General features: G+C 33.6%; 1 long non-coding RNA gene across 2 annotated transcripts; it reads left to right on the top strand.

The window, feature by feature from the left end:
* The first annotated feature begins 27717 nt into the window (after nt 1-27717).
* Nucleotides 27718-67688, top strand: LOC126743846 (uncharacterized). Of its 2 annotated transcripts, none has more exons than XR_007663018.1 (3): nt 27718-27821; nt 31289-31372; nt 67561-67688. It is a non-coding gene; the product is annotated as an uncharacterized LOC126743846 (long non-coding RNA). The 2 variants fall into 2 exon arrangements; XR_007663013.1 differs by lacking the exon at nt 27718-27821 and adding an exon at nt 28966-30024.
* Nucleotides 67689-72089: the final 4401 nt, after the last annotated feature.

Here is a 72089-nt window from a genome sequence, read left to right as displayed (position 1 = left end):
TTCTTGGTCTTTGCAATTTTGTAAGAAGCTGGCTGGCCTAAGCAGAATAATTTGGTCTTTCTTGTTCTTCTTCTTCTTTTTTTTTCTCGTTGACGAAAAAATGAATGAATGTCCTCTCTTCATACCAAACCTCGACGGCCCCAACAATAAACCTATTAAAGATAATAACAACTTGTCAAGTCATCCCTCGACGCATTAAATCTCTTAACGCCGTTATTAACAGGAGTCTCGTAACCCAAATAAATACGCGCTTATTGTTATAAAAGTGGGTCAAACGCCTTCTCCCTATGCATTTTATCGACTTTTAATGCCGAACGGGGATTCCGAAAGGTCAATAGACCTGTCTCGGTGTTATATTATGTCTCGAGCATCCGTATATATCATTTTCGTCTAAAATAAATTAAGTCGTATGTGCCACCTGCGTGACGATGTCAACGACGAGAAAAAAGATTTATGAGATAACCAATTGTGACGCAAAAGCGTTTTGTTTTTTGCCCTTAGCTGTCAGTGTCATACAGGTGTCATCTGTCAACTTGCCGTTGACAAGTGACAGCGCTAATATTAATAAAAAAAACATTATAAATATAAACCACTTGTTGAATGACGTGGGGTAAGCACCACACATACGTTAACAAATGTAATTACAAAGGGTCGTACACACCGTAACCTTTTTATTTCCCGTTGATATAATGAGATTTAACAAAATTGCCGGGGTCGTTATAACGTCGTTTTGTAAGCGCCAACTTAAATTATCATTTACCGAAAGTAATTTTTAAATCGGTGACGTCACTTAGACGGGTATATGTAAGTCAGTAGCGGGTCTGCCGAGCACTTTCACTTCTTTTTCGGTTGCATTTGCTTTGTTACATAAGTATGGTATAATCGAGGGTTGAATTGCTTCTGTAACGTTTTGTCGCAATCAGTTTGTAATGAGTGGCGTTATATAGGTTATGAAAGGAAAGGGGTGTGGCCGAGAGTCACTTTGGCCGAAAAGTCAACAATGTCACTTTTTCTACTATATCTTTTTCCTTTTTCGCTTTTACGGAAATGACAGTTAATTTTTTAAATCTCTTGGCGCCACTTTATTGAGCAGCAACATTTCACAAAATTTCTGGGTTTGAACCAAACTCGTGTCTTTCATAATAACCGAGACAGCAATAGGTCATGTGTGGGGCAAAAACAGATTTACACTTGAAACATACTAAATAAACCAGACCATAACACTACCCCCTCCCCCTAGGATTTATAAAGTAAATTCACTCAAAGTTATCCTGATCGAAAGGTTTTAGTATGCCAACGACCCTTTAAAGGCTTGTCATCAAGAGTCACCAGTTCATAAGTGCAATGTTAGAGATCTTAAACGAGTTAGAGATAATACTTGTTAGAGATATTATAGGTCCTTTAAATTTTCCACCTAACTTTGCGGAACAATAACTTCCAACAACAGACAAAGAAAACTTTCTTCCAAACCAAATTACCAACAGCAAAGTCTACCTGACGACATCTCAAGTCATATTACCTTTTAGAAACCAGATGGGGCTTATCAGTCATGAAATTTATCCTAATATTCAGAATCACGTCATTTCATATCCATTTCAAAGTTAATGAAATAAGGGGGTTTGACCAGTAACTGAATGAATTAATATATAGTAACAAAAGAACAGATCATAGCTTTCCTTATTCGATTTACACGTTCTATCAAGCTAGGAGATGGGCGATAACGTGTATTATACAGAATTGTCATACCATTTTTCAACATTAAAATTGAAAAATTAACACTCCTAATTTAAGGTGCATTTTCATATAGAATCAGCTGTGGAAATCCAAAAGAATAAAAAAAACTGTTTCTTCTAACAGCTTTATGTTGGTCTTTGGATTTGTTTTTTTTAATAGGGACAAAATAAGTTGAACTTCAATGAAAAAGTGCATATCTTTGCTAATTTTTTTATTTGGGAACTGTGAATACTGGAGATGACCAAGCTGATTTTGAAGGCTCAACAATACCATCCTGAAGCATTTTATCTAACTCTTCATAGATAATCTTTTCTTTATAAGGAGAAACAGAATAATACCTTCGCTTAAGAGTGAACTAGTTATAGTGTTGAACTGCAGAAGTGCAACCAAGTTTGTCACCAATTTTATCAAAATAACCAGATACTATATCATTGAGACACTTCATTTGATCAGCAGTCAAATTTTCTTAATCATTTCCGGCGAATATCCGGTATAATACCCATTTATTTATAAAAATAAACTCCATGAGCAATTTCATGTCTCACTTTATGAGCTACATACAAATCAAATAGCTTGACAACATTTCTCATCTTAATAGGTGCTGATACTGTACAAATTGTGCTTCTATATCTATTCAGAGACAAACCTACACATTTCAACTTTTGCTAATCAACTGGACCATGCTCTTGCTTAAAATCACTATAAGTATTACCCACTAAGGTCATTCTAACATTCAAAGTCAGAGGTCTAAAACTGACCTCTCCTCAAGTTTCCCGGATAATTCCTTGAACGACCAAGACAACTTTTTTTATTGTAAAACCAATTTTTTACATGAAAAACATCTGTATGTTCCATATTTGGCTAAGTCATTTGGTTGGTCACACTTGAAGCAATAATAACGAGGGACTTTTTCCTTGCTACTCAAAGAAATTGCATCGAACACACACATCTTTTTAACTACCTAAGTTTCGATTTTCTAGTAGAATGATATTCCAGATCTCTAAGGAAAATCTCCGCATTCAATATTGATTCTAATCTTTTCGAAAAATTGAATAAGATCAAATGGTGAAGTTGTAGGTTGAAGAGTCTATCTTTCCTAATAAAACGGCAGAATGTTAGAACTTTTAACCTCAAGTTGTCATCTATTGGTGTCGGCACCCTATCAAACAATTTACTCAGGGCAGCAATATACAAATCTCTGACTCTATGCATTATTTAGAATCTGTTTCCATAACTGACCTGAGATATGAATAGGTACAAATTGTTCCTCCATAAAGTCAATCAAACATTCCAATCATTAGCATATGTTATCATCATGCCATCAGGGGCTGACAAAAGCAATTCGACTTGCTGAGATCTTCAACTCTTTGTAAGAAAGTATTAGAATTGATATTTGAAAAACCTGACAATTTCAAATTCCATTTATATATTGGTACTGATTTCATGGGAACATAAATATGGGAAGCAGTATACTAAAGAATTATAAACTACTTTAAAGAATTATTCTTAAGATTAAATCTTAGGTGAGCTAGAATTTTCCAAAATAAAAGAAGTTCTATTTTGAGTTTTTTCCTGTGGATAGTTTATTATCTTAGTTAGAACCTAATATTTTTATGCAACATACGAAATAAGCCAGACAATCACATGCTCATAATAGTGCATCGAAGAGAGATGGGTAGATTAAAGTACTTTGAATGTAAAATTTATCCAGCAAATAAATGTTATTATCTATAAGTGTGGTACATGACGTAACTTCTATTAAAATTTAAATTCCACTTGAAATAAATTTTAAAAAATCAGAAAATCTATTTCGATATTAATTGGGTATTTCCGGAAGTATTTGCAATTCCACAAATTTCTGTAGAGTAAATGGTATTTATCACTAATACACGATTTTAGAGACAAGACTGACATTGACATTGATGGCAGAAGATTATAGATACGTTTACATATTACTAGCTACAGAACTATGACAGATATAAGAAATGTATACATCAAAAATTTCTATTGAGAGTTAAGTGTCTCTCATAGAAATCGAGATAGCAAAAGGCAATGTGTGGGATAAAGACATACTACGAGGGCGGGTCAATAAGTCCGTGACTTTTTGGATAAAAGACAGCTTTTTATATAAAAAGTTATTTTATTTTTCAACATAGTCTCTTTTGAGTTCTATACTATACACTTAGTCCAACGTTTCTCCAATTTTTTTATCCCTTCGGAAAAATATGATTTGTCGAGGTCATCAAAATAGGCATTTGTTTGAGAGATGATTTCGTCGTTGGAGTCAAATCTCTTTCCGCCGAGCCATTTCTTTAAGTTTGGGAATAGGAAATAGTCACTGGGGGCTAAATCTGGAGAATAGGGCGGATGAGAAAGTAATTCGTAACCTAATTCATGGTTTTTTGCCATGGAAACTGCACATGTGTGGACCCTTGCATTGTCCTGGTGGAAAAGAACTTTTTTTTTGGCCAAATGTGGTCTTTTTTCTTTCAGTTCCTCATTGAATCTATCTAATAAGTTGGTATAATATTCTCCATTGATTGTTTTCCCCTTTTGAAGATAGTCAATGTGGATTATACCGCGTGCATCCCAAAAAACGGTCGCCATGACTTTATTGGCTGACAAACCCACCTTTGCCTTGGTCTCCGGCGTGTTGTGGTGGATCCACGTTTCGTCCACGGTGACGAAACGACGCAAAAATTCGTCCGTATTGCGGTTGAATAACGCCAAACACTCCTGGGAAATTGTCACACAGTTGCGTTTGTGGTCGATTGTGAGCAAACGCGGCACCCATCTAGCGGAAAGCTTTCTCATACCCAAATGATCTTTCAAAATTGAAACTACTAAACCATGTGAGATGCCTATGGCTTCCACAATCTCTCTCACTTTCAATCTCCGATCGGCTAAAACCATATCGTGAATTTTTTCGATTGTTTTGGATGTAGAGACCTCGACTGGGCGTCCAGAACGTTCGGCATCTTCCGTGCTTGTACGGCCACATCGAAATTCAGTAAACCACTTCTTTACCATGGAAATGGATGGTGCAGAGTCCCCATAATATTTATCGAACTTAGCCTTGGTTTGAGTGATGGTTTTTTTCCGTAAAAAATAATGGTTAATGAGCACACGAAATTCACTTTTTTCCATTTTCTTCTCAAAACGAGTGGTAGTCTGCTATCAACAGCTGTCAAACACAAACTAAATGACGCAGCTTGTTCAAATTTTAACAGGCGTCAACTGACAGTTCTCTGTTGACAGGAGCAGAGTTGCCATTTCCATTAAAGGGCGGGAAATTCAAAAAGTCACGGACTTATTGACCCGCCCTCGTAATTATGCACATGTTTCAGGGAGATGGGTCGATTAACGTAATTTAAATGCAAAATTTGTCTATAAAAGAAAAGACGAGAAAAAATTCAGATCCGTAATTGATAAATAAACAAAGTTAATAAGGCCAGTTTAAGACGAAACGTCAAATTTTAATATGAGTGACGTAATTTTGTAGAGGGAAGAAATGAACTGAAATAAATCTTCGTTTATTTTAAAATTCCATTCCAAATAACCTCGAAAAACTCACAAAAACCTTTTCGATTTTAATCGAATACCTGCCAATACGTGCAATTTAAACCTACTTACTGTCTCTTATAATAACCGAGATAGTAGAAGGCAATGTGTAGGACAAAGATAGACGACTTATGTTCATAAAAGTGTGTTGAACAGAGATTGGTAGATTAAAGTACTTTAAATGTAAAATGAATCCATCAAATGATTGTTTATCTATAAATATGATACCTACATGACTATTTTTAGGACGTCAAGTGATTTAAAAGTAATAAATGAAAACATCCAAGTCCTTAAAGACGAAACGAAGCTTAAGTTCAATGGCGTCATTATAGAGGGGCAAAAGCGACTTTAGTAAAGTGCCAATAATTTTTAATTTCCTCTTCAAATTACCCTAATTTCCACTCCATAATTGTGACTATGTTTGTGAGGCAAAGACAGAGATGGGTCGACTACACACTTTAAAAATGCACAATTTGTCCATAAAAGTACTCTTTACCAAGAAGTGTAATACATCATTATGGTCAGGAAACGGCAGGATTTCCACTTCTCACCTATTCAATGACGTCACTTAAAGGGGGCAAAATTACTCCAATAAAGTTCAATTAATTCTTAAGTTCCTCTTCAAATACCCTCAAAAAAAATCACATTTCCGAACTATTCGGTAATTCAAATGCCTTGGCGCCATTTTCCGACGTTACTATACTTTACCCAATCGAATAAATCAACCCATTCATCAAATTAAAGAGAAAGAGAGAGAAATAAAAACATTGAAATTTTATAATAATCAGTCACACGGAAACAATAAAAGGAATTCCGACCTATAGTCTGATATAATTTATGACCTAGCGCCAGGGCAACGACCTCTAGGCATCATATAAAAATAACGATTATTAGCACTTTTATGTAATCGTAACAATAATGCGGTATACATAAGCGTATCTACATAATAAAGCAGATGGTGATATACATACATATATAAAGCGACGAATACGTAATATTCATTTTTATTGACCTTCACAAGGCCATCGTAATTTATCTATACTATTCTAGTGGGCTGGTTAAATATACGTTTTTATGTAATATAAATGTATGTCACCAGGACAATACCCGATATTTATGTTAATTATTATTTAATCTTTGGTTATGTATTTATTTATTTTATTCCCGTTAGGTTGTCTATTTCATTGAAGGCCCTAAAGGAGTGGAAGAGTGTTCCAGGTACTAGTAAGTAGTGTCGTCGGTAAACAGTATAAGATTTGAATTCTATGAAAAGTTTGAAAAATTCGATGGATCATTGATATAAATCAAAAATAAGTATGGAACCCTAGGTATACCAGGCCATATAAATTGCTTATCTAACAAGTTTCTGGAATTTACTATATTGATCGCAATCATTCAATTTGAAGTCAATGAAGTCAGTGCTCTTGGGAGCCAATTATATTTTTCAACAAATTTATCCTTGGAGTCTTTTCTGTGCTTTTTAAGTCTTAAACTTTTTTCTTTTTTTCTCATATTTTCTTTTTCTGTATCCTATTTACCTTGTCTTTCTCTTCCTTTTACGATTTCTTTGGCACATATAAATGTAGTACGTTCATTGCTTAATAAATTTGACTCTTTTCTCCAAAACTTGGTTGCCTAAAGATATAAGTATAGTCACAACGTTAACTTTGCCTAGCTACATCTTTAAAGTCGAAATTATACCCATTTGTAGTTACGTCATCCAGGTGAGAAAAAACGTATGGCGTAGATATTTTTGCCAATCAATATTAGGTTAGAAACTTTACCATCGCCTTCAGAAATTAATAGTCTGCTATGTATTTTTATACGTTCAGAAATTAACAAATGATTTATTTTAGCAGCATATTATTATATTTTTATATTCGTGTATATACTTTCATTCCCAAAAAATTTAAAAAAATCTTGTAGTATTTATTGTATTGTATTATTAACAAACTTAACAATTAACAAATATTATTATAATTAGTCATAAATAATGGGACATAAACAACAAGTCCAAAACGGAATTGCACTTCAAATTGAGAATGTGATAGAGCGAGCCGCAGATGCAACAAAATTGAGCACAACAACGATCGCAAATATAAAGAAGAATGGGATAAAATCAGATCAGGATTGCGCTGCTCATATATTTTCCAAGCAAAAGACCGTAAAAACCAAATCTACAACATATTTGAAAAGTACAATTCGGCACGAGCAGTAGACGTAACAAAACCGAGCATACAAAAATTGTGAATAATGGTATAAAATTATTTTAACTCACTGGGAAAATTTTTAAATACTGACAATTTAATTTACTTGTTCATGGAAAAAAATGCTGCTTGAAGGAATATGTTAACACATTAAAATGAAAATACCATTCCAAAAAATAAAACATACAAACTCAAAAAAAACACGCCATATTGCATTACCAAGTTAATGAAATTGCAACGATATGATTGAATACTTAAACGACGATCATAAAGCTTATTAAAAGCTCAATCAATCTCGTCAGTATTGTCAGAGTCAGAACTGAAATCAGAGATATTGTCTTCGTCATCGTCGTCTTCGTCAGTCGTAATCACAAGTGGCAAAATGTCATAGGCATCACACACTTGTATTGGCTCCCAAGCCTTTTCAATTACCTTTTCTGTATGAAAAACATATTTTTGCCAATGATCTATAGAAATTTCGTTCATTACACTTTCCCATGAAGTCAGAACTTCTGAAGGTGACCCCTTAAAATTGGAAATATATTGATCATATTTTCGTTTACATTCCGACTATACCATTTCAATTGCATTAAACTGGCAATGATATGGTGGCAGTCGCAAAATTTTGTGGCCTAAAGGTTTAACATATTCATCAAGGAAGTACTTTTTTTCACTAGGGCAGTTTCTGCGTGCAATACTCCATATTTTATCTTTCATGGCTTTTTCTGGAAAGCCAATATTCTTTTTCTTCAACCATTCCGTCAGTCTCTGCTTTGTCCAAGATTTTCTCGGGATTTCTTCTAATAAACCAGAATGGTAACTTGCCAAATTGTTCATGATTATAAATGACTTTGGGGGAAGATTTGGAACCAGCTGAGTTTTAAACCAGTTTTCGAAGTTTTTCCTGTTCATATTGTCATGATAATCTCCCATCTTTAATCCACTCTTGAATATTAAATTTGCACCCTTGATGAAGCCATCTTTGGTTCCGGCGTGGACCACGGAATAGATGACCTTAAAAATAAAAGATAATTCAATTCTCTTCTTTTAGAAATCATTCTTCCAGAACATAAATTTAATATAATTACTAAGTAATGTTCCATGCACATACGAGTAGTGTATGGAGTTAAATTCTTTCATATTGTCTTAGAGAGAAATTATATGAAACTATGAAACAGATGAAATTATGAAGTTAGAGGGCCCTTACAAGGGCAATAGTTTTTATTCAAAAAAAAAATCTAAAAAGATAACCAGATAATTTTTACCTTCACTGTTTTTCCTTGAATCCGTGTGCTTGGTGTCATCTTGTCAGCTGCTACGAAATGATTCCTTGCTAAAAATCCACGTCTCGTCAATGAAAACTGGAGTAAAACCTTCCGGACCTACATTTCTATTTTTGATATACTCCCTTAAAAAATTGATTCTTTTATGAACAATATTTGGCAAGTCCATCAAATATTCATCAAATATTTTCTGTTATTTGATTTTTTCCACTTGAAGCCTATACTATGATCCATCTTCTTAAGGAGGCAATGGAAAACTCAAAATATTCAATTTCTTCCCTGAACTTTTCTCTTATTGTTGCCAATATTACATATTCTTTTCTGGCGTACATAGAATAAATGTCCCGAATTCTATGTTTCAAATATGTTGTAATTTTGGTTTTTGTTGTCTTTTGCTTGGAAGATATACGGGCTGCGTAATCCTGATCTGATTTTATCCCATTCTTCTTTATATTTGCGATCGTTGTTGTGCTCAATTTTGTTGCATCTGCGGCTCGCTGTATCACATTCTCAATTTGAAGTGCAATTCCGTTTCGGACTTGTTCCTTTTCCAGTTGAAAAAAAGCCAATATATTTAAAATCATCTGCTGTGATTGTTTAGTATACCTATTATATCTTTTTTTAGGCATTATCTAACACTTTTCGAAATAACTTTCAAGAACAAGTTGACAAACCAATATTTTTGATTGACAGTGACGGATATTTCACATAACCTAGTATATAAAAGATGAATAATCATCAGAATTTTTTTCAAAAGTTTGTTGTCGCCGCTGTTTGGAATATGCTAAACAAAGATAAAGAAAAATGACGTCATTACAAATGGGTATAATTTCGACTTTATAAGGCTAGAAAGTAAGTGAGGCTGGCGGAATTTATTTATTTATTTAAAAAATTTTATTTATATAAAAATGTCTTGGTTTTTTAAAACGGTAATTAAGAAAATGTATGAACTTTCTTTGTATAGTCTCTATCCGTGTTATAAATACTTGATAAAAAAGAGTTTAAATAACAGTGGCATATGCAATATTAGTAACGAAGAAGCTTTGGTAAGACTCTTTGTAGCTCCCATAATAAATCCTACGTTTTTTATAGCTCCTAAACAAACTATTTCTAGGTGGTGTTCAAATGCTATTTATTTATTTATGCAATCTACAGACACAAAGTCCATTAAATGATTACAATTAGTCCTTAATGACTAATAAGCACAGTAAGTAAGCACTACCATATTACAAAATTTAAAAAAAAAATAGATTCTTTGCCCCCCAGATAACACATTAGGTAACTTAAAAAAAAACTAAAAAGAAAAAAAACTTTAAAATATTCTACATTAGATATATTTTTTTAAAATTTCCCAAATGGTTCGTAAAATATGTCAATATGAAATAGTAGGTTGGCGGCATTGGACATTCGAAAAATTGGCGACTTTTTACCTAAATTGGTATATGTTTTTCTTTTGGTAAATTGGTATATAACAAGTTCCTAAATCTCTATTGCTATGAATATTTACCATTAACAGCAGTTTTTCGAGAAGAAATGAACAATCTATATTATTATGAAGGATCTTTTGTGTAAACGCAAGCAGGCCACAGTTCTTCTGGAAGTAAGTTTTTTTAAATTAAATTCTGTCAAAAGGTTTTCATAAGATATATCCATCAGATACACACCATGTTTTTTATAGTACAAATACCGCAAAAACCTTTTTTGAACTTTTTCCAACATTTGTTCGTAAACCGAATAGAATGGACACCAAACAATTGAGGCATATTCCAATATGTGTTAATATGAGCATCGAAATGCAACTTATTGTCGAAAACTACTCCCAAGTCTTTTATTTCTGTTTTACATTTTAAGACATTAGGACCCATTTTATAATTGTAATTAATTGGCACTTTTTTCTAGTAAAATTTACTGTAATACAATTACAGTACATTTTCAACATTAAAAGATAATTTGTTTTGTTTTGCCCAAAGTATTACTTTATTCAGGTCATGCTGAAGGAGTTCGCAGTCCTTAATACTATAAATTGCTCTACAAAATTTAGAATCATCGGCAAGTATTTCACCATCACAATATTTTAAGCACAATGGTAGATCGTTGATAAGACATAAGAAAAGCAATGGCCCCAAGTTAGACCCCTGAGGCACCCCTGACAAAGCGACAAAACTTCGAGATGTACACTCTCTATATACTACATACTGTATCCTTGATTGCAAGAATGAAGCAAGCAACTGCAGAAGATCGTGCGATAAGCCAAACCAATCTAACTTTCTTAACAAAATGTCGTGGTTGCCTCTATCAAACGCTTTAGAAAAATCGGTATATATAACATCTACCTGTCCGTTAGCGTCAACCACGCTATTCAGCTTCTGCAAGAATGTGGTTAAATTTGTGACTGTTATTTATAAAACCGTGCTGTTTTTCATTGATAGCACCGATTATATGATTATAAATTTTGTTATATAATAGTGATTCAAAAATTTTGCTTGGACAACAAATTAATGCTACAGGTCTATAATTTGAAATATCAGCCTTATAACCACTTTTTTTAAATATAGGAGCTATTTTTGAGGTTTTCCATAAATCTGGATAAATTTTTTTTCCAATATTAAGTTAAATATTATTAATAAGGGCTCAATTAGAAAATCAATACATGCTCTAAAGATATAGGGTGGTATCTTATCTGGCCCGACCGATTTTTTAGGTTTTAATTTTTTTACGGCGACCCTAATATCTTCCACAATAATACCCTTTACAAAGTCGCATTTGTCAGAGGAACCGCTGGAGTAAAATCCAGGGTGTAGCCAGAGGGATCTGATTGAACAATACTAGAAAAATGCGAGGCAAAAGCGTCAGCGATATCCCTGCTCTCGATTATTTCCCGGTCTCTGTTTAACATTGGTGTATTGGATGAATAAGTACCTGACTTTGTTGAACTTGTGTACCTCCAGAAGTTACTAGGGTCGCTAGCTATTTTTGTTTCTACCTCCTCTATGTATTTTTTATATGCAATTTTATTGTCACTTTTTACTTTACTTCTGATATAAATGAAATTTGCTCTATCTGCGAGACTATTAGATTTTTTGTATTTTTTTCTGAATCTTTCCTTTCTTTTTAAATTTAAAATTATTTCTTTAGTAAACCACGGTAGGTAATCCTTTTTACATTCACGTGCCATTGGTACACATTTATCCAAAATATCATATATTTTTTTGTAAAAACTATTTGTTGGTTTACATCAGAAGTGCTTTTTAGATCATCCCAGTTAACATTAAACAATCTGTAAAGTTTTCAAAAGTCTGCCTTTTTATAGTTATATTGGCTATTAAATTATATATTTATTTATATTATTAGCTAGCCAAATAATTAGCTTAATAATTAGCTATCCAAGAGTTACACCTAGATCTTTGATAGTATCAGCACGTTGGAGTTCAAGACTTTCAGGTTACTTGAAGGTGCCTTAAACATTTTTCTTGAACAGATTATCGTATGGTATTTTTATAAGATAATAAAGAGTCTGTTTTTGTTGCAATACTCAGAAAATGTATTTAAGTCGGTTTGTAATTTTGACCGAAACACAGCCGTCACAAATAGCAATCACTACTCCTTTTTATCAGCATCCTTGTTACCACTCATCATTGGATCTCTATCAAGTCGAAAAAGGTTGTAGGTGAGCGAAAATAGTTCAGATATAATCGCTTCAGGCTTTAACCATGATTTAGTCAAACATATACAATCATGTGACAGGTATAGATTGATAAAGACAGCACATTTAGATCTTAACCTCCTAGTATTTTGATTTTGCTAGTAAATTAAAAATTCACTCCCCATCATAATGCTATATTAACTAAGGAATAAATCAGATTTTGTAAAAAGCTAAATTAGTTAAGTTTAGATAGGATACCTACATTTTGAATATGCATATGACGAGGTATGTAATCCTTTTTAATCAATATTTTTGATTTTATCCAACAGTATTTATATTTGACATGTTTGACACAAATTGCGGATTTTTTTAAAAAGCATTTTTTAAAAAGGTGATAAGTGGTTTACATCTGGCTTACATCTGGATTTCGACGTCCTATAGCAGCAATAAGAAACTGGTTTCTCAAGATAAGAGGAACTATAAGCTTCTAAATAATATTTTTTGATTGAATGATACCAGAATGACTTTGCGAAAAACAAGCAACACGGCCGACTTATAACAATATCATTATCATTTACGGAAATGTTTAATTTAGAGACATATATTTTATAACATTAAGGACATCTTACCCTCTTCTTTTCAGGAATTCCTACGATTTTCGCATTATTCATGCTGATTCAGAAAGTTAAGTTACGGCACGCAGATTAGTAAATTGGTAAACCTTTTTTAAACTTTATACAGAACCTGCTGCAAGTCTATAACTGTCATGGACACTTTACTGAAGTTTTCCATTTGAGCATTACAATCCTCAATTTTGTCACTACAAAAACTTACAGAATTAGATAAATTAACTTACTCGGTCTTTAGACTGGTGAAATCGGTCATTAAAAGTGTTAACATAGGATAAAAGCTGATAAAATAGTTTAACAGTCTCTACATCAGGCTTATTTATTAGAATCGACATTAAATACTCTGTAATATTACAAGAATTTCCAAATAATTCTTTGGAACATATGGCGTGGATTAAATTGTTTTTGGTACCGCGACTTTTGCTTAGAAAATCTATACAGACCACCCTGAAGTAAAGCTGATCATTTTTCCAAATATCGCGAGGAATTATTTAAACAGTTTACAATTATTTAAATTATCTAAAACAGCTTATTACAAAACCGACTAGAACAAACGACTTCAGCTCTTCAAACCGTTCATTTAATCTTTAATAATCAGGATAATATTAAATATGTTAAATGTTGTGAATTGAATAATACTGACGATAAGGTAGAGTTTCTAATTTCAAATGTATATCGTTTTTTTGACAAGCATGCTACGTTGGTTACTATAAAGGACGAAACACATACGATATTTGCGCCAAAGCAACTAAAAATCCGAATCATTGGAAATACCATATAGAACTTCGCAATCTGATAACCTCTGCTCTGAAAATTAAGCATATTTAAATACGACTTTTCGACAAAGCAAATAAAAATGGCAAGAGATAAAAAAACTAAATGTAACAATATTCCTGAACACCTCTCTGACATATACATGAACAAAATTAATATTTTTCTTCTATTATTACAAATAATAAAAAATTACATTAAGAAACACTAATATATTTAAGGTAAAATTAAAGTCCTATAGTCTCCCTCCACTTAGTTCTAATCAGTCTTTATAATTCCTGACGTCAAGGGATAAAAAGTTTACAATTGATCATTTATATGTTATGTACACCAGGGCTTGAGTACATGTCAAAAAAACTATTTTATTTATTTACATTCTATTGTTGACAAGGATCAGTTAATAGAATGTAAATAAATTAAAAATAATAAAATATAAAAAATAATAAATAACAGGTTTCTTGGCATGGATTCAAACCCTGGTGTGCATAATATACCGGGTGGTGCGTCGCCGAGCGGAATTCGCTTATTAAAATTTTTTTGAAACTTTGCACGAGGGTTTGCCAGATTGGTCTCTTCAAAAAGTTATCTTACATTTTTTCTGTAAAATGTACAGGGAAGCCAGTAATTGACCCCCTTAAAATTTACATGGGATTTCCTATGTTCCGCTCGGCGACGCACCACCCGGTATAACTGATACCAATTTTAAACGTTTTAACACCTGATGATGGGCACGTCGTGTCCGAAACAGTCGGGAATTATAAAGACTGAGGAGGAAAACTGTAGGATTTTCATTTTGGCTTAACCTATGACTCCACTGCAATCATCACTACTAATATATTTTCTAAATAGCAGGATAAATTTGCTACTGTATTTGATATGGATGTTAGTAAAGATAATTCAAAATATTAAATCGAATACAATCGGGCCAGGCAAGTTATATATAAATCTTATTATGTATTGTTGCCCCTTTTTAATACCTCATATTTCACTTTTAGTTAATAATTTTTTTAAGTTCTTCTGCGTTTCCAAAAAGTTAGAAACAACTAAATGTGATCCCTTTATCTAAATGTGGCCACCCAAGGGAATTCAATGATCTTCGCTGTTTTATCTAAGATAATGGAGAAAAATTATGTAATTTCAAATTATTTTTGTTGTTTTTTTTTCCTGTTCGTTAGCTGCGTCAAGGCCCTCAACACTTTAGATCATGAGATGCTACTTGCTATTTTTTTGACGTTTCCAAAGTACAGGAAGTCAACAGATATAAACAGTGATCTTAGGATCTATTATTAAGACTTACAAAATCCGTTCCCGTTCTCTTTTCCAGTGATATTCATCACTGGATTCATTCACGGCCAAATATTTTGAATAATTTAAATTTAAAAATTCACAACGCTAAAATAACATTTAAATATCAAGCCAAAAATTTTTTATAACCAAAAGGTTTAATAATAAATCGATAATTATGCTTTAAAGAACACCTCAAAACTGAGAATAGCTTATTTAACTTTAAAAATGTTATATTTACTCATTTAATTTTTTAAATTTGTAAATCAAGAAAGTGAGAATTCAAAATCACGTGAATCCTTGATTGTGTCCGTTTTTAATTTTTATTACACAATATACAGACAGTACCTCGATAATATAACTAAACGATGTACTCAGGTTTTTTCAAATTCTTGTCTAAAAGTTATATTTGGCATTCCTATACGCAACAGTATTTCACATAAACTAATCTAACTCATAATGTGCACTGTTCAGTGACTTAATGTGGTAAGACTCGTTGCCCTACATAACTTTTTGATAAAAATAATAAAATAAAATTAAGAACATCTTAACATACAGTAAACATTAGACATAGATATCTTATTGATATTCCAAAGCATAATAGATATTCCTTTCTTTATAATGTGGTCACCTTGATTAACAAATAGTCTTGGATTTGGTTTCACCTGTAGGATCATTTAAGGATATCGAAAACATTAACCTTGTATCTTTATGCGTTAAAACTATAGTTAATAAGATCCTGAGTCGTTACAGTTTGCAACTATCTCAAAACTCGTTTCTCTATTCGGTTGTTCCATCACTCAAACCTTTGGAAACAACTCCGATCTTCCTTCTATTCTGGCGTACGCCCCTGTTACACGTCGAGATGCGGTCGTGCATTATTCTGCGTGCATTTGCGCTCTTTTTATGCCAAATCGAGGCGCGGTAGTAAAGTATAGGCGCCATCGCTTTCCCATAAATATTGACGACGTTTGAAACCGAGAGTGAACCTCATTCATTCATGAACGCGTTACAAGGAATACGAAACGGAGAATCCATGTAACCATCTAAAGACTGTCTTGTAAACAACATTCCGAACCGTATAGATTTACGAGGGCAACATAATCGCTCAGGGAATTTTAGTAAAAGGAGTTTTAAGGGTGAACTCTCTTCTTGTTCTAGTTCTTCCTCATTGATTTGGCCGGTAAGTGACCACTTCTTAAGCCCGTGTACCTCTTTAGAGTCTTCTTATTGCCTTAAAACGTTTCCAGGTAGTGTTATCCCCATTAAAGATGATACAATGGTCTCCATTGCTTTTAGGTAAGGCTTTTTTTTTTAAACACATCAGCTATTGATTACACATGCATTAATGCAATGGGATAAATAAAATTAGGAATGGCTTCTTCTAGTTGTGCTTCTTCTAGTGCTTTTATAAAAAAAGTGCTTAAACAGCATACCTATCAACTATGGTTCGTTTAAAAACACTGAGTATTTTACAAATAACAAACAATGTAGTGAAAATATGCACTTCTTCTAAAAAACTAATCTGTTTACAGCTCGTTTTCGATGAAATTTGAAACATTTAAAGGTGTTTAGTCTTCAAGAATTGATTTTGTGTAACATTGGTAAATAATTTCGCTTGCTTATTTATTTTTAAAATGGCTAAAACAAAAGAGTTATCGGTAGAAACAAAAGGTATTATCATTGGACTTCATAAGGCTGGAAAGACTAACCGTCCCAAATTTCGACGGATTTGGGAATTGCAAGGCGGACTGTCGATTATAATGTTAGAAAATTCACCAGAGAAGGGACTATTAGCAACAAACCTCGATCGGGAAGGCCAAAGGCAACAAGTTCAATGGAGGATTTAAATATTATAATTACAAGCAAACGCAATAGACGCCTTACCGCCCCTGAAATCAACAAGGAGCGTAAAAAAGCGGTCAGTGTTTCGACAGTAAAACGGCGACTTTATAATGCTGGTCTTAAAGAACGTTTAGCTGTATCAAAACCGCTACTGAAGGATGTTAACAAGAAGAAAAGACTTTAGTGGGCCCAATCACACAAAGAATGGACCATTGATGACTGGAAGAAAGTTCTCTGGAGTGACGAGTCGAAATTCGAGGTTTTTGGAACGAAGAGGCAAGTTTTTGTTCGCCGTTATGCCAATGAAAGGGTCGCTGAGAACTGTACGGTGGCCTCAGTTAAACTCGGTGGTGGTTTGGTGATGCTGTGGGGTTGTTTCGGAGGATCTGGAGGGCGATCTAATTAGAATAGAAGAAATTCTTCGAAAAGAGGGTTACAAAATAATTTTAAGTGACAATATACTTCCTTCTGGTACTCGAATAATTGGGGAAAACTTCATCTTTCAACGTGACAATGACCCCGCACACGTCGAAATTGTGCAAGCAATATTTAGGTCAATTACAAAGGCAACATCTTCTGAATGTTATGGTATGGCCCTCACAATCACCGGACCTCAATCCTATCGAATTACTGTGGGATGAAAATCATGCCCCACATCAAAAGAAGACTTGTGGAGGATCATCTAAGAGTGGCACAAGATACCTCAGAAAACTTTGGACAAATTAATTAGAAGACTACCAAAACTCTGTGAAGCTGTTATTAAAAATCGAGGCGGACATGTAGATGAATCCAAAATTTGATTTTCTTAAATTTAATTAATTGAAAAATATATTGTTTATATTCATTGTGTTATAAATAAATCGTTTCATAAGAACAACTGATGGGTTTATTATTTTTCGTTATAACTTTAAAACAGTCATATGTGGGCAAATACTTTTAAGCGGTAGTGTATAAACAGGAAAGGATATCCTAGCATTAATGTATTGGGAACTTGAAATGCCAAAGAAATTTTTACAAGTATAGACTGTCAATGATCCGGCTCTGTATAGCAGAATATATGTACATGAATAGCAGAATAGTTAACAATACCTGGTTTTATCGGATCCACCGTTATGTAACGTATATCAGTTTTAACAATATTAAATATCATTCCTGATACATCCCAGGATTTTAGACCAGTCACTTCAATTTCCATTAAATTTAGATCCACAGCTTCAATTAAGCGCACATATTTAAGATACAGTGTTTCTTTTTCCGTCTTTAAACTGCACCAAAAATAAATAATAATAATAATAATAATAATAACGTTCAATAATTTTTAAATAACTTTTTCAGGCTAGACCTCAGACAGTTACTATCAAAGCTTCAATTGCCTGGAAGAAATAATTGTATTCTTCTAGACAGTTGAAGTCCCAATACAAATTTACTACTTGAGGTTTCAATTGCTTGGACGAATTATGAAATTTCTTTTCCAGACAGTTAATGCTCAGAGATGCGTTCTTCAGTCTTCAATTGCTGGAAAGAAATAATTTTATTCTTCCAGGCCGTCGAGATCCAAAAACAAAATTACTGCCTGAACCAATTATTGACATATTTGATACATGTCGTATTTGCCAATAATTTTATTAGCTATAGCAAAACCATTAAGAGTTATTATTATAATCTTTAGTATTTTGAGTATTTTTATCAAGAATATTTATATGACTTATATTAATCCTAAATTAAAAAAAAAATTGTTTCTTATGTAGTGAAAATGACTGTACCATATTTAGTCGTATTGTGAACGATGATTTTAATCTATTCGATAAATATAAGAGCAAATATTTGATATTTAGACAAAAAAAAATAAGAGCATAGGAATACTCCAACGAACATTACAAAAATCGGACACTATCAAATATTTGAGACTTATCTTGGTTTATTGGTTAAATTGAAGATCCCATATTGTATAGAGAAAAAGCAAAATTATACCTGTCACAGGAGGGGTTGGCAGATGCGGAGATTTTCTTAGTCTTAGAGCTAAATATGACCTTTATGATGCTAACTTTAGTGACGTATTCCAATTTGCAGTGTATGTTGTACAAAAAATATTAATAAAATACAAATGCTGCAATGTTTTAAGGACCTTCCTGGATACTTATTTATTGTATACACTATTAAAGATTCATCAAGACATTCATAATTTTAATACTCGACGATGTCATATTATATGTATCTGAACCCGTAAATTAAATATTTTAAGTTAAACTAAATATTGCTCTACATAATCCTATATCTGAGGCTTTCTCCACTTTGGAAAAAGTGAAACATTTTTCCTATGTTTAAACCGTTTTCCCCAGTACTAAAGCTCTGTTTACACGACGTTTCTATTTGGGTGAATGATAAAGCGTAAAATAGACTTTGGAAGGAAAAAAAGTATAGTTATAATATTAGCGAATATTCTATATAAGATAATTTGTAAATTTGTATTTATGTATTGAAGGCCTCTAAAGGGATATCTTCAGGAAGTAGTGAGTCGATGAAAAGAAGAATGAAAGAAGATTTTGTGAATGATCACGAGTCACACCTCATAAATCTGCTAAAAATCATTCCTCTACTACGCCTATGTCCATTAAAACCCGACACCGTAATATAATAGAATTAAAATAGTAGTAGATTCACTTCCATTTATCTTCGGTTTGTGTGGCGCCGTGGACGCTAATTAATGATCAATGAAAATCACTTGTTGTTGTGGCGTTTATCGTAATTAGTCAAAGAAGGATGGATGGATCGATGGCACGCGCGCCCGCCTGGGAAGTGTGTAAACGACGTGGTAAAATCGACATTAAAAAAAAAACGAGATAGTGAACTCGTCCGAAGATGGTATGAATAGATGACGTAACCAGGTGTCGTGATTTTTTTAATTGGTCCATTGATGTGTTAAGTAATTTATTGAAATCGCAGAGGTGCGATCTTGAGACCTTCCAGGTTGTTATATTGCATTTTTTTTAAGTCAAGTTTAATAGGAGGCATGAGAGGCTTTCTATTTAAGCAACTGTGATAAAAGCATTACGTCTTATAATTGAAATATGTCCATTGCTATTAGGTTTCGAATCTTCTCACTTATTATTATTATTTTACATTAGATCAACCAAAAAATATATAATTTCAGCTTTAGTAGATTAAAAGTTATCAACTAAATACCTCGAGCTTGACCCAGCAAGGGTCTGCTGATGTGAGGCAAAAATCAAATGTTCGTAACTTAGAAATCCCCCGTTAATTCAATTCAATTAAAAAAATCTACAGATTCGTATAAACAATCATTTATTCTTCAATTTCGGTTATTATAATTTTCATTCTTCAACGGACAAGTCACCTTCAAACGACTATACAGTGCGTCATAAAAGTCTAAATTTATAAAAAAGGTACTTTGATTTGAAAAAATAAGGTTGATGGTCGAAATTTATTTTTGAGCAACCCTATACAAACAACACGTACAAAAAACCACAACTTGAAACAAAAATCGACGGGTACGAGCGTTTGTGCAAAAAATCCAACGCTTGGATTGGAAAAATTGTAAAATTCCTGCTCCTTTTTGTTAATCCATTTCCGTTTATGTTATCTGCTATTTGTAGAGCCATTCTGTGTAAGTCTAAAAATCACTTATTTTGTTATGTTTATATCGGACAAGAGTATGTGAAATTTGTTGGTCTTTGACTTCAAATAGAACTTGATGGGATTCAACTACACATCCCTTCAGACTATACGAAACCAGAAAATGAAAATAAACCGCCGACGTCTGGCATCATCACGCATTTTTATCCAGAAAAGTTTTGGAGGAGAAAGGTCCCTGACCTATATAAGAACGCGTCACGGGCAGGCCAGGAATGCATGCATATATATGAATTGGGAATTTATGTAGGTAAACGAGACGATGTGTGTGTGTCCCGGTGCTGATGTGCATGTACGACGAAATCTATCGATCCACATCCTTTTTTTACCGAAAGTGAAAACGGATTTCTGTCACACACGTATGTTTCTCTAAACGTGATCGATTTACGGCCGGCTCGACGCTCTGTGTGATCCAGACTTTGGATAGGAGGAGACAATAGTGCGAACTGGAGCATAGTTTTTTTTTGTTTATAGTAGTGAAGTGAACTTTTATCTCAGTGTCACGAATTGTAAAGAAATGATTATCCTCGTCTGAACTGGTCTCAACTACATAAGAAAAGTGATAATTCAGGCGTTCAGCCTGCGTTCGGCTAATGAGTCAGAACATAAGAAATATAACTTCTCTTTTTTTTTCTTTAGCGTCCGTTCAAAAATGATTTTATGAAGTGACCTTTCTCCCGGTTCAAGGCCCCATCAAAGGCTAAAACTGGGTCACGAACCCTCTCGGTAACCAATAAAACTTCTAGACGTTTCATATTATTAGCGAAAGCCGGGTGCAGCATGAGCCCTCAAGTTTGTATGCCTCGGAATGTCTGGAATTTACTACGGAAATTATTATTGCCGTCGGTGCCGAAGTTGTGCTGTCCCGGCAGACTCGTTTGGTAAACAATACCCCACCCCCCTGCGCCCCGAACGACGACGACGACAGGCCATGGACGTAACTTTGAGGGTTTAAACTAAATTTGACCCAGTTATGATAAGGAAAAGAAAGTTTTTGTCCGACTTCCAAAGTATTTTTTTTTCAGTAAACCGGATAGACCAATAAATAAAAAATCGATTTACTACTTTTATGATCTCATGCTGAATCCTCATTTTTTCTTTTCGGTGTATCCACATGATCAGCTTAGATTCCGATCAGGTCCTCATTGCTTCATTCCCTGGATCAGAATTAATAACATTATTATTTAATAATGCCCCAAAAAAATCAGAACAAAGTTTCTAAAATTAAAATGCTTTTCAATATTGTAGCTCGTTTGTTGAGTAAGAATGATTTAAAACAATCGAAAATAGTCAAGATCGCCAGAGAGAGAATCGCCAATTTTCAAGATCTTCACTGAACTGACAACTCTACTGTTGGCGATGCGGCTCCTTATATACTCAGCAAACGCTGTTCTGGAAGATTCTCGTTAAGCTTTGAGACGTGTGCCACTTGTGTCATTCCGGAATTACGAACCATAAATTTGCTTTGTAAAAATACTACACTAAACAACTATAAAAATATTTTAGGGGAAAAAGGATTTCTTAGTTATTTAAACAAAGCGACGATAGTGACTGAGTGAATGATCAGATTGTGAATCATGTATAGAGATCATTTATTTTGCCATTTACACTTATTTACTATTTATACTAAATAGTGATGTAACGGATCATTTTCTTATTACTATAAAGGTACAGATAGTTGGTACTGATGGTAAAAAAGAAGGCGATAAAAGCTTTTATGTATCTATCGGCGACAATAAATTAAATTAAACACACTTCTGGAAGAAACCAATTGATACATTGTGTACAGTAAGCATTAAAATAAGGAGGCATTTGGAGTTCTTCATAATATATAAATAAAGCTATTGAATTAGCAAGTAGACAAGTAAGTATCACAGCAAAATAAAAAAATAAAACCTTGGATTACCCCTGCCTTGGTTTGTTCCATCAGACCTAGGGAAAAGTTAAAAATAACCTACCTAAAGACTAAAAATAACCTTGTCTTATTATATATATATATATATATATATATATATATATATATATATATATATATATATATATATATATATATATATATCTTATTATACTATATCTTATTAAATGAATATAAAACTTACCGCAAAAAGAGACAAAAACTTTTTACTTTAAAACTAAGTGTGATGAAACAAAATATAATCCTAAAAAAATGTGGATATTATTATTGAAGAACTTGACTGCAATATAGGAGACAGAAAAGACTTAGCAAGTATGATGTCATGATAGTCATATAAGTATTTGTGTGTATTTCTAATTACGTATTTTTATATTTTGTACACACACAGATATCTAGATGTACATTGTGTTCTTTGCTTGATCTGTAACAAAGAATTATTGCTTGAAATAAATTTTGTTTTGATTTGTATTTGATTAAGTAGTAAAGAATCAATTGATGTCAGTTTTTTCTGCTTCAAAAATTAGGAGTGCTAAAGGGACAATATTTGAGAGGAATGCACGATATTTTCAATACTTTTTAGTACGGAAGATAGCTTGGAACACCCAACAAAGGTAAGTGACTTACCCAGTACAACAGACACTACTTGCCTTGTCCTCCTTGCACGGTCTCACCTCGTAAATCCACTGCACCTGCACTTTCACATCCGGTCCACTGGCCCCTGTTCTCCAAATAGTACTGATGGACTACAATTTCTTCCAGGTTTTTTATTACTGATTCTGCCACCATTTTACCGCTGACGAAGGGTGAAGGGTGAGGAAAAAAAACCTTCCTGTTAAAATGTGGTAAGTCTGGATTAAGAGCTAAATAAAAAAAGGTAAGTTTTTTGGTTATTTATCTTTAAATAACCAAAATTAAATTTAATTATCCCTGGTTACTGATCTTGGTGATTTGCTGTAAAAGTGCCAGTTTAGCCGTCTTTACAGGTCGAGTTGACTTTGCGGTTTAACTGCAGTTCTTGGTTTTTGGTGTTTTTCATGATTTCGAACCGTAATATAATTTTGTTTGCGGCGTTTGCTTGGAAGAGGTTAAGTCGCACAGCATCAGGGGCGTCGTTCTATATGTGAATTTGACATTGATCTAAATTAAACAAAATAAAAAGAGAAATTTGGCGACGTTGCTGGTTATATTGACAGTTTTACGGTGGGGTATTAATGTTTTCGTTTTTTCAGTTTCAATATTATTGTATTAAAACTGCAATGGGATGAAAAATTAATATTCGACTTCGTAGGCAGATTTCTACCAAACTGGAATTATTCGCCTCCAGGAAGAACTCTTGGTCCAACATGTCCAGATCACCAATTTAATTAGAATGGAAAAAACCTTTTTAAACCTTAAAGTAGTTAGTTGAGTGACTTGAATATCTTCAAATATTTGTACAAAAACCCAACTCAAAATAACTTTTTTAAGCCGCCTCACATACACTCTTTTCTAGCTAATTTTGTCCTAAAAACCGAATGGTAAATTACAAAATTTGAATATCCGCAACTGTTTTTTCAAAAACTTCAACTTTTTGAAAACTGAAAATAGCCTTAGCGAGTAACACTTCTTTTCTAGTTAATTTCATCTCAAAAATTCCATGTAGTTTATTATTGTCAATTTAGAATGTATTTACTAACTCAAATGCCTGTTGTAAAATAAAAGTGGTAACATAGTATGAAAGTCCACGAAACAAAAATGCTTTGCCGCTAAAGAGGTGGTATGAGCAGCCCAGATTAGACCAGAATCCAGCAAAACAACCGGAAATTTCGCATAGGATGCATTTTCCAATTCATCAGGAATATTTTTGATTGCATTAAGAAACAACCTATTTGAATAGAATTTGAATATTGCTCTGCCTCCAATACTGAGGCCCACGAACCTCCAACTACTGTTACCAAATCTTTACTGCATTATGAGACTGTGGTACGATCAACACCAGGTGAAATGCGCAGTTTGACATGATAGTGGTAGATCATTGATGTATATGAAAAATAGTGAAGGACCCAACACAGAGCCCTGGAGAACTCCTATGCGCAAACACCCTATCTCCGGCTCAACACCCGCAAATCACTCTGGCAGCGTTTTGATAGGTAGTTTCTTATCGAGAACATAGTAGTTCAACATAGTACGACACTGAAATTATAATTACTACTTAATTTAGCAATGAGAACCTCATGGGACATACAATCAAAGGCTTTACTTAAATCTCAAAAGTTAATTATAAAGTTAGGATGTAGTATTTAGTCTCTTTTCGAAGCCAAACTGAGATTCCGCAAAAGGCCCATTAGACTTAAGGAAGCCTGCAATTCCTCGAGGCAAACATTTTTCAAATATCTTTGAAAATAGAGATATATCTGTTTTTAGACATTAGATCTGGCTGACTCTTTTTAAAAACTGGAATGATAATATTTCAAAAACTAATGAGATCAACATCCTCGTGCCTTCTCTTGTATTATAACGTTTTATTACTCTATAAATTAACCTTTTTAATAAATGAAAGGTAAATCCCCCCAAAGGGACGACCATGTGACGAAAGAAAACGTTTTAATAGGTAATTTGAGAGACTGAATGGGCGCCAAGCACGGGCCAAGAAAGGCCTTCTTTCTCCCTTTGCCTCCTCCTCCCTCTATCCTACTAGTTCGCAAAGTAATGTTGTAGTAGTCGTGTGCCAGCTCAATATAATGGGCCCGAGGACTTGTTGATGGGCCAAGTTATGACCCTAATTGGATTATGTAAACATTTACGTGTCTTGTCCTTTCTCAACTTAGCATCGCATACCTTAAGATAAGTCAATTGTCAAAAGTATTTAACTTAAGATGAGTCAATCGTCAAAATTAAGTGTCAACAATGTCACTTTTCTTTTTTTCCCATACTTGGTAACGTGTTAAAGAAAACGTCACCGTACGGTCTGTCATTTTCACTTGACAGATGATATCGCTTCAATATTTTAAAGAGAGTTACAGGTTTTCTGAAACAAAATCGACCCATCATTCCATTTCTTCTCTGAAAGTTGTCATATTACCCCTTTTCTCAATTTACCGCATAACCTCTATCTCACTATACGTCAAGTTGCAGTTTTATGTCATTTCATCGCTCGATCACAAATCTATGACATTTGAGTAGTTTGGAAAGTTGATGTCTATTGTTGGGTTTAACCAGGTTTGAATTAAGATTAGAATATGAGGTTTTTCTGTATGTAGCAAATGGACGGTTTCTAGTGTTTCTGACGCTTTGGCTTCCATTGGATTATCACTATAGGTGACATTCTTTGGGGGTCTATTCTCCTGCGGTATTAGAGATAAGGGTTTGGTTCTGTTTCCATTTTTAAGTCTTCTGCTTTCTGTACTTGCCAGCCCCTGGTTCAATAGTTCCAGGATCTGGATTGGTTCTTTGTTTGGGATTGAGGTCCTTCATATGTCTATGGGATCGATTCCAGGTCTTATTGAGTTTTATTAGTAGGCCTCATGTTCTTATTTGCTGTAGCCCGGGGTTGCGGACCTTCTCCTTTTTTTGCGTTAGACATCATTTCAAAATATAATAGACGTTGGTTTTTCCTCTCGTTTAGGTGCATGCTTTTTTGGTTCAAGGTTATGAAGCCTTCTTGTTAAAGAGTGACCGGAAAATCCTTAGGGTGACCGGAGAATCATGTGGCTTCAGTTAGATTGTGTTTTGGTCTCAACTCTTGGAGCATCGGCTTCGTAGTATGAGATATTTTCTATTGTCATTTATTTGTTGTTGTCTCAGATATTCCAGTCAATTCCTATCGATGATTCTGTGTATGTTGGTGCTGTATGCGCAACTTGGGTAGCTCTCTATCTTCATTCCTACTTTTTGTGGTTTTCGGTGCATATCTGACACCTTTTATTGCTTCTATACTGTTTTTTGTTGCTAGCACAGAAAAAAACTAAGTGGCCTAAGCAGAATGACTTTGACAGATGATTAATAAGGCATAAAATAAAAATGAATTATTTTATATAAAAATACCTTAACGTTTATTTCAAACTCAAGGCTGATGCCGCGGAAGTTCGGAAAGTTTTATTGGAAACGAAAGAAGTTCCTGACCTACATAACGTGTACATAGGAACGTCACATATGAATTGTGAATGTGCATACATATATAGACGAAACGGGGTTGGCGGATATTCATCTTTGTTATGTCGCGCCGACGATGAAACCCATATCGATCTTTTTTACCGTCAAAACCGAAAGTAAAATTAGGTCTGGTCTTGAGATATTTCCATTTTTTACGTTGAAGTCTGTTTTTTGGCTTTATAAACTTGACGTTCGCCTCATCCTCATGTAAGTCCTCTAACGTTACTATAGATAAGATCTAAACTTTCGTTTACAAACTCTTACGTCACAGACGGAATTGGTCTTTGCCGTTGCAAATATTCATTATCTGATGAACTTGACATAATTAGAGTATTCGGAGTCTAGACTTGTTTCTCTGCGGTCAATGACGTGGAACGATTAAATTACCATTTATCGGTTTGATTTGGAGAAATGTATATACATACTTAACGTTGGCGTAGCTTGAACGTAATTTTTGGTTTATAGGTGACGTACTGACGTTAATCTCACCCAAAACAAGAACCTTTGGGTCATTTCTTACTTCACAAAATTCCAATTATATGGCGGGACATTCAAGTTAAATATCCTTCTTAGGCTTTTTTCATTTCCTGAGGCAATCATTTCCGCTGTACAGTATAGATTTCCACCTTGATCACCAATCAATAAATACAAAACAACTAGTTGACATTTTTAAAGATTATTATGACGTAAAAACTGATGTCTTGGCGTGAAATGATGTCGGATATAAACCAAATTCAACGGTATTATTGCAAAATCTAAGTTGACCAATCAAAAGTGGGTTTGACTATCATTACAGTAATCAGTATGTCATTGGCCACTTCTGTCATTATCAAAATTGTCACATTATAAAAATTGAGACCAATTTTCAACCGTCGTATAACGCAATTGCAATTAACCAATCTAAAGGGAGTTTTGGCTGATAATCCTTAAGTCATTTCTGATACTACTAAGAGTTACTACATCATTTTTTAGTAAAAGTTCTTTTACAGTACTATTTTCCATGGAAGGCGCAGGAAAATTCCATTATAATATCTAACATTATCGGATGTCCTGGGCCCGAAATTTCGCAATTGGAGTTTAACGCTTTACACCCCCCATTGGGTTCTTGGGATATTACAGGTTTGGTAAAGAGACTGCTGCTACAATTACATCCAATTTCCCACTAATGTAAGTATACTTTTTTCTAATGTCTACAAAAGAAAAGTTAAAATCCGCACGATTCTACTTTTTCATTCCTCATTCAATTCCTTATGTTGATCTGTATGACAAAATGTCAATCAATGCTTTTTTTAATACAACCTGAATAATTTTTTGATCTTCAATACCTTCCAACAATAACCCGTTAGTCTTTCCGAACTCTTCTTCCATTTATCTCAGTTCTATTTTTTAAACGCCTGGCAAGTTTTTCATCTGACTAACAATGGATCATCAAACAAATTAGATTAGGCGAAGAATCTTTTATGATTATTTATAATTTTTACTGCTACCAGGTTCCAAGTCTATCACATGTAAAATACCTAAAAACCCTTTTAATTCATCATCTAAGTAATTGGTGCAGATTCATCTAAAATACCGATTTCTCACTTATTAAGTGCCTGTGACTAAAATCCTAAAGGGACTTTTAAGTTTTCTTCCTATAAGAGTTTAGCTAGTGTCTAATTTTTTGTTGTCTTGAAGAAAATCGGGATTTTGTCTTTTTCTACGATGATCAACTCTTTGGTCATCAAGTAACTCAGATCACAGCTTTTAGTGAAGCTGCTTTCCAAATATCTACACTGTATTTCAACCATTCATTCAGTCATCGAGGATCTGCAGAATTTAATGAGCTAAATGATTTAATTGGAGAATTTTCCTTTATATCATTAGCTTTTTTTAAAGATTGTTTGGCTGTATGCACTAGTAAGATTATCAAATAGTTGGCGGGAAATTAAAAGTAAATTTTTTTTCAAGCGTCTCTTGACAACGTAAAGAGATCAGATACGTCAAGGTGGCGCCCTGTTAACTATTCTGGAGAGATTGGTCAAGTTCAGAATTATATCCTTTTTGAATACCTATAATTTATTAAATTCACTTCAGTTTGGGTTCCGAGAATATCACAACACAAATGACACTAGTTTTTAGTTTTTAGAGGGTTTACATTCAGGGATTACAGAAGTAATTTTCTTTAATTTATCAAAAGAATGTGTTAATTATGGAATGCTCCTGTGTAATCTTTATTATTATGGCTTTGGGGATGTGGCACATTGGTTCATGCCATTCAGATGTGTTAGAAAACAAATGGGGCATTCCTCAGCGGTCAATTATTCCAAATTTTTATAAATGCTCTTACATTTCTAAATACTTCTAGAAAATTTATTTTATTTGCTGATCACACGACTATTAAATAGAACTGTAGTGACTAGCAGGATTTACCACAAGCTGTTCTGTCCGACCTTTAAAAGCTAAAAATCTTGGTGTGACAAAAATCCTCATGTTCTGGCCTTCTTTAAGGTGTAATCTGGGACATCGTATCGTCCAAAATATTTGCACTAAAGAGAAAAAAATCCTAACTTTATACAGCATATTTATTTTAGAGAATCGATCTTACCTGACACAAAATGTATCAATTCTTTTATTGGCAATTCAGCTTCAGTAAAAAGATTAATTGTTTATGAGAGCATAAAATGATAACGATATAATTATTGGCAATGATCTTAAAGTGCTTGTGCTTCTCTTAAACAATTTAAAATAGGGTTAAGTGTTTGCTCCTTTGTGGTGCCTATTATAGCCAGACCATCCTGAAAACTATTTGAAACAGCTGACTGCATCATCTGTACTTCTTCGTCATCTTAATATCTAAAAAACGAATTAACACCCCGTCATTCTCGTAATACAAACATAACGGTGTCGCTCCCACAGTAGCAGGTGCCGAAGGACCTTTTGTCACATTGCTCCGGTAAATTCAGCACGGACAGGTATTTGTTTACATTCTTGGGGCCCGGTGAGGACAAGTGCATAAAGTGCAAAGCATCTCAGCCACAACAATGAATGTATGTGTACACACCAGTTTATTACGTCGCCGACAATCGGGGCGGCAGGCCAAACTAAACTGTTGAATGGAACTCAGTCACTGTAAGTGCAAAGGTGTAAACTTGTTGATTAACGCGTGTTTGATGGTAATTTGGCCCAGTTTATGAAGAGACATTAGGGAAGTGGGTTTAGTTAGGTGTTTGGAAAAGACTTTAACAAAAGTGGGGTAACCCAGACGGCACCCAATATCTGTGGAATATGCCACCTATTGACGAAACATATTGCAATATGCCTGGCATATTCCACGAATATGCCAAATATCGTATATGCAAAAGCCATATTCCTGGCATATTTTTAACAGGTATGCAGCGAATATTCAATTTTTATATCTGTCAGATATTCGAGGGGCATGAGTTTTAAAATAAATAAAACTTTTATTCTTATTTTTTTTTATATATATTTAATTTTCAAAATTTCGTTTTTGAAGGGCTTCGAATATATATTAGATTTTTGCAGTTAATATACCTTTTTACAAATTATAATTTTTTAGGTATATTTTGACTACTTTTACTTCCATTGCCATTTTATATTACGAATGCACATAAATGCGTAGTAAGTATCGATACAGTGTTATAATTATACACTGGACATTTTTAACCAATGTAATACGCATCCGATGCTTAAATCTGTATTATTTAATACTTCGTTCATTATTCATTAGCATGTTGTATTCAATACATGAGAATGAGCCATAAAAAACAAAACATTCCTATCATCATCTCGTATATCGAAATTTCAAATGAACAAGAAGCTCTGTTGAAGGCGGTTTGGTTCTTCTTGATCTAAAAACAAGTTGGTAAATAATATGAGTACCTAACCTCTTTTTTTAAGCATTAATTATTGTTGCTATTAAAGGATTACCCTATTACTTAGTGATGAAAGATTTTGTTCTAGGGACAACTGCATATTAAAGATGTCCCAAGTTTATTGCTATTTAAGCATAGAAGTCTTCAATAATTTTATGTGCATGCATCAATTTTTAATTTTCTTATTGGGTTTACTCTATTTTAATAATTTTCATAGGGCTAAAAATTTTAAAAAAATTATTAGGGTAGTTATTTACCATGTTTAGTTACCAAGCAAAAGTCAAAAGATGCTAATCAATTTGCAAAGGATTGAATTGATTGCATAAACAAAAAGAAAAACACTAAGTCTCAGTCTTAAATGTGCATAGGTAATAAAGACACGTGTTTTGCATCTACCGGAGTGCAAGCCTGAGGTCGTAAACACACTTCACATTAATAAAACTGTATTATTATTATTATATAATTAAGACAATTAAATTATATAATATTTTGGTTTCTTTAATCATCTGTTTTTAATTAAAATTTCAGTTTCAACAATGATACCATTGATATTGTATAAAGTGTTTATGTAATTTTTAGATAAAAATACTGGTTTAAGTTGGGAGGGAAAAATGTGAATTGAATTCAGGAAGGGATAATGCTAAGAAAATTGTGAAATCAAATTCTGAAATAATTATGTTACTTACATTAATACCATTACAAGTTATTTATAATTGGAATCATTAGTACATTATTTTTTTAATAGTAATACTTTTTTAGATGTTTGCAGGCAAACTGAAAATTAGTTGAAGATTTGGGTGCCGTTTATTTAACTAAAGCATCAGAGCTCTTTGACAGAAAAATGTAAGTATCAATTAATATTGGGTAACTCGCATCTGCTTTTATTGTGACTATCATCCTATGATTTACTATGCAAAGGTTTATCTAATTCATTATTTTTACTAATTATTTTTAAACTGTATATTTTGATTTAATTTATTACCAATATTTATGTTTATGTTTTTTTTTAGAAATAGAAATACTCTTGAAAGCCACCTGTAATAAAATTAACACATATAAAACAATAAAAATTTGACTGAAAATTCTTTATTTTTAGTTTTTTTTACACTTAAATATTTGTTGCTTTTAGTTTTGAATTTTACGACTAATCAATTAATAGTTTAAATATCTGAAAAATATTTATGTTAATAATTTGTGTGAAGTAAAATACAAAAATGATATAAAAGTTTAATACACATACAAATTGTTGTTTTTGTTTTTGGCTGTAAAATTATATCGTTTTTTATAGGTTTTCAAGATCAATGTTTATAGAAAGTTGTATTTAAATTATTTGTTTTGTTATTCTCTTCAATCTCTTCAATGAGACGTTAAAATCTTTTGGAAAAAATAATAAAATGTGGTTATTGTCACACAGTACTTTGTTGAATCCCTTTATGTATAGGATGGCCATTTTATTAGGGGCCTATACTTCTTCTCAGAATCTACAGGATATGCAAAAAAATTTCTTGCAGAAATGTTTTCGTTTTAAGCGAATTTTTAAATTATTTCAGTTTCATGAATAATTGTGAAAAAGTGTTTACAAAGTACTGCACCGACTTTAACACTAGAACAGTGTTCTATAGTCCCTGAGCTATACTCTTTATTCTATACTCTCTGAGTGCCAAAGCTGGACGTTTATTTATAATAATTAAATATACGTATATCTACTTTTTCCTCCACTATATACATTTTTAAGAGAGATATCAATTTAATTAATGCAATTAATATTAATAACTACTAAACTGACAATGTAAATTATTAGTTTAGTAGATATTAACTATTGTTATTTCACTGCCTTACAACAACAACGGTGAAATACTAAATTGCAAAATTTGTCCAAAGAGCGTTATTATTGTAGAGAGTTGAAATTATATTACTCCAATAAAATTCTAAATATCTTTTTAACTATTAGATTTTGATATAGGTCAAATATATACATATCGCTGAATAGCTTTTTTTGCCCTTTTTAAAAATACTATATAAAATACAGGGTATTCCTTTTAAAACACTGAAATATTGCGAGTTGAAAATTTAAAAATATATCTTATTCTCTGAGACACCCTGTATTAATCTAAAATACCCGGTCACCGTCGATCAATAGAAGGTAGTCTTCTTAAGTCTTAGTAGGAATTTTATGAAAAAGTCTTAATTACCAGCATTACAAAACACTGTATGCCGAGAACATAAATTTGCTTAAAAAAACAAAACATTAATTACTGTCTAAACTATACAAAATTCGGATAAGTAGTTCTTCTGAAAGTTAGCTTTATTTCAAGGAACCTAAAAATATACGGGGTGTCCCATTTAAAATTCTGGCGTTAAAGTCGGTGCAGCACTTTTTAAACACCCTGTATTGATGAAACTCAATTAATTGAAAAGTTTGCTTAAAACGAAAACACTTCAGTAGAACTTTTTTTGCACACTTTAGGTATAGGCTCCTAATAAAATGGCCACCCTGTACAAATGTTCTCAATTTAAACCGAGTAATATTTAATTTGTGTTGTATGGAATTTTTTTAAATTTTTATTGCAAAAGAACCTTGACGCGAAAACTAGGAAAATAATAAGAAATTTAGTCTTAATAAATAAAAAAAATAAAAAGGAAGCATGTCATGTGGTTTATAATGGCTAATACATCCAGGGTGTCAGTTTGACAACTTTCAATTCAGATAATAATTTGAGTTGAAAAAATGCTGTTTGGAATAACTTTTAGAAGGGTTGGTGGAACCATAAAACCACAATATATTTATTATAATCCCCTTTGTGAAACCTTTAATTAAAGGTCTCATTGAGTACTAAATGGGACAATTTTTCTTGTGTAGATAAATACTACACAAAAAAACCCTTAATTTCAGTTATGACAAAAAAGGGCGGTTTTATTTGAATGTTAGGGTGAAAGGCGTATAGGGATGATTCACCCCTTGAGAAAAATATGGTAAGTAGTTCTAGTTTTTCCAACCTCTATGACAATTCTTTTAAACCGCATTTTTCCAACTCTTAGTTTGTGAGATATTCACATTGACATATTTCAAATTGACACCATGTATAAAAAATTAGATATGCCTAGGATGTTTTAAAAGGTGAAAAAATATTGCAGGCATATGAATTAACTATATCTCCAATATATGCAGTTTTACAAGGTGTCTACCATAAAAACCGCCAAACTTTAAGAGGTGATTAAGCAAGTTATTTGCAACAAAAAAGTCGTATAACATTTTTTCGAAAAGTTGATAGCTTAGAACATTGAAAGGCCTTTCAATGTTTTAAGGTTGTTAGTTCTTCTGGTATTTAAGATTTTTTGATTTTATCAAATTTCTTTGTTTTTTTTTCATTTAAACAAGAATCTCCGTTATTCTTACCACGACATAAAATTTAGTCATACCATGTGAAAGAGAATTAAATTTGCTAAAGATTGATTTAAGTTTTTGAGTAATTTTTTATACCGGGTGTTTGCAGAAGTTAAATGTAACATTTAGGAAATGTGCAAAATTAGTGGTATCTTCTTCGTTGTCGTTTTTCTAAAATTTGGTAAATAGGGACATGTTTTTTTTTCAGGAAAAACTACTGCATTTAATATGCTTTCCAATGACATACTTACTTTTGTGATAGCTATTTGTTTTCATATTAATATTATGGGCAAAAGAAAGAAAACCACAAAAAAATTCAAAATTTTCAAATTTTATATTTCTTGATTGATGAAAATTAAAAAATCGAAATTTCATTAAACAAACCTAAAATTATAAGAATTGTTCAAAATGTCTTCCCTCTTGTTCAATACATTTGATGCATCTTCTTCTGACACTTTCAACAACCCGTTCAAGTTCAATGCGTTTTTGTCGCATTTCATTGCAACACACACTAATTCGATTAATTAGTTCGTCTCGAGTAATAATGTTAATACTATAAACATTAGATTTTAATGTGCCCCAGACATAAAAGTCAAGGGACGTAAGGTCAGGGCTTCTGGGCGGCCATCTTACCGGACCGTATCTTCCGATCCATTTCTCCTCAAAGCATTGATTCAAGGAATTTTGCACAATTCTGCCATTATGGGCTGGGCATCCGTCCATTTGAAACCAAAGTTCCTGTCTAGCGGCTAAGGGGATTTCTTCCAGAAAGTCAACAAGGTCATTATTTAATAAATTTGAAAACTCATTGGAATTGAGCCGATCAGGAAGTATTACAGGCCCGAAAAGGCGACCTCTCATTAATCCTATCCATACGTTGACCCTTATCTCATGCTGAAAATGTGAAACAACAGAGGCATGAGGGTTTTCTGTATGCCATATATGGTTATTTCTTAAATTCATTATTCCGGCTCTTGTAAATGTTGCTTCATCTGTCCAAAATATTTGATTTGTTCCCCACTCTTGCAACTTATTTAAGTACCACCTACAGAATTGAAGCCTCACTTCACCATCCACTGGCAATAAATCCTGGACTTTTTTCAAATGAAAGGGATGCAAATTATTTTTTTTTAAGATCTCTATGTACAGTGGAATGGTGAATCCTTAATGCAGCTCCAATGCGGCGAGTACTTCTAGATCTATCTTCTGTAACAGCTCTCACAATCGCAGGTTCTTGTCTCCAGCGTTGACCATTTTGACCACCTTCTCTAATCCGCAAACCTCGAAAGGAACCAGTTTCCCCACACACTGAACACTTCTGCAAATGTACTTCTATGGGGTTGTCTATTAGGGCCGTCTATTAGGAAAACGAAGCGCATACTCCCTTGCTGCCTCCCGCGAGTTTCCATTTGCGACACGGTAAATAAATAAGATATCCCGATTTTCAATGTTTGTGAAACAAGGCATTATTTTTTAAGCACGTTTAAATCAAATTACTTATTTAACTACTTTAAGTCGAACTGAAAACTTAATGACAGTTCTTGTCAAATTGTAAATATCTATGCTTTTGTTTTAAAATCAAGTAATACACGGTTTGTGTTTTCCTTCTTTTGCGGATTCATTGCCATTTACAAGAGAAGGAAAACCTGCATTTTTTCTTAAAGAATGAATACGCGATATGTTATTTGTTTACGACTTCTCTAATGAAAATTTGTGGAGTTGTTGTGTTAGGGAAGATAGATCTACAAGTACTCACCGCATTGGTGCTCAAAAGATCAAGAAATATAATTTTTGTGGTTTTCTTTCTTTTGCCCATGATCTTGCTGTGAAAACAAATAGCTATCACAAAAATAAGTATATCATTGGAAAGCATATTAAATGCAGTAGTTTTTGCTGAAAAAAAAACATGTCCCTATTTACCAAATTTTAGAAAAACGACAACGAAGAAGATATCACTAATTTTGCACATTTCCCAAATGTTACATTTAACTTCTGATAACACCCGGTATAAAAAATTACTCAAAATCTTAAATATACCCATCTTATAGCAAATTTAACTCTCTTTCAGATGTTATATCTAAGTTTTATATGATGGTAAGAATAACGGAGATATTCTTGTTTATATGAAAAAAAAAGAAATTTGATAAAATCAAAAAATGTTAAATACCAGAAGAACTAACAACTTTTCGAAAAAATGTTATAGGACTTTTTTGTTGCAAATGACTTGTATAATCACCTCTTAAAGTTTGGCGGTTTTTATAGTAGACACCCTGTATATGCCTAGCATATATTATAGAAAATAAAAAGATATTTCTGGCATATGTTTTATGGTGACCGGCGATATCCCCTGAATATGCGTATGTCAAGTAAGATATAGGATATATCTGGCATACTAGAATATAGTATGTTATATAATATTAGTATGAATGCAATGTGTTTGTACTATCTGCGAAGGGTTGATTTTCCATCTCAAACCCTCGAATCGTTAGCGATCGTAGTTAAATGAAGATTCTCGTCTCGTCTTAATGCAAAAAAATCGATCTTTTATCCATCTGATCAAGAAAAATCCCAATTAAATCAACTGAATAAAAACTAAATTCCCATTACGTTAATCTGCTTTCTGTACACCGTATCACCGTAATGAACTTAACCTTGACCCAGTGTACGAAACTAATTAATACGGTAGACGCGTGCCGACTGTCACTAAACTCGTTCGCACCAAAGCCGATGAGAGAAAAGGACGACTATTATTGTTTTTACACACGTGAAGCGTCATACAAACAATAAAAGGAAAATAGACGAGCGAAAAAAGGGGCGGCAGCTTAAAAAACACCGAATCGCCACCGGGCGGCGGTAGAATTTATCGGAAGTGTGACATACCTGAGTGAATCATTGCTGCACCCGATTACTTGAACCCAGGTCAGTGACGTCAGTTGTCGTTCTGTTATTGCCGAAGAGGACTCGTGATTAATGATTTGTTGTTTTTATGCTCCGCTACTGCAGTTGCCGCCAACGGGTTTAGGGTCACGGCCGATACGGAGATAATCTCGCTTTTTTTTTGTCAACCAACGGTGCCGATTGTGGATTTATAAACGGAGTCAGTGGTGACGTTACTATAATTCCTTCTAAGACAAGTTGCAAAAGTTTAGAGATTTTATTAGATATAAAGCTGAGATTCAACGATCACATTTCATTATTATTAAAGGAAGGCTATGATCGTTAAAAATGATTTATGGACGAAGACATTGCTTAAGTAAAAAAATAAAAACCATGCTTTGCGAGTCTCTAGTCTTATCTCATTTTAATTTTTGTAGCCCTATATCTTTAGCCCATGCTTAGACTATGCTGATCGAAACAAAGTACTAAGAAAGGTTTAGAATAGCTGCCTTAGGTTAATCTTTAAAATTTCTCGTCCAAACCCGATTTCACATAAGCTTACAGAAATTAGGTGGCTAAATATGCAGAACAGGTTTATTCTACAAAAAAAATGCTTCTTCTATAAAATCCTAAAGGAGAAAATTCCAGAGTATCTTCTTGATAGACTAACATTTCGAACCGACATTCACAATTTAAATTTAAGGCATAGAAACACCATAACTATACCAAGACATAGGAAAGAATTATTTAAAAGGTCTTTTACTTACAATGTGGCTGTGGCTATGGATAATGTTGTCCACTATTCGTTTTCCTTTGATTGGTATAGGAAAAGCACGTGGAATATATTGTTTTCAAGTTAGACTCAGCGAGTATAATCTACATGGTATTAACATTTTAAATTTATTAAGTACAATTTGTGTGTTAAGTGTGTTATTAAGTACAATGGTTATTCTATTTTGCCTCGATTTTTTTTCTAGTTTAATAGGATATTGGGGAAGAATTGGCACTTAGTTGCCTACCAATACTCCTTTATTTACCAGATATTATTTTAGGATTATTGTATTATATATGTTTTTTATTGTATGCTGGTAAATAAAAACTTTATTATTATTATTATTATTATTATTATTATTATTATTATTATTATTATTATTATTATTATTATATTCAAAAGAGAAGTGAATAAGGAAATTTAGTTTGAATTTCGTGCTAAATATTTGACAAAAAACATCTGGTTTATTACCTAAAGTTGCTCTAAGCATCCCTTATTCTGCAATTGTAAATCCACTCAACAGTCAACCTCATCTTATAGTCAGAAAAAATAGAACATCACATAAAAATAACATAAATAATGACGGTTTTGTCAACTGTTGGAATATTAACATATACTTAGGGCCAAATTACGGACCAGCTGGTAAAGTTCCTGTGTGTTATCAGGCAGATAAATTCAATCCTCTCGGTAAACCTACCGGTAGCTATAGGAGGGATTATCAACCAAATCTTAACCTGTTGTTAAGTAACAGAAGGTTTACAGTTTGGCAACAACGTAATTGTTGTGGCCGGTACAATAATCTTAAGAAAAAAAGAAAAATGGGGGTTATGAATCTGCGGTCCTGAGAAAATAAATAAAAATAATGTGTTTGGTTTTTAATTTGTGATAATAGTTATAGATACTTGTATATTTGTTTTGTGCCAAATCCGATATTCTTTCTGTTAGTACTAATTACCTATTAATTAATAGGTATTTGCATTTCAGTTTATTACGTTGTTTACTTGTAAAAATGTTTATTAAAATTGACTGCTTTTTGTGGAATATGTTTTATTATTGTGCAATAGAGAAACAAAAAAAATGTATAATAACATAATTTATATATTGAAATTAATATCCTAAATTGATAAAGTTAATGCAATCTATTAAAATAATTATTAATAAGATATCTTCGGTGTTGATAATTTTGTTCTTCATGAGGCTGATTAACATCATCAGGCATTTGTAAATCATTAATGAGAGCCTCTATCTCTTCATCATTTTCTGGTGGCTACTCCTCATTTTCTAATATTGCCAGATTGTGTAAAATAGTTGTTGCAACATTAACATTCTTTATTAGGTCAATTTTAGTTCGAAGTCCTATAGCTAAACAAGGAAAACGCCTTTTCCATACTCCTATAGTTCTCTCAATAACATTTCGAGTTCCTATTATCGACTCTTGAAATAACCTTTCAGCTTTATTGGCTGGATTTTCTAAGGGAGTAATTAAATATTTTTTAATTGCATAACATTAATTGTAAGCATATAGTTTAATAAGAGCAATATTTTTAAAACAATTACTCATGGTGTCCATTTGAAACTTATAAGCCTATAGAGATTGTAGGAAAATTTTGGAAGTAAACTCAGGACTCAGCTTAAAGTTGTTAATAGGCAAATTATCATTATATAGTATCAATTCTTACATTTCAGTTTAATTTTTAATAAGTTCATAAGTTCATTTTAATAAGTTCAACTTCATGCAACAAGCGGTAAACAACGGGATTTTTTTGGACAATCTAAATCGGTTTCAGAAATCTACATCATTCCAGTAATTAATATGGTCTATTCTCTTCTGTATAAAACGCCGCCGTCGATAAATAATGTTTATAAAATCTTCTAATTCTTCCTCATCTGACAGCACATCCAAATGAAAAAATTGGTTGTTAACAAGATTTTTATACATTTTCACAAAATACTCATACAGATTAAGAACAAAATTTAGAATATTATACACAAACTTCTTGCAAAACTATGCAAGCTCCAACTCTTTAAAAAATTTGAGGTTATAAATTTTCTGGTAAACCGTTTATAAGCTGCTTTTTCCTGTTGTTAAAATATTCTACTGGTAGGTAAGAATTATCCCGCTGGTAAGACAAACAAGAAGTTCATAATTAAATTTTTAATGTTACTAGCAGGATAACTTTTCCAGACACTTTACCAGCCGGTCCATAATTTGGCCGTTACCGGGGAACCTCGGTCCCCTTGCAGTATCTCATTCTACATCAATTAACACACTGTTACATTCCAATATTTAGATATAGGGCAATAGGATTTCTCTTTGTTTGATGGCTAGTGTCACCTAAAATCGTAAAAGCCACCCCAGATGCTCCACTGTCGCCAAACAGTAAGCATCTCAACAAATTACACAGAGGATCTATTTCTATTATAACCTCATGTTTATTTGTATCAATCGAGCCTCAGGTAAGGCCACCAATCTTACCAGCCAGCACTCGAGGAATTGCACATTCGTTCCTAATTGTGTGGATACTAAAAATGCGCAAGTAAAACAGATTTGTACAAACTTGCTCATAATAGCCATACTTCTAAAGATCAACTATTTCTCTCATATTTACCACTATTAAATTCAGCACCTTCATGCCATCAGTAACACCTTTTTCACAACTTCTTTAAAACGTTTTAACTTTCTGACTGCCTCACTCGTTAACCTTTTTTGTGTATCCTCTGGACCAATTATTAGAGAGAAACGATTTTTAAAAAACATTTATTGGATTTGCAATTATAGTTATTACCTCAGTTACCATATATGTAGATCTGTATGGACTTTTGATGGTGGTATGATGATTAAAATTCTATAGTTCCTGTGTGTAGGCTTTGTTGCGTTAGATTTTTTTTTACCTATTAGATTAAACTAAAAATTGTTACGATTAAAAATTGAAATTCTCTAAAATCCATACTGTAGAATAATTCATCAAGGCCTTATTATATTACAATATTAAAATTAAAATTGATTTTGAGTAGTAACCTTTAAGTATTTTTTTGTAAATGATTTGTACCTTAAAATTTTTTTAGCCTTAAGATTTTTCTTGTTATCAAAGTTTATATTAATGGTATTTTTCCAAATAAACGCTTACTACTACTACTATTAAGTTATAAATTAAACCTACAGTAAAAGAATAAATATTAATAAAATAAAACTACAGAAACATGGTGTATAAATAAAGAAACAATTCTAAGAAAAATATACATTTTACCGTCCAGTAAATACCTGCATATTTCGACGCTTTTGTTGGTTTAGTTATTTTTATTTTAGTATCGGTTTTTTGTTGAAGGGAGCAATAACAATACTAGCAGGAAGTATTTGTTTAATCTAGTCCTGGTGATATTGATAGTATTGTTAATAATGGTTTATAGGCTGCAAGAAAGAATCGAGTTGGTTACTCTTTATTATCAACAAAATAAGTCTGCCAGAGTAGCAAAACGTGCTTTTAATGGTTATCATCCGGATAAAAAGGTAAATCATTCTTATATAAGAGATTTCACAAGAAACTTTTAAAAAACAGGGTCAGTACAAAACAGAAAAATAAAGTTCAGCATCCAATGAGAAATAAAGTGGTAAAAATTGCAGTGTTGAGTCACGTTGAGATAGAAACTAATAGATCTGCTGGAAAAATTGCTACCAAATTTGGCGTGTCTAAAAGCACCATTCACAAAATTTTAAAATTACATAAATATCATGCCTACAAAATCAAACTAGTAGATGAGCTAAATGAAGATGATTTTGTTCGTCGTGTACAATTTTGTGAGTATTTGTTACTATTTTGTAAGTGATAGGTAAATATGCAATGTCTCAATGTCTATTTTTTGGACGAATGCTCCTTTTATTTACAAGGCGAAGTCAATAGATACAACTGTCGATACTGGAGCGAAACTAATCCTCATTTATTTCGGGAAACACAGAATATTATATTGTTGGGCCTTTTTTTATTAATAGAAATTTTGATGCTGCAAATTACTTAAAAGTCCTGCAGGACGCCATCAATCCCAGAATAACTGAGTTACTTGAACAAGATGATAACCTTCTGGAAAATATACTGAATCAATAAGAAGGGACACCACCACATCAAGCTGCTGCGGTTCGTCACTTTTTGAATGACATATTTCCTGGACGATGGATTTGCCGATCTTTCCTCTTTGGAATTTTTTTTATGGGGTCATCCAAAAACCAAAGTTTTTGCCAAAAAACCAGATTCTCTTGAAGATCTTCGGAATAGAACTGTTATCGAATGTCACTTAATAACGCCCGAAATGTTGGCTAATGTGCGCAGTTTTGAACAACAATTGTATTTTTGTAAAGAGGTCAACGTCAAGATCACTTTTAAGATTTAATAAAATAGATGTTTGATACTTTTATTTTTTCATTTAAAATAAGGTTTATTTTTTCTCTACATTTATTCATATTTCTTGATAACAAATTTATAATGTTCGGACTATGTAGATAATAAAATTACCTTTAATTCAAAGTATACTTAATTTTTTAAAATGAGAATAGGGGTCGATTCCCATTTAAAAAAATTGACTCTGGGGGGGTTGAAGGAATGACCTAAGAGAAACGCAAGTCCTTTGTAGATAATATTTTTATTTTAACTATATGTTTCCATAGGTGTTTTTTTTTGGGTGTGTTTAACCATAGCTACCTAGTTTTAATTTAAGTCTGTTGATGTCATAAGGCGAAACGAATAGACGCCGCATTTATGCGACACTGACTTTGAGTTTTCTTTTCTCCATGTTAACTACAACCATGATTGCCCTAAAATAGAAAAAACCATTGAACTTTTTTAAGTCGCCTTAAAACGTCTTAAAGGAGCATTTATAAAAACGCAAATTTCCTACATATGAAGCATAAGTAACTTGACGTAATGTTGACTAATGTAACATCAGCGTATTTCACCGCGCGATCATGTGCCGCTGACTGAACGTTTCTATATAAAGACCATGATATCAGTCGCGCTTGTTTGCGGTTTACTCGCTTAATCAACATAAATTTTTTTTATATTTTATAAGTCGTTCCGCATTTTCAAAGCATGTAACAAGTCACATTATGTATATCCAATGAGTTTACAACTGTCAATTTTCTAGTGCCTAGTAATTAATTCGTCTTCTTCTTCTTTTTAACACCTGTCAGTTAACGAAAAACTTTGTTTGCCAAGAGCCACCACCCCGTGCTGCGGCAAATATGGGGAAATCCCAGGCCGACGTCGAAGTTTGAAATGTAACTGGGACAAGGTCGCAGTTTATATACCAGCACATATACAACACACTTTGTAAAGTAAGAGTAAGGCCATCTACCGATTGTTCGAAAATATCGTTCGTATATAACCACGAAACGACGTCGGGGTTCAATAATCATGTTTTCTTGCGACGTTAATCTTAAGTGCGCCCGAATCGATTTTATTGTTGCAGTATTAACAGGCCCTTAAGGGAGTAAATTTAAATAGTTCATGAATATATTGACATCTCTCTTTAGTACAATTTTTTTTTGGCTCCACTTAATTTTATACAGTGTGTTGTGGGAAAATTTTTTCCCCGATTGCTGCATTGAAAATTCAAATTTCGCGCTATGACATAAAAACCTATTTAATTGACATTTAGCTATATTCAAGAAACGTTGACGTGACAGCTCCCGTTTGACGTTTGCAAAATCGACTATTAGAGGTTATGGAATGTTGTTAAAAACGACCGTCCAAAAACCATGGTTATGAAAGTTGAAAATGACCAGGCGGATTAGTCTGCCACCCAAGAAGGTCCACTGATTCTTATTAGCTAATTTTTGGCGTACATCAAATATGACAATAATGACGTTGATGATATTTTAACTATCGAAACTGGTCAAATACCACTCGATTGTTTTTTTTTATGTTTTCTTTAGGTGGAAAACAAACCAAGCCTCATAAATTTCTTCTAATTTAAAGTTTTTAACTAAGTTTATAGCTTTTTGTAGTTTTTTTGTGATTGTCCGGTGTCATAGATTGATTAATTATTTTACAAGCTTGCAATTCAAACATTGCCCAACTACACAGAGCAGAAGACAGGTAAATTTTTTAATTATGACATACCTAAGTATTTTCTAATAAGGTTGAGGTGTATTTTGGATGTATTATCTTTCCAAGGTATAATTGCAGATTCAATCCTATTTCGGAGGTATCTATGTCACAGTTCTCAATTTTCACAATTCAATTCTAATTCTCAGACCTCCACCGATCAAAATGTTGGGAATTTAAATCGCTTGTCTTTATCTAGGTTAAAATATTCATACAAATATCCTTTATGCACTAAATTGTATATTAGTAATGGCCCAGACTGTCACAGAAATCATAATTTTTTTAAATTTCTGTAGAATCCATCCTTACAAAAATATTGGAAGAAGAATATCACCATTTATCGAATTTCCTCCAATAACAAAACATAATTACTCAAAGACCCCTAATGCACAAAAAACCTATTTCCAACCCAGTCCCAAAGTGTGTTTTAAAGATGTATTCAAGAAGTAAGAACGAAAAGCGGTTGGTTTGGTTGAAATCATGGTTGCAAATCTTACAAGTTTTAAGTCACCAAACATCTCTCAAACTTCTGTATAATGGTAGGTTCCAGTTCATCGAGAACAACCTTAATGAGTCCTCCTGCTGCTTTTAGATGGTCTAGTAAGCATAAAGCTTTCTCCCTCACCATTTTTAAATATAGTCTCAGACTGTACAAGTACTTATATTTATATTAAGACATTTTTTCCAATTACCTTCACCTCGTACTCTTCAATTCTTACTTTCCACCGTGAGTGGTTAAGATGTTGAAGAATGAAAAATTCGATCTATATAAGAATTTTATGAAAAATATAAGCAAAGAATCTCTGGTTTTGAGGATTTGGGTGAACTTGGCAGGACCCCTAATCAGGCAAATCATGCTTTGGTTTTTCTGGTAAGGGGCCTTAGGAAAACCTTATAAAAGTCCTGTTTCTTTTGTTTTTACAAAGAACATTAATAAACGCTTAAAAAAACTTATATTATCTTGTTTAAAAGATTTACAATCCATTAGCATGAAATGCACAACCATCTATGATTAATGTACCATATTTATTTAAAAAAATATATATTATTATGGTTTTTATATCATTGTGTACATTGCTATATTATGTCAGGGATTAAGTTAAGTTTTTCATTAGAATTTATGTATTGTTTTTATTTGCTTCCGTAATATATGTTAATTTTTTTATTACATAATGGAAAAATCCGAAGTAAAATCTTATTAGAATCATATTTTTTATTTAGGTGTTCTGTTTGTTACATATTTCCTATAATGTTATTAATACTTATAGAAATAAAAAAAACGGGTAATTTTTTCTGAAAAAATATGATGTATACCTGCAACAATTCCATTTTTATACATAAAAGGTCTTACTAAAACCATTACAGTCTACAGTATTTAATTTAGAATATATTGTAACTATTTTTATGCGTTTTGAATCCCTTTTTTTAAATTTGTTTTAATTCATCTTAAAATAAAATATTTAAACGACAAATTGGTCTTGTTTTTTATTTAAAATTTGCTCCCATACCTATGGTGTTAATTTATAATTATTGGTAAGTATTTATATCTAAATATCTTTAAAATGCAGACTTAAATCTCCTAAATTAGTTCAAGATTACCAATTTTAATAAAATGTAGGTATTCTTAAACGGATAAACGTATTATTAATTTTATATTAAAATAAAATCCTATTGAAATATATTTCTCATAATTCTTCAGTTACCGCATCAACTTCTATAATCCTGCGAATGACTTCTGAGTCAAATATCGGGCGATAGATCTGGTTGAAATTTCCCGCAACACGCCACCCAAGATCATCTTTCTCAACAATAGAGCTGTCAACGGATTTTATGTCTGTTCTTTAGGTAACACGCATTTCTCTATATTTGTGTTCTGCAGGGCCGTGAAAGCTTGAGCGATTTACCGAACACTAAAAAGCTTCTCCTCTTAGAAGATTGAAAGGCCTTTCAATGTTCTAAGCTTCTACTCCGCGAAATTTAGATGGCGCTAAGAATGCAAAATTACTTAAACTACCGCTTTTACCGAAGGGGCACGGACTGTCAAGCATCAAATTATGTCAAATAAAATGCGGCCATTTTTCATAGTTCTTTAGCCTGCACACGTGAACACGCTTTCTTTTTACTGCCGAAAAACTAACGTTTATTAATAAAATTTCCGAAAATCTTGAAAAAATTGATCTATTCTTAGTTCAGTGTCTTGTGTGTCCGCTGTGATTAGTATTTATTTAGCTTTGATACCTGTGATACAGGAAATTTCTAAAAAAGCAATGAACTATATTGTTGTAAACGAACTGATAAATAAAGGGTGTTTTTTTACAGATTTGGATTTTAAGTTGTCAAAACTGTTTCTGGTGATTGTCAATTTGACAGTTGGTGATGTATTCGTGGTCAGTACAGTTTGCCATTTCACAATGAATAGACTTACTCCAGAACAACGCTTTCAAATTGTGCAAATATATTTTGAAAATCATAGTTCAATTCGCGAAACTTACCGTGCGCTGCGTCCATTTTACGGTCGACATAATCGGCCATCCGAGCAAGTTATTCGAAAAACTATGGATCGTTTTCGTACTACGCATACTCTAGTTGATAATACGCATCCACAAAGACGCCATACAGTGCGCACAGAAGAAGTTATTGCTGCTGTGGAGCATAGTGTTGAAGAGGACCCGAATGAGTCGATTCGCCATCGTGCACAACAATTGAGGCTGTGCCCATCCACTTTGTGGAAGATTTTGCGGCAAGATCTTGGCTTGCGAGCTTACAAGATCCAACTTGTGCAAGAACTGAAACCGCGTGACCATTATGCGCGCCGTACGTTCGGTGAATGGGCGGAAAACAGTATTCAGCTTGACCCATTTTTTCAATCCAAAATTTTGTTCAGCGATGAGGCTCATTTTTGGTTGAACGACTTCGTCAATAAGCAAAATTGCCGAATTTAAAGTGGATAAAATCCAGAAGCTTTTGTTGAGACGCCCTTACATCCATTAAAAGTCACAGTTTTTGGTGCCCTTTATGGTCAGGAGGAATCATTGGCCCATATTTTTTTAAAGATGATAACGACCAGAATGTTACAGTCAATGGAGAATGTTATAGAGCCATGATTGCCGACTTTTTTGTTCCTCAGTTGATGTGGCAGAGCTTTGGTTTCAACAAGATGGTGCAACATGCCACACAGCGCTTGACACTATCAATTTATTGCGGGAAACATTCCATGATCGTATAATTTCACGCAATGGACCTGTGAACTGGCCTCCACGATCGTTTGATCTCACACCCCTGGATTACTTTCTTTGGGGATATGTGAAGTCACATGTCTTCAAAGATAAACCACAGACGTTGGATCACTTGGAAGCAAACATTCGCCGCGTTATTGCCGAGAAACGGCCCCAGATGCTTGAAAAAGTGTCGAAAATTGGACTTCCCGATTACGCTACATTCGAACCAGCCGTGGCGCTCATATGCCCGAAACCATTTTTAAGCACTAATGGCATTACAATATCTTTTAAATAAAACCAATACCATGTCAATATTTTTTTTTTATAGTTTTATTTCACTTCAAATTTGTATACCTCTCAAAAAAACACCCTTTATAAACAGTAAAAATTTTGTATTAAATATAGGGCATTGGCGACATTGTCTTTCCATAAATAGTTATTGCAATAAACTTTTTATAAAAGTGATAAGTGCAAATGTAAACAACAAAAGTGAGAAATGGATTCTAAGAAGAAGCTGTTGTGTTTGTGGACAGCAAAAGGCACAAATCTCAGTAATAAACAATTCTATGTATGTTCAAATTGTTCAAATTGAATGTTGAGTAAAAAAATATTTTACTCAACATTCATTCAAGCCCACTTCAAGGAGGGGTCTTAAACCAGAAGCCATACCTTTGGTTTACCTCCCAGGCTTAACACAGGGTAAGTTAGAAGGCTCTTCATAACCAGTGACCCCACAAGAGTGTAAGCTTAAGCTTAATTTAATGATAAACTGCTTGGGTTGAACTAAGCTCTTTAATTAATAATATAGTTTTTTCATAGTCAAAAAATATTATACTTAACTTAGTAATGTGTGGCCAATGATAATTTCTATGATATATATATTTGAAATCAATAAAATAATCTCATATTTTATTGATAAAATAGTCTTTTTTCATATCATAATACCATACTAGGCGGACAATATGCCAAAATGGGGTAAGGTTTTATTGTTTTTTAAATGATTTGAAAATTAATACTTTAAAACATGCTTTCTATTTCTAGATATTGAAGTCCAAAATAAATTAGTCAGTAAAGCTATAATACGCAGCAGAATTCATCTTGTTTCTATATACAATTTTTGACAGCCATAATATCAAAACTTATTCTAAATCCGACGCCAAACCTGAGAGAAGAGCAATTTTATGACGTTTTCGACTGGCTGCACTAAGCCGCACTCAATGCGAACTCGAACAGAATTACAATTTCGACTAGTAGAAACCAAGAAAGCGCAGTGTTGGTGCGTGTTCGACTCGCTTTACACTGACCTGGTGCGGATTGGTTTTTGTTTGACTGCATCAGAGCAAATTCGTAAACTAGCACTCAGTGCATTTATTTTGGAACTGTCTCATAGGGTCGGTTCTGTGAAACCTAACATCAAATCCACACAGCCGAACAGCTCTCAGATTGGTACTTGATTGGAGCGAATTGAACGAGGTTTGGTTTTTCGAATTCCCTTCGAGCTCGCTCCAGCACCGTGCAAATGCAACTCTGTATACGAGCAGTTGGTCGCCCCGAAACCATTCGAATAGAAACCGTGCAGCCCAGTCAAAATCGTCATTAGTAGTAACTTGCAAGAGTGACTGTGTATACGTAGATAAATAGAGCTTCTCGCATTTTATTAATGTCTACAATTTTAGCAATTTCAATGCATGAGCTTTTTGGATATTTTGGATACAAATCTTGGAGTCTAAATATAGTAATATATTTGGTGAATATTTTTTGTTTAATTTCTAAAAACCAGACCTATGTGTCTAGTAGGAAATGTATGGGTCTTTCAGAGATTGTAGTACGCAGAAAGTAAAAGTGATAAACGGAGGACTTTGTAAAGGGTGTTTTTTTTAGAGGCGGAGAACTTTCATTTCGCAACACTGTTTTTTATGACAGCCGACCTGACAGTTCTGGGTTATTTTTAGATTAGTTTGGTTTGGCAATTCATCATGAACAGAGTCACGCCACAGCAACGTTTCCAAATTGTTCAAATTTATTTTGAAAGACATGGATCTATTCGAGAAACACATCGGGCATTACGTGAGTTTTATGGTGCTCATAATCGTCCTTCAGAGAGATTAATTCGAGAAACTGTTGATTGTTTTCGCAATACTTTTACTCTAGTCCACAATACGCATCCCGTAAGACGCCGTACAGTGCGCACGCAACAAGCGATAGCTGTTATGCAGCATAGTGTTGATAATGATCCAAAGTTGTCAATTCGTCGTCGTTCTCAACAAGTGAACTTATGTCCATCCACTTTATGGAAAATTTTGCGCAAAGATCTCGGATTGCGAGTATATAAAATTCAAATTGTCCAGGAGTTGAAACCCCACGATCATCTTTTGCGCCGTACATTAGCTGAATGGACGGAAGGAAAGATTGCTGTTGATCCACGATTTCATATGAAAATTTTGTTCAGTGATGAAGCACACTTTTGGTTAAATGGCTATGTAAACAAGCAGAATTGCCGAATTTGGGGGGATGAGAATCCACGAGATATTGGCGAAAAACCGTTACATCCAGAAAAACTAACCATTTGGTGGACTTTATGGGCCGGTGGAATCATTGGTCCTTAGGTCTTCAGAAATGCTGATGGTCAGAACGTTACAGTAAACGGTGAGCGATACAGAAACATGAGAAGCAACTTTTTTGTGCCTCATTTGGAAGCCGTTGCAGGCGTTGCAGAAATTTGGTTTCAGCAGGATGGTGCCACGTGCCATACAGCGCGCCAAACAATTCATTTACTGCAATAGACATTTGAGCAACGAATAATTTCAAGGAATGAACCTGTAAACTGGCCAGCTCGTTCGTGCGACTTGACGCCATTAGATTATTTTCTTTGGGGCTATGTTAAGTCGCATGTCTACGCTGATAAACCCGAAACACTTGAGCACTTGGAAGCCAACATACGACGCGTGATTGCCGAAATACAGCCTGCAGTACTGGAAAGAATGTGTGAAAATTGGACCTCTAGATTACGCCACGTACGCGCCAGCCGTGGGGGTCATAAGCCCGAAATCACTTTTAAATATTAGTGCCAAAAAAAATTCTTTAATATAAAAGTAAATTCGTTCATATCAATAAAATATTTTGTGTTTAATTTCAATTTAAAATTCTCCGCCTCTAAAAAAACACCCTTTATAACATAGAAATAAAAAAAAGTCCAATTTGACAGTTTTTTGTAGCTGCCTATTGTAGTTTCCGAAAAAACCACACATTTCCCACTAATTTTAAGCGCACGGTATAATAGAGCGAAATTCAAATTTGGCGCCATAGTCAAATCTCCCGCCATTATGACGTCACAAATATATTTTCGTTTCCTGTTAGTACTACTCCTCGACATTCAGAGGGTGCAACATTCATCGACGTTTTAGTGTTCTATTCACGAACTTAATAAATCTACCTGGACTGCCAATCCTTTGAAAAATAAATGACCACTACTAGGTGACCGCCATTTTCCGTGATTGTGTTTTTTCGATGTTGGTCACTCTGACAAATTTCAGTGGTGCCAATCGTAGGGAAACAAAATAATTAAAGTTAAAGTGTTTGGGAGGTTGTTTACAATGCATGTTTATAAAAACCAAATAAAAAGCTACATTTAGTTAAGAATTTAAGATAGTTGCACTAGTTCTGATATTTTTCTTGTTCTCGTTAAAATTTACGAATTTTCAATTAACTTAGAGGGATAGATGCATGCACTTTAAAATACATATGTGTTTCACTGTTCTCATAAACTTGTATCTTAGGAATTCTAATACCACAAAAATCATGATCCTCATTTAAACTTTTGAAATTAAAAAAAAAGGTTATTGAAACTCTATCGTTTGGTTTTCATTAACCCATTTCAACAATTCTAATCTCTGGCACGTATGTTTTAATTTAGAATATGTAGTAGTAGTAGTAGTAGTAGTTTATTGATGCGAGTAACCTTACAGACTTACACAAGTCACAAAATTAAACCAATAACAACAGTGTATGCAGAAGTTAAAAATACAGTTCAATAACAATTGAGAGATTAAAAGAAAAAAAAATTACATACCTATAAGTCATTACACAAATTTAAAATCAAATACAAATAAAATCATATAAATATAGGCAAAAAATATAAACAAGTACAAAGTTATGACATCTTAACAAGAGCATAAATACTGTCGCTGAACAAAGTTATATTAGTAATAAAAAAGTACAATAAAATTTAACAAAAATCTGTCAAGATCTGAGGACTTTTGTCATTAATTCAGAGGCGTGGTCATCAACAGAATAAAAGTTGTGTTCTAGAAGAGTATCTCTGATGAGTACTTTGAATTTTTTAGGAGATAGCTGGCGAGTAGAACATTGTACTTTGTTGTAAAGACCTAGGGGCAGTGAATTATTCTTTGATTTTTGTAGTTTTAAATAAGGGGGATGTATTTGTTGTGCACCTCTTGTGTTATAAGAGTGAAAATCTTCATTTTTTTTGTAACTATCTTTGTTTTTATGAATTTCAACAAGAAGAATGTATATACAAGGAAGGGTTAAAATTTTTTATTTTATGAAAAATGGTCTACAGTGCTCTCTACAGTAAAGATTTAAAATCGTCCTCAAAGCTTTCTTCTGGAATCGAAACACTCTTATTGAGTGAGAAGAGTTACCCCATAAAATTACACCATATGAAATGTGTGAATAAAAAAATGCATAGTATGCACTTAAAAGACCACCTATATCCATAAAGCCTCTAAGCTGTCTCAGAAGAAATATGCTTGAAGAGAGTTTTTTGCATAAGCTATCTATATGTGCAAGCCATGTTAGCCATCCTCCGCTTTGGACTCGAGGATTACTTGACACAATTAGTTTTGCCTTCATTCAAGCTATTTTATTTCCCTCAAACCATTTCTTGGCCCTTAATATAACAGAATTCATATTGGTCTGTAGTTCCTAAAGACTCTCAGATGATGAAAGCAATGTTGTATCATCGGCAAATAAGAAAGAGGGATTCGGCTTCAGAAAGGTACACAGATCATTAATATAAAGTATAATATATTGTATATGATTTAAAAACAATGTCAATGAAAATGATCAGATGGTGAATGAACGACGTAATATATACCGGGTGGTGCGTCGCCGAGCGGAACATAGGAAAACCCATGTAAATTTTAAGGGGGTCAATTATTGGCTTCCCTGTACATTTCATAGAAAAAATGTAAGATAACTCTTTGAAGAGACCAATCTGGCAAACCCTCGTGCAAAGTTTCAAACAATTTTGAAAAGCGAATCTTGAATTATTCAATTAAATGTAATTGCAAAATTACCAAATTTTCGGTTCAGGTAAAACCAAACGGGCACCAGTAAAATGAATATTGTCACTGACGTGAGGAAAAGTGTCAATAAATCAGTGACAGTCGATATTTGAAAACAAGTATGAATTATTCAATCGACGAAAAATAGATATAAATATTTAATATAACTTCATCGTTATATTAACGAAAAGTTTAGATAAAAAAGTAATGTTAACGTGTGTTAAATGATCGCCAATCATGGGAGAAAAAAGAAGTACCAAAAGCCGACAATGCATCGCTATGGTACACAGACGGTTCCAAACTAACAGAAGGAGCAGGACTGGGCGTGTCAGGCCCTAACATTAAGATCTCAAAGTCACTGGGCAAATACCCTAACATCTTTCAAGCTGAAGTGCTTGCCATAGACATATGTGCAGAAGAGTGCATCAACCAAGGCCTCCAAAGAAAACACATATTTATACTATCAGACAGCCAAGCTGCTCTAAAGGCCCTGAAAGCTTTTAAATGTGATTCAAAGCTAGTCTGGGAGTGCAAACAAACCCTAAAGCGCCTTACAACAAAGAATCAAGTAACACTACTGTGGCTACCTGGCCACCGGGGTATAGAGGGGAACGAAGAAGCCGATCGCCTTGCAAAAAAAGGGGCTCAAACACCATACTATGGTCCAGAGCCATACTGTGGTTTAATGAAGACCCACATCACCGAAGACCTAAACAGGTGAGAAAAAGAACAATTGCTGTCGCACTGGAGAAGAGCACCAGGACTAAGACAGGCAAAAAAGTTTATAATCACTTCTAGAAAAAGAGCTGAACAGCTCCTAGACATGAACAAATCAGACATCAGAACAGCAGTCGGACTCCTAACCGGTCATTGCCCAGTGAAATATCACCTAAAGGCAATAGGTATAACAAAGGACGACCAATGTATATTCTGCAGCAATGCCACAGAAACAGCAGAACACCTGCTCTGTGAATGCCCGACCCAACTCTGCAAGAGGCTCAAGTACCTGGAAGGGGTACAACCAACACCTCAAGAAGTGGGACAACTACCTCCCAAAAATATAGCTTTGTACGGCAGAAGTCTAAGACTTTTTGAGACAAACTAAGACAAGTAGAGTTATGCACAAAATATCTCACAGGTAGCAGTGCTGAGCGGCGGATCAGCCGAAACGACTCCCTTCTCAATCTACAATCTACAAATCTACAATGTTAACGTGTCTTACTTTGAATGCATGGTTGTGAGTTTGATAAAACGAAAAAAAAAACATTTCTTGTATTCGGCTGTACGTCAGATTTGACAAAGTCTTATAACAAATTGTTTGCTGGTGGCTGGTGTCTGGTTTTACCTGAACCGAAAATTTGGTAATTTTGCAATTACATTTAATTCGCTTATTAAAATTTTTTTAAACTTTGCACGAGGGTTTGCCAGATTGGTCTCTTCAAAAGTTATCTTACATTTTTTCTGTAAAATGTACAGGGAAGCCAACTTGACCCCCTTAAAATTTACATGGGTTTTCCTATGTTCCGCTTGGCGACGCACCACCCGGTATATTATTATAATTTTAAGGATATAAATTAAGGCATTTTTCAATTAAGAACAATCATTTTGTTAAATTTTGAACTATGATTTTTATATAATATGATTTCATTATTTATGAGTAAAGAAAGTGCACGCACGACACTGTACGAGTCCTAGCTTTTTTTTTATTTAAGTTGTGACAGATCACATGTCAAATGTCAGCTTCATTATTTTTATTTTATATATCTTTTGTTGGCAACACTGAAAATCTTCAGCGAGACTAACATCAAAAGGACACAACCACTATAAAAATGGCGACCACCAGACAGCGGTTATTTTTGGTCATGGTGGTCATTTGCATTAGTAGTCCAGGTATATTTATAAGTTCGTAGTTCTCTTTGCTCTTATAAGTATTTCCTATCTAAGTAGTATTAATCTATGGTCTGTGCCAAAAACGACAATACATAAATAAAAAAAATCCCGCCAAAAAACAAAAAATAAAATAAAAAGAGAAGGACGGGCGTAGCGCGCGATATTCGAATATAAATGTGAAGTAAACAAGTGGTCCTAAAAACATTTTCTCTTTGCCATGGGAGAACGGACGGGCAAAACGATACGGCTACGAGCCAAGAAAGTCGAGGTTCGTTGTTTGTTTTACTGTACCTCGCTCGTATCTGCGCAACGGTTGTTCATAAGGTTGAAAATAAACCGGCACAGAACGTGGGGCCAAGCGAAACTCGACCTTACGGAGCTCCCCTAAGCTTGGCTCCGTTTCGAACGGGCGATAAGTTTTACACACGCACGGCAGTCACCAAACTGTTTTAACGACGAAAATATTCGTCAGATTGGGTTTTTAGCGGCATTTTGATGGTTAAAAATAGTCAAATTTCGCGCAAAACTTCTTTACTTTCTTCCTATACAAGGTGTATAGCAAATGTATCGTTATATTTTCAGAGCTTAAAGTACATTTCGATTCAACTTAAAAAAACGCAAAAGTTGTGATGACAAAAATTAACAAAATATACTGAGAAAATAAAATAACAGGTCTGGTTAGTTTTTATGTCAAAACGATAACTGACAACTCAAACCAGTCCCATGAATCTTGATTCGCTAAGGCGAAATTTCGGACGGCGGCCATATTAGGATGTTATATAATGAGCAACAACACAAAATCTACAGCATCACATAAAACATTAAAATAAAAGGCGAATGTTACATGTTTCGCTCTACTCGGGCATCATCAGACCTACAATAATTATAAAGATGTAACAAGAAGAAAGTAAAATTCGACAAAAACCTTATCATAACATTCACAAAACACACAAGCTTACGATAAAATGGCACTATCTATGCATAAAGAAATGAACTAAACGATCAAATTACTTTATACATTCTAGAAATCTAACAATCATTTGAGTGTCTAAAATTATTTTAGGTTATTAAAAACTTCATCTTCATTATTACTTTATTTCATTAACACAGGACAGATCTGGACTTTTAAAAGCTTTACTTCTTTCAGTTGTCTCCAGGAAGTCTAGTTTTTTACTTTTATTGCATGAGTGAGGTACTTTGATATTTTGGCTGTCAGGAAAATTATGCTTGAAGTTAGGGAGATGATTAGCAAAATCCAATCTGGTCACTGCGATATCGGTATTTTTAAATTTATTATATTGGGCCTTGTGTTCACTAATTCTAGTAAAAATCCTAAATATTTTTTAAGGTATAATACTTACTTACAGACTTATACTTACAGACCTAACATTACAAGTTTTAATTCGAACAAAACTCAGGTATATAATATATATGTTATTCGCAATTGCCGAAATCGACCACTGCCCGAAATTTTTACCCATAACGCGTTGTGAGTATGAAAATTTTTGAGTAAGACTTTTTTCGAGTACTGCGTAAATCTAAATGACCCGAACGAGTTGTGGGTAAATTGCTTTACCCACGAAGGAAGCTTGGGCGCGCTTTTATTCCGCGTTGTGAATCATTTATTTTGCCCACATCGGGTTGTGGCTATTAGGCTTTACCCAGAGTGCCTTGAGAGGTAAGCGGTCGGTATCAATCTGCGACAGGTGTTTATTAAACTAGTTCACGGTAAGCCCCGATATTCCCAGAGTCAGTTTTCGGTTGAGAGAGCAAATAAGAATGTCCGTGATAGTCTTGTAGCCTGAATCTCAGACAATAATAGTTAAAATTGGACAAAAGGTCTTAGAATTATTTAAAGGACCAAAAACTGCAGTTTCCACAGAGGTATAAACCAGAAACCTTATGAAGCTATGTTTGGAACTCAACAGAAAAATGGACTCTTAGATTCGTGCTTTGACACTGGTATAGTAAATCAAATTACGACCGAAGAACAACTTAAGGAATATTTAAACATAATAAAACAGTCCTTAAACAGCCAATCCTGTAGCTGTATCTAATCATAAAAAAAAAACAAGAAGACGAAACCGATTTCAATATTCAACAGAGACTAGAAAACGAAACCCAATTTGATATGGAAGCCGAAATTTTAAAACAAAAACTATTCAAAACGATAAAAGACTGGAAATTGAAAAGATTATGACCAATTGTTGTGTTTATCATTGTATGTACCTCCCACGTACACTGCCATAACTAAAAACTTAGTAATAGTAGCCCGAAAGTGTGGATAACATAGAGGACAGGTCAACAAATTAGTTATAAGAGCAGGTATAAAATAGTACGAGGAACAGGACGTTTCTTAGCCTTTGGAAATATTTTGTGCACTCCAACAGATTTAAGTCCACAAATTCGTGAGCGTCTTTCCTCCATATCATGCAGGGCACAAAACGTATGCACACGTTTGAAGACATTTTGCTTGCTTAGTTTAGACTCGTCTTAAACCAAAATACTATATTTTTACAATCATATCATAACAAAAAGTATTAATTGTTATACGAAAAAAAAAATAGATGGAAAAGTACTGGACTAAAATGATTATTAAAAAATTCATTAACATTTATTCAAAATTAAATACACAAAAATGCCCTTTTAACTAAAAATCAATAAAAAAAACATTTGCAAAGAAAAAAACCAATATTTCACCTACTAAATTTAAATATAAATAAAATCCTATTCAACTAAAAAGTAACTAAAAACATAGGTAACACCTCACTCTTGCCTCCTCCTCTCTGTTGAGAGGCCAATCGCCAGACACCCTACAAAAACACTATTTAAAAATGAAATGCTATAAAAGTAATGCTATATTTGAAAAATCAGAGGTACTTACTTTCAAACACATCTAAATAAGTTTCTAGGCACCAACTTATTAGCTGGACTTTGGAACTATATTGTCCATTTCAGTAAAGGTGATTTCTTTTAATCACTATAAACCAAGCGTACACATATATGCGCAGAGTACGAAATCATATAGGGTGACAAACGACCGCACCAAATAGCATTAGAGACTAATGATGTAATGATGATGATCCGACAAACTGAGGATTCGGTAAACTTCGGGGCTGAGGCGCTACGTGCAATAAGTATTATTTCCTAAAATCTTGGGTCCGAAAGCTTCCGAAGGATGAACTAACAAACATTAGTTGTTTGAACCAGGTTGTCACAACCAAATTTGTAGTAATGTTTTGGGTGTTTTTTATTGAACGTTCTTGGAAAATAAAGAAGAATCGTTTCCACAAATAAATTAGTAGTAAGATATCTTATTACAAAAAATAGTCGTTTTTGGAGCTGATAAAGTTAGTTGTAGTAGCTTGCAAGGTCCAACTAATTTAAAATAGCTAGAACAATAGAGACATAAAAATTGAAGCAACAAATTTTATAGTAATAGGAACTAAAAAATGTTAACTAAAATGTTTAGCTAACCTCTTCTTCTCAGTGTAATAGTTGCATAGAATGCAATGAATCAATTCATATGGAGTGTGCAACTGATTTATATTTACCTTGCTCTGTGGTAATAAAAGGACAACTAATACCAAAAGAAAAGGTTGCAAACGACATGAATACTTATGATGATAGAATGCTTAACCAGTCACAAAGCAAATTTCCACCAGTTAATGTAGGACAATGGAGATCGCGGTAGAGGTAGATCGCGTGCGTTTAATTACTGAAAATGTTTTAGCCGTAGTTGTGGAAACAACTAATCAAGGTTTGTACATTCTGGCAACCAAAAGTGGTTGATTAAAACGATTATACAATAGAAATGAATTTCAGTTATCATCTTCGGTATTTTTATCGCTATCTGAGGTTGCTGAAGAATCCACTATTAATGTACGACAAGAAGCTGTTGTCTTCTGGCTATAAGGAAGGATTTATTAAACGTAACTGTTTTAAGGGATGTGGAAATAAGTCATGTGCGTGTGTAAAATTAAATTTGCTATGTAATTCTAAATGCCATAAGAGCACTCCTTGTGAAAACAGATAATTTTTTAGTTATGTTTGACCTATTTTTCCTTTTGGTTTTTGTATTATTTTCAATACATCACTATCGTACACATACCTATGTAATTATGTAATAGGTAGCTTTAATAATAAACCTTTATATAAAAGTTTTTTTATGCATTGTTTTATTAAAAACGTGTTCTGGGTAAAAGCCAATAAACAGAATGTGACATGGGTAAAACAGATAATCCACAAAGCGAAACAACACCAGACCAAGACTTTATTCGCGTTGTGGGTATCTTAATTTACTCGTAACGCGTTCTGGTCAATTAGGTTTACTCAAAAAAATTGCTCGAAAAAATTAGGTCCATTAATAATGGCACTTTTTGCCATTAATTAGATTTTGACATTTAGTGAAGACAATAATGACATTAGTAGTTTTCTTAAGTATTGAAATTGTCGAAACAGTGGGCTGCCAGAGGCAGTTGTGCATATAGGTCTCCTGATGAACGCGTCATGCCCCACCGGCGGTTACCACTGCCCAATGGCCCTAGAAAAACCGATAAGGCTCTCTGGTCTGAAGGACTTAAAACCAATCCGTTCACTGAAGGTGTTACCCAAGTATTTGAACCCGGCGCGCGTGAGTGCTGGGCACTCCCCGACTACATGGTCAACGATTTCATCCTCCTCCCAGCACCACCGGCATTCCGGGTTGGCCGCAATACCGACAGTATGGAGATGGCTTCTTAAGTGACAGTGTCCGCTTAAAAGACCTGTCACTAGCCGAATATCGCGTCTTTTTAGGCGTAATAGATTTTTGGTGAGACAAATAGAGGGCCCACCTATGTGCGCTTTGGCCTGTCTCATACCAGGGGACTCCATCTTCGGTGGGTCCACTTGTCCAGCAGACCCTTCATTGACGCGACCGCTACGCATTTGGCGATACCAATTATGGGTTTCGGCTCCATCGGCACATTCGCGGATCCCAGTCTGGCAAGAAAGTTCGCTTCCTCGTTCTCAAGAATTCAAATTCGAATTTCCCGCGCCTAAATGAATTCTAATTTGGTGTCGGCTTTGACCAGCCTTTCTTTTAAATCTGATTGGTTACCACAACCCGTATGTCAACAGAGTTATGGCTTACAAATTAGTTCGAATTACTGTACCTTCACTAGAGGGCTAAGATTTCTTCCCGTTAAATAGGCTGCCGTATAAGTTAAAAAAGTACTTAAGTTACTTTTTTGATGAAAATGAGTTTTTTATATCAATCTATAGCCACATCTACATCTTCCACATCTATCTGCAAAAACGAAAATCGAAAAGTTTACTGTTTTTTTTTTTAATTTCATGTTGTAAATGGTGACGTATCACACTTGAAAAAGCGTCAAAGATCGGCCTTAAATAGGACGAGGCTCGAGCGCTTTTACAAGTAAATAAGACTTATGTTGACTTTTTTGCCTTATACTTTCATTACTGCACTGACCTAAGTCGTTTTTCTTAGTGCAAATAACAAAATTATTAAAAATATTAAACAGAATCGGAAAGAGCATCATCAATTTTTATTAAAAATGAGTTATCCCGTGTGAAAATATGAAATTTAATATGAATTTTGAAGAAAATCGGTTTTGTCGATTTTCTCAGTTTCAAGTTGAATAGAGTTATGTACTTTTTTGATTTGTCCGGCAGAAGGTAACCCACATTTCTCTATATTTAGTGTTCTGTGGTTTACAGGCGGACTATTCCGTAGGAGTGAAAACCGTTGAGGTACCGCTGTAAAACAACAAAAGCAGCACACAGGGAACAACACACAACGGGGCCCCGGCTTCGGCCACTCTCGGCTCCACGTTTCACCTTTCGGTTCGGCTCGACGGCGTTCTACGTTGTTATGCGGAGGCCGCCGTCTAAAAGAAGGCCAAACTGCTGAACTTTTTTTTTTTACATGAGAACGACATTTGTTGGCGTCTATTTTACTGACAGCCGTTTTATAAATACGGCCCCAGCGGGCTCTTGTTGATGATATTCGCCTCGATTTTCGGCCAGGGGGCGCTGCTTAGCCGTGGCGACACCACAACACTTGTTTGAATCTTACACGTGGTGGCCTACGCACCGTTACGCGGGGCCTGAATATTCCTTCTTATAGAACTGAAACTGTTTTATATCGTTCCGAGTGGAGAGAAGAGAAATTCACGTTTAACGCTTGGGTTTCTAATAGAAATAAAAAGTGTATAGTCCCTGTTAGATAGCCTTAATTCCGGCACGTAAAATTCAACGTATGCGGATAACGGTATCCCCGAGAGGATGTTTTAAATAACGTTTTAGTTAAACATTGCTAATGTCGCTTCTTTAGCACTCTCGTCGTCACTTTTTTTTTGGTGAAAAAAACATTTTCTTTTTAATTTTTTTTTTTAAGTTATTGATACCTTAGTGTTAATATTACATAACCTTAATGTCATAAGCACAAAACACAAATATATAGAGAAGTGGTGGTTGCTTACAAACTGATAGAAATTCTTCTGACAAGCGTCCTCTCGCTTGGCAACGGAAACTGTTGTAACTAACTTGACAGTTTGACGTGCCTAATTGGACCAATCAAAATAGTGAAAGGCGGGAAATAAAATTTCATTATTTCTTATTCAAATCCCCGTTTAACAAGAGAAACCAGTTTTCAAAGAAAGTTTTCTGTAAATGTGTGGATGGGACTTATTGGCCGGGATGTAATAGGACCACATTTTTTCCCAGACCATTTAAACGGGGATATTTATAAAAAATTTTTACGACATGACCTACAAGATCTTTTTGACGATATTCCTCTCGCCGTTAGAGGACGAATGATATTTCAACATGACGGCTGTCCAGCGGCGTGTGATTTTGGCATGATTTTCGGCGGTCAGTTCGGCAGTTCCTGGATGAACGTTTCCCGAATCGTTGGATTGGTAGGTCAGGTCCAATAGCTTGGCCAGCACGAAGCCCTGACTTAATTCCGCTTGATTATAGCATATGGGGTCAAATGAAAGCACTGGTTTATGCAACCCCAATAATTACCCGGGAAGGTCTTATCCAAAGAATAACCAACGCTGCCCAGCAGATCAGGAATACCATAACAACTAGAACAACAAAGACTGAAATGAGAAGGCGCTGCCGAGCCTGTATTCGCAATAGAGGCTCTCATTTTGAACAAGATTTGTGAAGGTAAATACTGATAAATGCGTTACTTTACAATTTATAATAAAAATACAAAACCATGTCACCTAACTTTTAAGCATTTGTATCCTGTGAGCTAGCTTAGGTAATAAGAAAGTTTTACGTAAATTTTGAAGAATGTAGCATAATTTTTTTTCAAAAAATATCCACTAGAAAGTGTAGTATTTTATTTAAGAAAAAAAAATTACACTTTGCATCGAGAATTTACCTATGGTTACAACTATTTGCGGGACTTTTGCCATTGCAAACGTAACACTATTGTGTTGAGCATGTATTTTGCCTAAAAAGTTAAAAAAATATACAGCGGATTTTCTGGAAACTGCCTTTTAAACCACTAAGGTCTACATTTTAAAGAAAAACAGAAAAAATTAAATATGTCGAAAACTATCAATTTTTGCATAATACATATTAGGGTTCAATTTACTTCTTACCCCCTCCCCTATCACATCTCCAAAGGAATGTATCGAATTACCAGTAACCCTGTATATAAACTTAATTAGGAATTTTGTTGCATGAAGAACAAAATCTGTAAAGTTTAATTTATACAAAGTGTTATGGTAAATGTACAAAGCTCAAAAAAAAATTATAAGGAATTTATATATTTAATAATTATTTATTACATTTTTCATCAAGGAATTACACTCTACACAATTCAGAAGTAATTCCTATAGTAAATATTATAAAATAAATAACTCATAAAATTCATAGTCATAAAATTACAAATCACAGAGGCAATAAGAAAAAATTACAGCATCAGGAAGAAGAGAGCCAAAGTGTATAAAGTAGAATTTATAAAGTATTACAGAAGGTTATAATAAATGTATAAAGGTGAATAAAAATATAATAAATTCACCAAGGAATTACTCCCTACTCAATTCAGAAATAATTCATATGATAAATATCATAAAATAAATATCTGTCAATAAATTACAAATGAAAGAAGCAACATAGAAAATATCCAGCAAGTATTAATTTTGAAGTATTAATTTTTAAGATCATTCAATAAAAAAATCCTACTCCATTTTTTTATATTATCCGTCTACGATTTTATGGAATAACTAAAGACCTGGGTGCAGTTTTTAACTTTCAATCCATCAGCATATTCTGTTTTCAACTGCTGCTTGCTCTATGTAATTAAAAGTGACCAATTCTTTATAACCCTGATCTGAAAAAAGAAATGTTTAAATGGAATGTCCTATAAATCTTGGACATTGGACTTAAAGAAATAAAGAGATATTGTTTTATTGATTTAAAATATATCATACAAAATATCATTTGACCACGCAACAGTGGTCAGTCTTAAAGACACATTACTAAGTTAAGTATAATATTTTTTTAATATGAAAAAACTAAATTATTAATTAAAGAGCTTAGTTTAACGGAAGCAATTTATCATTAAATTAAGCTTAAGCTTACACCTCTGGTGGGGTCACTTGTTATGAAGACCATTATAACTTACCTAGTATTAAGCCTTAGAGCCTTAGAGAAGGCATCTGGTTTAAGGCTGGAAGGCATCTGGTTTTAAATAATTTAAACATGCATAGAATTGTTTATTACTGAGAGTTTCATGATTTCAAAGCTTAAGAATCTGAACCCAAGTATTAAACATATTGGGCCTGTTAAACCAGGCAATCTGTGTCTTTTGCTTTGCACAGATTGAACACAACAGATCCTTCTTAGAATCCATTTCTCACTTTTTGTTGTTTACATTTGTATTCTTATCATTTTCACAAAAAAGCTTATTGCAATAACTATTTATGCAAATGCAATGACGTCAATGTTCTATCTTGAATTCAAAGTTTTTACTATTTATATCTCAATTTTTTTACAACAATATAATTAACTGATTTTTTAGAAATTTCCTGTATCACAGGTGTCAGCACACCCAAATGAAAGCTATTCACAGCTAACACAACTCTGAGTTTAGTTTGGACTGGAAACATTATGTGCGAAATATGAGAATAGATCAATTTTGTTAAGATCCTTCGGAAAATTAGATTAATGAATGTTTTTCGGCAGAAGTAAAAAGAAAGCCTCTACAGGCTAACTATGAAAAATGGCCGCATTATATAATGTCATAATTTGATGCTTGACAGTGTGTGCACCCTCGGTCAAAAGCAGTGGTTTAAGTAGTTTTGCATTCTTAGCGGCATCTAAATTTCGAGGAGTAGAAGCTTTTTAATATTCCATAAATTGCCCAAGCTTTCAAGGTCCTGGTCATAAGTGATATCTTTAAGAAGATAAGCTAAATAATGCTTGAGCTAAACTCGTTTCTTTATCATCTCCGCAATCACTTTTTAGTTTTTTGGGATCTAAAACCCTATATTTTAGTAAGTTATTAAAACTCACCTCACTTTCAACACTTTTTTTTTAAATCACTTTTTTTAAAGTCTAAAGCTGCATCCTCACCCAATCGACAAAGGACAAAACATCTGTTCTAGAGAAGATTCGTATTCGTATGATTCGTACCAATGATACTAATCTCACTGTACTGTCGAGTGATACGAACAGTCCCAGTTCAACCGACTGCGTTTAGGTTATATCGGCAATCGTATAATTCGTATGTATCGTATTAATCGTATTCGTACTCTGGGCATCATATTATATTAATACATTTATACAAATGTACAATATGCTGTATGTGAGAGCATATTGTACATATCTATGATTTAATTTTAGTATGAATAATACGAATCTTTTGATACGAATCCCTAAGTTAGAACGTTTCGTATGATTCGAATCCCAATAAAGAATCGAATCGCCCAATTCTAATCTGTTCACACCAATATTAACAGAATTATTTATCGATCAGTCGATATCAACATTTCTGACGAATATGACGTTATAATTACTTGTGACACGTTTATTATTATCGCGACTAAAAAAAAATTGCACGCAAAAGAAGATTTCCTTCTGACTGCCATAAAAATAATTTTTATATTTAACGTGTTTTTACTAAATATGAGGCAAAAATTTAAGGGATTATTTCCTTAGACTATTCTAAGTATATTTTGTCCTTTTATGATTTTCGCTTTGTTTTGAAGATACGGGGTGAAAAAGAATTTCAACCATCCAATTTTGAAAGTTTTAAAATTATTAACGTAGGCGAAATAAAAGTATAATATACTATACTAGATCTACAAGCAATAAAAAATCCAACAATTCCGTTGGTATCTCTTAAAAACATTCAGGTTAACGTAGCCAAAAAAACTTGAATTTATCAATCAGTGTCAAAATTTTAGTAGAATTTAGACGTGTATTTTTTGTGCTATACAAATGCCGAGATGCTAACATGCATTTCATTTATGGGCTTGCTGATAGCAATTCATTAGAAGCTAGTCGGCTGTACCGTGAATAATATCCTGATTGTACTGTGCCTAATAGAAAAACCTTCTAAAGTATACATCAACGACTTCGTGAGACGGGAGCATTGAAGCTAAGTAGAGGACCAGGAAGGCCAATGACAGAAAGAACGGTAGAACAAGAAGAGAATATGCTGGCCATGGTAGAAGAAGACCCTCTCTACTCGAAAAATTGCAATTACTTTAAATGTAAATAACGGGACAATTTGGAAGATTCTTAGAGAATATTTGTTGTACCCATACTATATACAACCCGTTTAGGCACTTTTTCCTGCAGATTTTCTTCCACGTATTGCACTCTGTCATGCATTTTGCACACATTGGTTTAAATCCCTCGACTCCTATTTTTTTTTATCGATGAAGCCAGTTTCTCAAGAAATGCAATAAGGTATTTTCACAATAACCATGTTTGGACAGACGAAAAGTTCCATGAGATGCTTGATGAAGATTGGTTTCAACATCGGTTCTCGAGAAACGTTTGGGTTGGTTGGATGATTTCTAAGGTTGCATAGGTAACTTCCTAATTGGACCGGTATTTCTGCTAGGAAAACTTACCGGCGAGGTATACCGCAACTTTTTGGAACAAGCGCTACCTCAGTTTCTGGAGGATGTAACGTTGACTTCAAGAAATAAAATGTGGTTTATGCATGATGGTGCACCAGCGCATTTTGGCTCGAGAGTTTTTAACAGTAACATATGGAGATCGCTGGATATGTCGAGGTGGACCTCACGTGTGGCCTGCTCGATCCCTGGACTTAAACCCCCTAAATTATTTCCTATGGGGACACCTAAAGTCATTAGTTTATACTACTTGAGTGGAAGATGTAGAATTTGAAACATCGGATAATTGCTAGATATAACGCCAACAGAAACGGTGATTGTTATTGTCAAAATTCCTTTTCGCCCATATCTTCGAAACCAAGCGTCCTATCAAAAATCATAATAGGACAAAATATCCTTAGAATGGTCCATGGAATAATTCCTCAAATTTTTGTCGCATGTTTAGTAAACAGGGTGTTTAGTATATTTACTCAAAATTTTGATATTTTTCTGAAACTAACAAAAATGTCAGGATTGTCTGTTTCTTTGCCATAATCTAAACTAGGACAAAAATAGTTTTGTCATATATAATAGTTTTATCATGTATGTCAGGTCAGTTCATTAAAGAATTGCAATATCTTTAAAGTTTGTTTCAATCATTTTTCTGTCTCAAATTATAATAACCCTGATAATCACTCTGAGTCAAGGCTCAGGTTTAATGCAATTTCATAGTCTCTACTAAAATATCAGGTTCTGTTAAAACACAATTATTCTTCATTTTTCCCAAAAGCAAGAAATCAATTTCAGATGACCAATTTGTGGATAATCAAATTCAAGTTGATTATAGATACTAGGGGTATGTCTACTTCAACTATCATATCAGGTAATATCCAGTCAAATCACCATCAATACCATCAGGGAGCTCTGGTTCCAATATTTCACAAATTTTATTGATAAATATTCTTCTCTCCTTGATATAATAGAAAAGGCATTCTTGCTAAGGATAATCTTTTACAAGATAGCTTAATTTATGAGCAGGATAATAATGTCTATAAACCCATCATTAGCAACTAAGGTTACTTCTAAAAAATTAAAGAGCACATACTGGTTCTTTAAAGTCTCTTTATAATTATGGAAGGTTTCAGTTTATAGAAGATAATCTTAATGAAGTAACTAAAGAATTCGTTAACTCTCAAATGCCAAATGCAAATCATTTACCTTCTGGTCGCAGGTGGTCAGTGTGAAACAAAGGATTGCCCTCTCAATCCTTAAATGCAGTCCATGGTTTTACAAATATTGAAGGCACTTTTTATAATTACCATCTTCAAAAGCTCTTTAAGCTATACTTTCCAATATATCTTTCAATTGTGTAACCAATTGGATCACCTTAAATTGCAGGTACAGTCTATGAGTGAACTAGATATTTGTTATGCCTTGGCGTTTGATAAATTTTTTTTCTGTTTTTTTTAATCAAAAATCCTGTTAAAGAATTTCAGGATTTGAAGACTTAAGCCCTCTGGGTAAAAACTCCAACCGAGCGAATCATGCTCTTTAAACATGATTCGTCTTAAAAAAACATATAAAATGCAAGTATCTTATTTTTTTTACGCACCATCCAGTTAAGACCAAGGTTTTTTAAAAAAAAAACCTAATAATCAACTGCATTAAAAACTTGCAGTCAATTGGGATGAAGGTCTGGGCAACTATTTGTGATCAAGGTAATATAGCCACTTTAGAGGAGTTAACTATTACTACTATTGAGTACGCTGACAACAAGCCAAATATATAACATTTTGTTGTTAATGGGTAATCTATTACTGTAAAATATAATGTTGTTACGCAAATAGTTGGACACTACATATTCCTAGATATAGTGCATTTTACTGTTCCATCTTTTATTATTTCATAATTGACCCGATCCAATGCAGACTACACCAGCAACTTATTAATAATAGACCATGTCCTCTCTAGGATTTTTATATTAATTAATGTTGATTTTTAATGTATGTATTTATTTTTTTCACACTTTATGTCAGTTATATAAATACTATAGTTTTTATTAAGATTTATAGTGTTGAGATATATTGAAGTATATGTTGTTTTGTTTTTAGAATTTATGTTTTGTTTTTCTGCGTTAGTGTAAAAATTATATTTTTTTGTTAATGTTACTTTATGTTATTTTTAGAGAATTTTTAGGTTTTATTTTATATATTTATGATTTTTTTTTATTTTGTTAAACTACATTTCACTTAATACTATTTCTTATTGTTTGTTTTCTTATTGTCTTACTATTTGCTTTCCAATTGCAGTTTCCCGTCCAGATATCATATTGATTTACAAGTTTACTATTTTCAATTTTTTTTATTATTGAATTAATTTTATTTATTTATTGCAGTCTTTCGGATACAAACAGAACATGTCCAGGACTATTATTATGATACTACTATTTGTATTGTATTGTAAATTAACAGTGTTAATTACATATTGTATTAAACTACTTTAAATCTTGTATTTTTATTTTCCAGATGATTAAATAATATATTTTTGTTCACCTAAAATTATACTGTCGTGTTTTATTTTTATATCTGTAATTTAAGTAAACATTATTACTAATGAAATATTTTTTTTTGCATATGACATATGTGTGTCAATATTCCTCGAGGACATTTTTTGAAGTAGAAAAAGTGTAAAATTGTTTAATGGTACAATGGTTTTTTAATTCCTTTGGTTCCAAAAGTTATATTCCAGGTTATATTCTATAGATATTTTCCCATTTTAGAAAACTACATCAAATTGTTTAGTCATCCGGGGTTCTGCTTGGTTAAAATATATTTCTATAAGGAATTTTTTAATGCAAATTCTTTTTATTTTTTTTTTGTAACTTAAAAAATATAAAAAGGAAATGTGTTGGAAAGAACAAGTATTGATCATAATTTATTTTAACCGAGTAGAGTATCAGTAGATTGTGCCTTAGAATTCGAATTTGGTGCCGGATTTGACTACGCTTTCTTTCAAATCTAATTAGTTAAACGGGTTACCAATAGAGTTATGGCTTACAAATGTCACAATTAGTTCGAATTATTACACCTTCTGTAGAGGTCTAAAATTTCTTCCCGTTAACAAGGCAACCTGCATTTCTCTATATTTGTGTTATCAGCTTTCTTGTATTAATATAATTAATTATTAATTATGTCTATTTAATTCTAATAAATCATGGATGGACCACTTAGCCGAAGCCACCACGCACTCACACTGACGTAAACAGTGAGTACACAAAAAACAATTTATTAAAGCCCCTTTCGCAACCGTTACAAACCATTCAAAACTCTTCACCATAAGCTCAAAAAATTGTTCGGCATTTAGTTCATTCTACTTCTAAACTTCAAAACAAACATATATAGACCACCGGCATAGGCCGGTCTCACGTGAATTTCCTCGAATAATGTCTGAAACAAAATAACAGATAATTGCATTAAAAGTGGCGCGGTGCGATGCCACGTGCTTTTTTTTGTTTTTACCTACCCTTCGTCCCCCAGCCGCCCCCACGTAGGAGGAGGGTGGCCCCGGCCAAGTATTGATATCGCGTTGAACAGTCCGCCTCTTTACGCGCCTGCGCCTCGCCCCTCATTACCGCCCGCGGGAGTTCAGAGGGCGACGCGAGGGGCGGCCGAAAAGCTATTTTCGAAATTAACGTAAAAAAGTTCCTGCCACCCTCTCGCCGTTACTCCCCGACGGTTCGGCGAGAGGCTCTGAAATTTTAAACGAACCCATCAACAAAAAGGAAAAAATGGGAGGTAAAGGACCAATACATAACCTTAATTAATTCTTGGAGGAAGATTGAAGGGTGTCTTAAAAGCACCAAATGGGTACTAACCTAGAAGTTCTGGAGGTGTATGTGAGAACCTGGAACCTGGGGTTCTAAGAAGGAAATATACCCATTGATGATTTGTTTATCTGGCATTTATTTAGTCAAAAAACATACATTTCCCAATTACTACACCAACATACCTAAAACAGTCAAATGTAATTTTCACCCACATTTATGTTTAGGTCTATTGATAGCTGTCTTCGCAATGATTTTCCAATATTTTCCCAAAAATCATTTTCACTACACCAATTATATGGTATATTGATTTCAGACTTTGTAGCTCAGGCTTCATTTAGATGTGTCAGATGTTGAAAAATAAAAAAGGGCATCATCCGCAAAAAGATAATCTACCTAATCCTTAACATTTATATGTACACAGGATGTCAATTTGCAAATTTTTAATGCAAAAATCTCTGAAACGAAAAATGTTAGAAAAGCGTAATTTGGTACAAATGTTATAAAGGTAGGGCGAAGTACAACCACCATATTTTGGTTATATGCAAATATTATGCATATAACCAAATAATAAATCGAATTGGAGATGCACCCTAACCCCAAAATTTTAAATGGCACCACCCCTTTTGTGATGCCTTAAAAATTAAAGGTCTTTTGGAATAGTATTCACCTACACAAGAATTTTTCCTAAATTTATTATAGGGTCAAGGAAAAGTATAAGTTAAATAAGATAAACTCTGTTTTTATGAAATGTTGTTTATTTAATTAAATGCTCAAAATGTATTCCGTTTTCGGCGAAATAAAATTATCTATTTTCAAGCTCACGTCTCATATTTTAAAACACTTATCTTGGAATAGATGCACATTCTGTAATAATCCGTTGCCGAATATCATCGAGTGAAGGCGGTTGCATTTTAAACAGTTTTTAAGTGACCCCAGAGAAAAAAGTCGAAGGGTGTTACATCCGGTGATCTCGCGGGCCATTCCACTGGACCTCTATTCTCCCAATCCACTAATCTGGAAACGCACCATGTAAAAATTTTCTCACAGTGTTGGAAGTGTTGGTGGCGCTTCATCTTGTCGAAAATGTAATAAATCTTCATGAAAACATGTGAATTTTCATCACTCCAGTATCTACAGTTGTGTTTATTTACATAACCATTTTAAAGAAAACGTGCATTCATCGCTAAAACAATTAATTTTGAGCGACTCAGCAGTAATACATAATTTTTCTGTTATTCTCTCACAAAATTCTACGATCGGGGTTCTCTTCACGCAATTCCTGAAGAATTTTCATTTTGTACCGTCGGAAATGACATCATTAAAGTACCTGACGTATAGATTCATGACAAATTCCTGCTAAAGCTTGGCGCAGAGATAATATATAATTCATAGCAATGTGGTAGTATAAATAATGGTAGTATAGTATAAACAAGTATTCTACGATGAACTCTTCTGTTTCTTTAAATATTAGAATTAGTTAGTTGTCTCACAAAGTGAGTTATATTTTTTCCAGGATTTCTTTCATTAAATAATGCAGCAGTTCTTAAAGCACAATGATTTTCAGAACCATAAATATAAATTATTTGAATTCTTTCTGCCATACTATAAGTCATTATGTGAAGTATTTGGGTGAGTCGGTGAAAAGTCACAAGACGACATAGAATTTAAATATTTTTTAAAACTAGGTCCAAACATCTACTTTCTGGTACGACCCAAAACCTGCATTCCAACTTAGTAAACAAACTTTTTTATCGGATTAAAAAAATTATTGTTACTTTTGACTCTTTTGACTGTGAAGTACAATCTGACACACTGACTGAAAAATCAGTTCAGCTTAGAGTACACTAAGGCCTACAAGAATAACGCGGAGTAACCTTACATAATATATACCTTAAGACACGTTTCTGTATCACAAAAAGTAATATTAGCAAATAACCCCTAAAAAGGGATGACATAATGAAGCGGTGATTCTATGAGATCATAATACACTGACCTCCACGCCTCAGGCTCAAGTTCTGCACATATTAGTTTAGCATAACATCGAGATGGTAGCCTCTCTGCGAACTCCGTAATGTAAGTATAAAACTTAATTTTGTCATCAATGATGATCCCAAGAAACCTCCCTGTAGTGTGTAGTGCAACTTGTGCACCCACCAGGGTGACACCTTCCACTGTTCCCCCAAAGGTCTGTAGTTAAAATTGTAAGAAGGGACTCACTGTCAGGACAATGCCAGAGAATCGTAGTTGTATCGGTAAACATGGAACATTTTTCTCGTATGCCCAGGTTTGCCAGGTCAGGAAGAATAGTATAGGGCCAAGGACAGAGCCCTGAGAAACATCCCATAACATATCTTCATAATATGAGCCCACCAAGACCTGATAAGCCGCTGCAGCAATATTTTGGAGTGAATTGGCAAGAACTCAATGAATTGCAACTACAAGGAGGTCTCAAGCAAGAACGAAAGGAATGAGGAAGAACAAGAGGAAGACTTAAATGATTTATTTATTACTGAAGAAGACACTGTAATAGTTCAAATCTTCGAATTTCATTTTATTAATGACTTAATGTTTCTTATGTTTTTGTAATTTTAGGTTTTATTTGTGGTAATAATAGGAATAACTCCTATCCTTATCATCTATGAATTTGCTAGTGCTTCTTTCTTATTCATGTTTTCGTAACAAAACTATTCTTATCCATTTTAATTAAGTAAATATCTCTAATACCAGTGGATGAATTTATTTTTACCATTAAGTAATTCATTTGTGATTTATTGTTCTATTTTCATAACTTTAGCTAGATAATTTCACCTAACAGATTAAAAAATGCAGTTTCTATGCAATTTTTCAAAATTTAAGTTTTTGGATAAGGTAACTTTTGGAACTCACTGCCTGAAATATAGATTCGGTGGTACTATAACAAAATTTTGTAACACGAGTAAGTATGTAAATTCACTTTAAAGGAATTAGACAAATTACACAAACGTAAGGTAAAGGCAGAGTAGTAGTACTAGTATTGGTAGTAAGGGTGGGAGAGCTAGAGCCCGGCGAGTAGGCCTAAAATTCCCTTTTTGCCAACCCCAGGATCAGCCTTCTCTTAA

This window comes from Anthonomus grandis, chromosome 1 (genome assembly GCF_022605725.1).
Source record: "Anthonomus grandis grandis chromosome 1, icAntGran1.3, whole genome shotgun sequence".
Taxonomy (NCBI): domain Eukaryota; kingdom Metazoa; phylum Arthropoda; class Insecta; order Coleoptera; family Curculionidae; genus Anthonomus; species Anthonomus grandis.
The sequence above is the reverse complement of the archived record's forward strand: the minus strand, read 5'-3'. Positions and strand labels throughout refer to the sequence as shown.